At 44.0% G+C, this 72089-nt stretch overlaps 4 protein-coding genes across 4 annotated transcripts; all 4 read right to left on the bottom strand.

Moving 5' to 3' along the window:
- Positions 1-3195: 3195 nt before the first annotated feature.
- LOC109760086 (uncharacterized) lies at positions 3196-6593 on the bottom strand. Its single transcript, XM_020318924.4, has one exon. The coding sequence runs from the start codon at positions 6456-6458 to the stop codon at positions 3468-3470; it is 2991 nt and encodes a 996-aa protein (XP_020174513.1). The 5' UTR covers positions 6459-6593; the 3' UTR covers positions 3196-3467.
- A 30250-nt stretch (positions 6594-36843) lies between these two features.
- Positions 36844-40145, bottom strand: LOC109760085 (uncharacterized). The gene has a single exon (XM_040391567.3). It carries the CDS (start codon positions 39715-39717, stop codon positions 37096-37098), a length of 2622 nt encoding a protein of 873 aa, XP_040247501.1. The 5' UTR covers positions 39718-40145; the 3' UTR covers positions 36844-37095.
- Positions 40146-46219: 6074 nt separating this feature from the next.
- On the bottom strand, positions 46220-46636 carry LOC141025659 (putative B3 domain-containing protein Os03g0621600). Its single transcript, XM_073501573.1, has one exon. It carries the CDS (start codon positions 46634-46636, stop codon positions 46220-46222), a length of 417 nt encoding a protein of 138 aa, XP_073357674.1.
- Positions 46637-52804: 6168 nt separating this feature from the next.
- LOC109760087 (uncharacterized) lies at positions 52805-56141 on the bottom strand. The gene has a single exon (XM_020318925.4). It carries the CDS (start codon positions 55929-55931, stop codon positions 53037-53039), a length of 2895 nt encoding a protein of 964 aa, XP_020174514.1. The 5' UTR covers positions 55932-56141; the 3' UTR covers positions 52805-53036.
- Positions 56142-72089: the final 15948 nt, after the last annotated feature.

The following is a 72089-nucleotide window of genomic DNA, read 5'->3' as shown; positions in this document are numbered from 1 at the left end:
ATGATGAATTACTAAAAATTGCCATGATCAATGAATTAAATTGCCATGTTTAATTACTAAAAATTGCCATGGTCTATTAATAAAATTTGCCATGAAAAGTAGTTGAAATACAATGGTAACTTTAAATCTAGAAGGTTTTAGAAGAGAAGACTCCCTTTTATATGTTGAGTGGTTCCACTGCTTGCTACATGTAGGAATTGGAAAATTATGTTCTTTTTTCAGCAATCGCCATTGCAAGAATCAATTTCAGTTAGTGATGTGCAAGTCCATTTTAATACAACAGAAAAAAGAATCATTTATTTTCAGCCACTCTGTCTACTCGACATTGATGACTATGGTTAGATAATGAAGAATGTGCTTGTGCTGGTTCAGTAAGTAGTTGATAAGCTTTGGGAAATGTATGAACATGCATCACTGAAAGCATAATATATATTAGTGCCGAAGAAGCGCGGCGCATGCCACACCCGTGATTGCTTCCGTCTGTTTTTTGCTGAAATAAGCAAGAAAACAAAATGAAAAGGAGAGCACGAATTTTATCTTTACCCCATGATCTGTGTAGGCACGTAACAAACATTAAATGATTTAACAAATTAAGTAAAACAGTTGGCCTATTATTATTTTTTCATAAGAACATTTTCCCCATTTTATAAGTAAAAAATGTATTTGGATTCATTCTCATATGTAAACCCTATAGTAGGTAAATATTCTTGTCTAGTTTGTGCATCTTTTTCACCTACATTTCTTATCTAGTTCGTACTTGACACTCTTTTATTCTCCCTCAAGCATGGATTTATTTAATAAAAATCAAATTTAAAATTTTGTAAGTAGTTTAAACCCCAAAACTGTCATGGTGTAAAATTGAATATTTAATTGCCGGAGAGCTTATTTTAACGCAGTGTATGTGAATGGCTAATATGATAATAGGGCATTCAACACAATGTGCTTTTCAAACTACGATATAGGATAAGTGGTATATCCTTACTTCGGGAAATTTTGGCGACTGATGAATACCTGTTTCTACAATAGTTTGTTGAGCAAACATTTCTCTCCACGGATCATCCACTGTCTTGTATTTTTCTCTTTCTTTTTGAATCGGTCAAAGAAATAGAATAGGGACTGAAGTGAAGAGTTTCGTCAAGTGACAATTTTTATTTTCATATTGCCTCTTCTCGTTGGCTGCTTATAGACTGGCATGATGGAGCGCGTCGTAGAAATGATTTCAGTGACCGCATTGTAGTTGAAGCCTCGATCTGGTTGGCCACAAGGAGGAAAAAGCGAGGTAGACGACTGCAACAACATTGGCTATTCTCCTTGCGTAGGTGAACGCATCGAGGGAGAAGGAGTCTCAGTAATTTTTTAGAACTTTTTTGAATTTTGTCAGGATTATTGTTCACGTGCATGCATAGTGCTAATTTACTATTTTTGTTATTTTGGTTTACTCGGTGTATTGTTTTAGGTTACAATTCAGGTACTATTTCGGTTTATGGTTCGGATAGGTTAATGTTTCTGATTTATTCAGGTATTGTTCTGTGTCGCTGGTTTTACTGTTCTGGGTCGATGGAGGAGTGTCAATTGTTTTTTTGTATTTCTTCCGGATTACTGTTCATGTTAATGCATAGTTCTGTTTTTCTTTTTTTGTTGTTCCGGTTTATTTGGGTGTATTGCTCTAGTTTACAATTCGGTAACTGTTTTGGCTTATGGGCCGGGTGGGTTACTGTTTTCGGTTTGTTCTGGTGTTGTTCCGTTTCACTCGTTATACTATTTTATTGTTTTCATTTATTTGGGCTATTGTTTCGGTTAGCAGTTTTGGGTTTATTCGGATATTGTTTTTTGTTGTTGTGGTAATTGTTGGTGTACTGTTCACTAATGTCATGGTGTAAAAAAGGAGAGTAATCGCAAGAACTTATTTTTCCCACGAGGTTACTGTTCACGCAAACATACTCTGTCGGTCTACAGTTTTGTGCCTCGGCAGAACCATCACCGGAAATGATCGAAAGATGATCGAGGTAGCTCTGCATTGGCATGACGATGAAGAGAAATGTTGTGTAGAAAAGTCCCAATTTTTTTACAGTATGTGTATGTTTTCTAAGAAAACACAGTTCACACGGGGGTATTGTTCATGCACGGTCACTTCTCACATGCAGGACACTATTCACTGTGGCCACGTAAAATTGAACAGTAAAAATAAAAATAAAAGTAGAGAGAGGAGAAAAACCAAAGCCTTCCCGCTTTAGTATATGTACTGACTATACTAGTCTACTAGAAGGACGTTCTTTTAACTCAGTGCCTCAGTGGTAAATTTATATACCAAACCTCTGGTTTCACGGCTTTAGCTACAAATTTCAGCTGTCATCTTGTCTAACTGAATCTTCAAAAAGAACGAAATACAAAAACCGAATGCCCACACTTCATATCAAACTCTGGTTGCACGTGTGCCCTCGTATTGTATCCTGCTAGTGTTGTCCTCCTCAAGAAGTGCTTGATGTTCAATCTTGCAGCCATATGAAACTTGGCTCAGTCCTAATGTGATGATTCTTACATCTATAGAGATGGATAATCCGTCGCATTGTTAGTTCATTTTGTTGTGCTTGATGGCTTTTAGTTCCTTATGGACAACCCTCACTGAAAGCTTAACAATATAGCATGGCTCACAAAACATTCGTTTACAGATTAAGAACCATCAACACAGAGGGAGTGAGTGCTGGAAAAACTAAACCATCCAAGTTCATCATGACTCACAAGTACAATCCAGTATAACAGTTACATGCATTAGAACAAAGCTCTTATTACAAGCCTACTGGAGAGAAAAGAACACATTCTAGCGCAAGCTCCTAAATGCTTTGGCACCTTTATTTATTTCAGACGATAGTAGTAGTGTGAAAAAACATCACCAGATTTGAATTAGTTATTTGGTGACGCACTTAAGTTGTTGTCGCCTTGCAGTTTATCCTGCCCCAAGTAACAACCACAAAACATTGTTTTTCATACGACTTGTCAAAGAGGCAGAAATAGGCAACTCTCCACACTTTCTTGAACAGTAGGGTGCAAAACACGACCTAGAGGCCAGCCACAACACCTGGTTCCCCTTGGTGAGCTTCTCTGTTGCGACGTGAGCAAACAGAGATGAGGGGAAGGAACTTGAAGAGCTCATCATGGATGATTGCGAGGCCAGCTCTAATACTATGTAAAACTGTATGCGTGGAAGTGTATGCCTCTTGGCAGGGACACGTGCATGTTAAATAGATCTAAGAGTTACAGAGGTAGGTGGTTAGTAGGATTGATCCTCACATCAAGCTATACAACAGACTCTACAGAGGATAAGGATCAATCCTAACTAACCTGGTACATGACATGTGAACAATTGAACAAGCCTATTGTTTAACATGTGCACCTTTATTTATTCATAAACATGAGGAGTAGGGTGAAAAAACATCACCAGATTTGCATTATTTTATTGAGCACCGCGCTCAAGTTTTTGTCTCCTTGTGTTTTATCCTGCCCCAGGTAACAACCAGAAATACATATGCCTTGTCATACAACTTGTCGAAGAGGCGGAAATAGGCAAGTCTCCACACTTTTTTGAACAGTAGGGTACAAAACACGACCCAGAGGCCAGCAACAAACCCAGACCCAAGTCCAAAGTAAAAGAACAACACAGGCTCAGAAACCTTCTTGATTTTCTGTTGATTGTCATGCTCTGGTGCATTGTTTCGTGAGCAATTCCTTTCAAGAGGAGGGCCACACAGACCAACATTGCCCGTGTATATGGACTGGTTCTCCAAGTAGAGGGTGTCAAGTTGGCGTCCCGGTGGAATTCTTCCTGTGAGATTGTTATATGACAGGTCCAAGGAGCTTAAATAAGTCAAATCTGTCAAGCTTGTTGGGATTTCACCAGAAAGGTTGTTCCTTGAGAGGTCGAGCGATTCAAGTGATTCCATAGCTCCAATCCTATCTGGAATTTTTCCACTCAATTGGTTCCATGATAAGTTTAGATTCAATAGTCCATTGAGAGAGGTTATCCCATCTGGAATTTCACCTGTTAGATTGTTGAGCGACAGGTCCATACTGATCACATCAAAAATTCTAGCACCATACTTAAGTTCCTGACGCTTCATCACTATAGACCAAACTTCTCTAAATTTACCCACACGGCTGGTGTACCATACAAACATGTCGACCCCAGGTTTCTTCGGATGTTTCTGGGTCATTGCTGTTAAATTTGACAAAGAAAAAGGAATAACACCAGATATACTGTTTCCTGCTAAACTCAGTTGACGAAGACGTTTAAGATTTGTGATAGTCACTGGAATATCTCCACACAAGAAATTGTGACTTAGCTGCAGAAAGCGCAAATATACTAAATCTCCAATCCATGATGGTAATGTTCCATAGAAACTATTCATTGAAAGATCCATGAATGCCAAACTCGAGTAGTTCTTCAGTGATGATGGGAACTTGCCAGAAAACTTATTGTGATTTAAAATCAGGAAAACCAGGTTAGGCTTTCGAGAACATCGAGGAAGTCCACCCATGAAAAGGTTGTCTGATAAATCCAAGACAACTAGGTTCCAAAACATACAAATATATTCAGGAATATGCCCACTGAAGTAATTGGAGGATAATGTCAATTCTAATAATCCGGTAGCTCCAAACTCTGATGGCAGATGCCCTGAGAAAGAATTGTGTGATAGATCCAGGTGTTCTAAGTTCTTTAGAGCAACCAGGTGTTCCTCCCTTATCACACCATCTAGATTATTGTTGCTAAGATCGAGTCTAGTCAAATTGCCGAGCAGACCAATCTCAGATGGGACATGTCCATTGAGAAGGTTTTTAGAAAGAGAAAGGGACTGCAAATTAGTGCAATTCCCCAGCCATGGTGGTATATCTCCAGTAAGATTGTTGTAAGAAAGGTCAAGGTCATTTAATGTAGTGCAACTCACTGTCCCTGGTGATATAGTTCCAGTAAGATGGTTGTTCGAAAGAGAAAAATATTGCAAACTAGTGCAATTTCCCAGTCCTGGTGGCATAACTCCAGTAAGATGGTTGTTAGAAAGATCAAGTGTTTCTAAACTGGTGCAGTTTCCCAACATTGGTGGTATAGCTCCAGTAATGCTATTGTAAGAAAGCAAAAGGTCCTGTAATGTATTGCAGCTTTGTATCCCTGGTTGTATAGGTCCATTGAGACTGTTACTGGTGAGAGAAACATATTGCAAACTAGTGCAATTTCCCAACCCTAGCGGTATAGCTCCAGCAAGAAGGTTGTTAGAAAGATCAAGTGTTTCTAAACAAGAAAGATTGCTTATGCCTAGCGGTATAGCTCCAGTAATGTTATTGTAAGAAAGGTCCAACAAAGCTAAGTTGGTTAAGTTCCCCAATCTGTTTGGTAGAATTCCAACCATATTGTTGCGGCTCAACCTCAAGCGCTGCAATCTGTTGGACGAACATCTTGGCAGTTTATCTATAAACTCTGTTATGTTCCCAGAGGAGAGGCTTCCATCAAGCAATAGGTCTTCCAAATCACATAGATTTTTCAAGTCTACTGTCATTGTGGCCGTGTTAGCAGTTGTGGTGGGTGAGTCACCATCGGAAGAATAGGGGCCAAAATAAAGTTCTTGGAGAGACGTCATATTTCCTAGTTCATTAGGAAACGGACCATAGAGAGAGGTACCAGAAAGGTCGAGGTACTTGATGCTTGTTATGTTCCAAAACCAACTGGATGCAATTGGATGACCAAAGTAGTTATCTGAGAGATCAAGGTATTGAAGATTTGTGAGGTTTAGGTGTGCTAGGGATTGGTTTGCACTTGAAAGCGAGCACTCAACAAGACGGAGCAACTTCAAAGATGGAATCTTGTTCACAACAAGAGGCCAATCGGCTATTGAGCTGAGGTTGATAAGACTCATATCAAGTTGCACCAACAGAGGTAGACGAGTTAACCATGAGATGTCTGTTGAGTACATATCCATGTAGGAGAGGTAAAGATATTCCAGCTTTGACAGGTTGCCAAGCTGAGGAGGCGCCATACCGGAGAAAGGCATGCCGGACAGATCAAGATGCCTCAAGTTCTTTAAGGAACCCAAGAACTCTGGAACACCACCATCAGGCCCACACAGGCCCGTCCAGTTGAGATTGAGGTACTCGAGATGCTCTAGAGAAAGCAAGGAAGGACTTATCTGGCCGACCAAATCATATCTTCCGCCAAGGTCAAGCTTGACGACATGGCCAGTTACGTTGTCGCAGGTGATGCCTTCCCATTGGCAGCAATCTTGGCGCTCTTGTTGCCACGACCCGAGGTTGTCGTAGTGGTCGTGACGGATGCCTTGCTTGAAGGCCAGCAAGGCGTCCCTCTCGCGCCCTATGCAGCTCGGCTGGAGCTTGCCTGCGTCGGCGACGAGGAAGCAGCTCCAGGTTGCCGCTGCCATGAGGAGCAAGACGAACTTGGCAGGCGAGCGATCCATGGTGGTGGCTATGGTGTGGTGGTGGTGGTGATGATCGGTTGCTTCGTGCAACGTCTGGTGGTGCTCTTAAGAAGGTGGGGGTTCGTACGTAGAGTGGAGCTGCGGACGTGTGGATGGATTAGGTGCTCGTTTTTCCATGGCAGGTGTGTGGGCAGACGTGAGTCATATTTGCCGGTCAAGATCGAAGTCGTCCTTCCTTGGACTGATTCGTGGGCTGCTTCGTGGATGCCATGGCCTGCACGACGGCGGGTGGTCACTGGACGTTCATAATGTAGCATGTGGTGTGTGTTGATAGGAGACTAGATATACTAGTACGTATATATCAGTGAGTGACGGAGAGCAGCTAGCGATAATACCAGTGGTTATAACTCGGGAACTGACAGGCCGTGCAACGACCGGCGGTTTAGAATCTGAAAGTCGCCGGTCAGGCCGGCGGTCAGTCACCGAGACTTGCTGAGAGATGTATGTGTGGAGGCCATGGCTGCCCCGCCGTGGCTGCTACGTACAGCATACGTCGGAGAGAACACGATTCACTAGTAGAAAACAGGGCATAGGTCACAGGACAGTTTTCACATTAGCCCCGGTTCAGTCACGAACCGGGACCCATGGGGGCATTCGTCCCGGTTCGTGAGCCCAGGGGGCCGGCCGGGGCCTCGTGGGCATTGGTCCCGGTTCGTATGGAACCATTTGTCCCGGTTTGAGCCACGAACCGGGACTAATGGTCCTCGCTCCTGGCTCACAACCATTTGTCCCGGTTCTTGGCATGAACCGGGACAGAAGGCCCGGATTTAGTACCGGTTCATGCCACGAACTGGGACCAATGAGGTGCCTATATATACCCCTCGCCCGCGAGCAGAGCACTCCAGTGCTCTGTTTTTCTCTGGCCGGCGAGGGGCGGGCTTTGTGGTGCTCTAGCTCACCTCCTATGCACATGAGGTGTTCGATGAAATGCCCGAGCCACACTAATTAAGCTTTGTCCTCTCGAAGCTCGACCTCAAAGCTCCATTTTCCTCGAGATTTGACTAGGTTTAGCGGCCCGTCACGTCCCATTCCCGTCTTCACCGCCGTCGACCGCCCGCGCCGATCTCGTCGCCGGCAACACCGTGGTGAGCCTCTTGTTCTTATCTTCTTTTTGAAAGAAAAAAATTCTTACTTTAGATAGATACTTGTCTAATTTTCTTACTATTTTATTCCTTCTTATTACATAGTGCGATGGTTTTGGTATCCGCCCCCGTCGGCCCTCGTCCTGTCTATGATTCGGATGTGGTATATATTATCTTTTTATAACTATTTGATTCATTTATTGTTTATGACAAATATACCGACCAGCGTGACATAGATTTTATTTATCTAGGAGGTGGTTGAACCGGAAATTCTAACTGACCCTATTGTCGAGAGGTTAAATTTAGTTGAAAAAGAAAACAATTACAATTACTTGAAGGAAAAAATAAAAAAAATTGAGGAGGAGAAGATGATATTGGAGTTGCATGTTGCGGATGTCGTCGATGATCACAAGATCAAGATGGATGCAGTGCGCTTGAAGATTAGAAAGATTAGAAAATATGCCATTCATACCGATACTTGGTATCATTATGCCGTTGGATCAATTGTTACCTTGGTTGTGATTATGATCGCATTTGTTTTCGCATTGAAATGTTTTACATAGTTTCAATGTATGGTTTAATTAATTAGATGCTCTGGAGAGTTATATATATGTTGTTAGATGAGAACTATGTATGTACTTTGGTTCTAATGTGATGATGAACTTCTATTAATTTGGTCACTTAATTATCTATTCATGATGTTCTGTAATGGTTTTTGACACACTTAATTATATATAATGCACGCAGATGAACCGGCAATGGATGTACGGTGACAGACACACCTCCGAGTACATTAAGGACGTGCATGATTTTCTTGAAGTGGCTGAGGCAAACAAGCAGAATAGTTTTATGTGTTGTCCATGCCCTACATGTGGGAATACGAAGTCTTACTCTGACCAGAAAATCCTTCATGCCCACCTGCTTTACAAGGGTTTCATGCCACACTATAATGTTTGGACGAGGCACGGAGAAATGGCGGTTATGATGGAAGACGGCGAAGAAGAAGAGGACGATGACAACTATGTGCCCCCTGAATACGGTGATGCTGCAACGAGGGAAGCTGCTGAAGATCAAGAGGAACCAGACGATGTGCCCAATGATGCTGCAAGGGGGGAAGCTGCTGAAGATGAAGAGGAACCAGTGCCCGATGATGATGATCTCCGCCGGGTCATTGTCGATGCAAGGACGCAATGCGAAAGTCAAAAGGAGAAGCTGAAGTTCGATCGCATGTTAGAGGATCACAAAAAAGGGTTGTACCCCAATTGCGAAGATGGCAACACAAAGCTCGGTACCGTACTGGAATTGCTGCAGTGGAAGGCAGAGAATGCTGTGCCTGACAAAGGATTTGAGAAGCTATTGAAAATATTGAAGAAGAAGCTTCCAAAGGATAACGAATTGCCCGACAGTACATACGCAGCAAAGAAGGTCGTATGCCCTCTAGGATTGGAGGTGCAGAAGATACATGCATGCCCTAATGACTGCATCCTCTACCGCGGTGCGTACAAGGATCTGAACGCATGCCCGGTATGCGGTGCATTGCGGTATAAGATCAGACGAGATGACCCTGGTGATGTTGACGGCGAGCCCCCCAGGAAGAGGGTTCCTGCGAAGGTGATGTGGTATGCTCCTATAATACCACGGTTGAAACGTCTGTTCAGAAACGAAGAGCATGCCAAGTTGATGCGATGGCACAGTGAGGACCGTAAGAAAGACGGGAAGTTGAGAGCACCCGCTGACGGGTCGCAGTGGAGAAAAATCGAGAGAAAGTACTGGGCTGAGTTTGCAGCTGACCCAAGGAACGTATGGTTTGGTTTAAGCGCGGATGGCATTAATCCTTTCGGGGAGCAGAGCAGCGATCACAGCATCTGGCCCGTGACTCTATGTATGTATAACCTTCCTCCTTGGATGTGCATGAAGCGGAAGTTCATTATGATGCCAGTTCTCATCCAAGGCCCTAAGCAACCCGGCAACGACATTGATGTGTACCTAAGGCCATTAGTTGAAGAACTTTTACAGCTGTGGAATGGAAATGGTGTACGTACGTGGGATGAGCACAAACTGGAGGAATTTAACCTGCACGCGTTGCTGTTTGTAACCATCAACGATTGGCCCGCTCTCAGTAACCTTTCAGGACAGACAAACAAGGGATACCACGCATGCACGCACTGTTTAGATGACACTGAAAGTATATACCTGGACAAAAGCAGGAAGAATGTGTACCTGGGCCATCGTCGATTTCTTCCGACTAACCATCAATGTCGAAAGAAAGGCAAGCATTTCAAAGGCGAGGCAGATCACCGGAAGAAGCCCACCATGCGTACCGGTGATCACGTACTTGCTATGGTCAATGATTTACACTTAATCTTTGGAAAGGGTCCGGCGGACTAGCTATTCCGAATGACGTTGAGGGACACGCACCCATGTGGAAGAAGAAATCTATATTTTGGGACCTACCCTACTGGAAAGAGCTAGAGGTCCGCTCTTCAATCGACGTGATGCACATGACGAAAAACCTTTGCGTGAACCTGCTAGGCTTCTTGGGCGTGTATGGGAAGACAAAAGATACACCTGAGGCACGGGAGGACCTGCAACGTTTGCACGAAAAAGACGGCATGCCTCCGAAGCAGTATGAAGGTCCTGCCAGCTACGCTCTTACGAAAGAAGAGAAAGAAATCTTCTTTGAATGCCTGCTCAGTATGAAGGTCCCGGCTGGCTTCTCGTCGAATATAAAGGGAATAATAAATATGCCAGAGAAAAAGTTTCAGAACCTAAAGTCTCATGACTGCCACGTGATTATGACGCAACTGCTTCCGGTTGCATTGAGGGGGCTTCTACCAGAAAACGTCCGATTAGCCATTGTGAAGCTATGTGCATTCCTCAATGCAATCTCTCAGAAGGTGATCGATCCAGAAATCATTCCAAGGCTAAGGAGTGATGTGGCGCAATGTCTTGTCAGTTTCTAGCTGGTGTTCCCACCATCCTTCTTCAATATCATGACGCACGTCCTAGTTCATCTAGTCGACGAGATTGTCATTCTGGGGCCCGTATTTCTACACAATATGTTCCCCTTTGAGAGGTTCATGGGAGTCCTAAAGAAATATGTCCGTAACCGCGCTAGGCCAGAAGGAAGCATCTCCATGGGCCATCAACTAGAGGATGTCATTGGGTTTTGTGTTGACTTCATTCCTGGCCTTAAGAAGATAGGTCTCCCTAAATCGCGGTATGAGGGGAGACTGACTGGAAAAGGCACGCTTGGAGGGGGGAACTCAATAATATGCAGGGATGGATATTCTTGGTCTGAAGCACACTATACAGTTCTACAGAACTCTACCTTGGTGACCCCGTATGTCGATGAACACAAGAACAGTCTGCGCTCCAAACACCCGGAGCAGTGTGACGACTGGATTACATGTGAACACATCAGGACTTTCAGCAGTTGGTTGGAAACACGTCTCAGAGGTGACAACACTGTTTGTGATGAGTTGTACTCGTTGTCTAGGGGACCATCTTCGACTGTATTGACTTACAAAGGATACGAGATAAATGGGAATACATTTTACACGATCGCCCAAGATCAAAAGAGCACCAACCAAAACAGCGGTGTCCGCTTTGATGCAGAAATCGAGAGGGGAAAGGACACATATTATAGTTACATAATGGACATATAGGAACTTGACTACGGACATGATTTTAAGGTCCCTTTGTTTAAGTGCAAATGGGTCAATCTGTCAGGAGGCGGGGTACAGGTAGACCCACAGTATGGAATGACAACAGTGGATCTGAACAATCTTGGGTACACTGATGAACCGTTCGTCCTAGCCAATGATGTGGCACAGGTTATCTATGTGAAGGACATGTCTACCAGACCGAGGAAAAGAAAAGATAAGGAAGCGAATACATCATACGATGAGCCAAAGCGGCACATAGTTCTTTCAGGAAAAAGGGACATTGTGGGAGTGGAGGGCAAGACAGACATGTCTGAAGATTATGAAAAGTTTCATGAAATTCCTCCCTTCAAAGTCAAGGCTGACCCAAGCATCCTGATAAACGATGAAGATTATCCATGGTTACGGCGCAATAAGCAAATGACACAAGCGAAGAAAAAGTGAAGACTTTCTCCCGCAACTATTATGATGATAGCATGCCAACTTTGTAATAGACGAGTATGATACCATTGTCCGTTTTGTACAAGAAGTGCATCTAGTTTTTGCCGTAACCCTCTCAACTTTTTGCACATGCTATGTGGATGAAATGATGATACCATGCCAACTTTCAACCTTTTCAGAGTTTATTTGAAATGCTTTATAAGCCCTGAGTGCAGAGAGGTTAGGCCCGTAAGCCTGCTTTAGAGAGGAGCTCGATAGCTCAGGTGCACCGCACCTTATAAACAGGTGCGGCTCTCTCTTAGCTAGCGAGGTGGGACTAAACTCACCACCACGCCGCTGTGCAAGGCCATTGGTCCCGGTTGGTGGCACGAACCGGGACCAATTCCACCCTTTGGTCCCTGTTGGTGCCACGAACCGGTACTCATGAGGCTGTGGCCCCACGAGCACCTTTAGTACCTGTTCGTGGCACGAACCGGTACTAGAGTTTCTTACTAGCTAAGCAGTTTTTTAGTCCCACCTCGCTAGCTGAGAGGCACTAGGAGCGGTTTATAAGCCCTGAGTGCAGAGACGATGAAGAAGAGGCGCAATGCTCACGTTGCTTAGCTTCAAGCCTTGAGGAATAAGGTAGACTGCATCGAGCTATGTGCAGTGCAGTCTACACTATTCCGAAAGGCTTGAAACAAATCAACGCGCATTGCGCCTCTTTTTTATTTTTAATCATTAAAAGCAAAAAGAATTTTCATAAAGAACTTTTTTTGATAGAAACTTTAATAGCAGAAAGAATTATCATAAAGTAAAATAAATAAGTAATTAGAAACAAGATAAAATAAAATAAATAAGTTTTTTGTTGTAAGTAGAAATAAAACAAAATAAATATAGCAAAAAAGAAAATAAAAAAACTAAATACAGCAAAAAGAATTTTCATAAAGAACTAATGGCACTAATAGAAAGTTTATATGTTTTCTAAAACTAATGGCACTAACAGACAGTTTATAATTTTGCTGACCTAAAAGCAAAAAGAATTAAAAAATAAAGCAAAAAACAAAAGAAAATAAATAATGCAAAAAATTTAAAAAACTGCCACCTATTGGGCCACCACGGCCTGAATACGACTAGAAACCCAACCTGGGCCAGGATTCAGGCCCGCAGAAGGCCCAATAGGCCAACAGATAGCACAGTGTGACATTAGGCCCGTAAGCCTGCATTTGAGAGGAGCTCGAGAGGGCAGCCGCAGTGGAGCTTATAAACCACTCCGAGCCCCTCTCAACTAGCGAGGTGGGACTAAACTTTTGGCCGCGGGCAGCGCAAGGCCTTTGGTCCCGGTTGGTGGCACCAACCGGGACCAATGCCCCCCCTTTAGTCCCGGTTGGTGCCACCAACCGGGACCAAAGGCCGCCGCTTCCCGCCCTTTGGGCTGCTGAAAAGAGGCCTTTGGTCCCGGTTGGTGGCACCAACCAGGACTAATGCCCACCTTTAGTCCCGGTTGTTGCCACGAACCGGGACTAAAGGCTTTGCTATATAAGTCCACACTTAGGAAATTTTCGACATACCTCGCCAGTTGCCCCCGACGCCGCCAGGCTGCCCGTGCTCGCCATCGCCGCCCGCTCCTCATCGCCGTAGGCCCGCGCCCTTGCCTCGACGGGTCGCCGCCCGGTGCTCGTCGCCGTCGCCCTGCCCCCACGCGCCGCCCCGCCTCGTGCTCCCCTGCTCGCGCGCGCCGCCTCGGCGCCCCGAGCCCCCTTGCCCGGCCCGCGCGTGCTCGCCGGCGCCCTCGCCGCCCCCGCCCCGTCCCGGCCCCGTGCGCCGGCGCCCTCGCCGCCCCGGCCCCCGCCGTCGCCATCGTCCTAGCCGCCCCCGCTGTGAGAGCCGCCGCCCCGGCTCTGTTTTTTTATTTTTATTAGTTTAATTTTTTTGTTCATATGTGATGTATATGTGTATGTGGCTATAATGTATATGTGAACAAATTTTTTTTTGTATGTATGTAGATGTTCAAAATGTATGAACATATATGTCAAAAATGTTTTTTTGTTCATAGAAAGTTTTTTGTTCATATATAGAAAGTTTTTATATATGACAATGGATATATATTCGATATATATGAGAAATGATGATCCACATGGAAAAGTTTTATATATGCAAAAGTTACAATTTTAGAAAAGTTTTATATATCTAGCTAGGAAGGGAAGAAGAAGAAAAAGAAGGACAGGAAAGAAGAAAATAAGAAGAGGAAAGAAAGAAGAAGAGGAGAGGAAGAAGAGGAGATATAAATAAGAAGAGGAAAAAAGAAGAAAAAGAAGAGGAGAAGAAGAAAGGAATAGAGGAGAAGAAGAAAAAATAGAAAATATTCTATTTTTTCTTCTTCTCCTCTATTCCTTTCTTCTTCTCCTCTTTTTTTTTCTTCTTTTTTTTCTTCAATCCTCTCCTCTATTCCTTTCTTCTTCTCTCCTCTTTTTATTTCTTCTTCGTTTTCTTATGTTTTATCGGGTCTGTCGTCGTCGATATATACCCCTCCCGATAACTTCAACACGAGGGGGGGGGGTCGATATACCCCCTCCCCGATAACATTATTTTCCCGTGTATATATGTCGTCGTTGTCGATATAACCCCCTCCTGATAACTTCAACACGTGGGGGGGGGGGGGTCGATATACCCCCTCCCCGATAACATTATTTTCCCGTGTATGTATGTTGTCGTTGTCGATATTACCCCCTCCCGATAACTTCAACACGAGGGGGGATAACTTCAACACGAGGGGGGGTCGATATACCCCCTCCTCGATAACATTATTTTCCCGTGTATGTATGTCGTCGTTGTCAATATAAAACCCCCTCCCGATAACTTCAACACGTGGGGGGGGGGTCGATATATACCCCCTCCCCGATAACATTATTTTCCTGTGTATGTATGTCCTCATTGTCGATATATATAACTCCCTCCCAGATAACTCCGACATGATGGACGGTCGATATGTATACGCCCTCTCGACCGTGATAACTTATACCACGGGAGCACCCCCCGGCCCTCTCGCTCGACCAAAACTCTCGAGGACACCCAAACCCTAGAAAAAAACGATGTCGGTCTCCTACCCCCTCCCGCCGCGCCCCTACCCTTGAAGCGTTGCCTAGGCCACCCCAAACCCGGAATAAGCTAGGTCTACGGTTGCACTAATATATCCACCTGCTGTCATGTTTGTGTAATAATTGCCATGTTGTAATATTTGCAGAAACAATGGAGCACAGACGAGATGAGCAAGCAGAAGATGTGTTGGGGGACATAATCTTAGCCGGAGGTGATATCTTGTCGTATCTTAACGACAATGATGGTCTGAAAGAACAGGGTGAAGAAGCAGGCTGCGGTGATCGAAGGGTGGAGGAGGAAAGACATGATTATGATGGCTCCGGTGACCCAATGCTGGTGCAAGAAGGAGCCCGTGGTGACGGCTCCGGTGACCGAATAGAGTCCGGCTAGGTAAATATATTAGTTAAGCCTATGCTGACTAGCTAATTGATGCATTCATTGTTTTGGTATGTACACATATTAATTAACACTCGTCTTTCTTCTTTTTTCTAGCCCTCCGGATCGAGCACAACTGCGGTAAAGAGACGAGGCCCGAAGAGAAAGTTGCGCTCGGATGAAAGGTTTGAGATCACAGCAATCGCGCGCGACGGCCAACCGATTGAACCCCTCCGGACAAAGGATGCTTTTGCTGCTCAGTGTGGGGTTCTAGTTAGGGACAAGATCCCGATCAGCATCCACCAATGGTATAAGCCTAAGAAGGAAGACCCTGAGGTGTCTTATGTCAATGATATGCAGAAAGATGATCTTTGGACTGAGCTGAAGGCAAATTTCACCCTACCGCCAGAGGAGGATCCGGAGAAGGCAGTTATAGAGCAATTAATCAAGTCTCATGCTCTTAAGAAGATGGCAGACCTATTCAGGAGGTGGAAGAATGAGCTGAAAACTTTTGTCGACAAAGAAGAGACACCAGAATTCGTCGGCCGGTATGAGAAGATCAGAGATCACTGGCCCGCATTTGTGGCCCAAAGGACATCGGAAAAGAGTAAGAAGATGTCAGCGACAAACAAGCAGAATGCTGCGAAGAAGAAGCTTCACCATCGCACGGGGTCAGGTGGCTACCTCAAAGCCCGGCCTAAGTGGGCCAAGTCTGAGAGGGATCTGCTTGATAAAGGGATCGAACCAGAGACAATGAACTGGCCAGACCGTTGCCGGACTTGGTTCTTCGGGGCTGGCGGAACCTTGGACCCTGTATCAGGGAGGTGTCGTTGGACGGACGAGCAACTTGCAATACCCGTCAAGAAGCTTAAGCACTATATCGATCCAGCGCAGCAAGGGACGTTCGTTCCAGACAGAGAGAACGACGAGCTCACAATGGCCCTCGGGAATCCTGAGCACCCTGGACGGACACGAGGCACGCCAGGCTCCGTTCCGTGGAAGGCTGGTTTTCCGGACGCGGGCGGTTACAAAACCCAGGAGAGGAGGAAAAAAGTGGAGCAAATCCAAATTCAGCATCTGCACGAAAGGGTTCAAGTGCTAGAGGAACGAGACGGCAATAGAGATGCCGAAACTGCCCGCGAAGCTACACCGCCATCTCAGCGTAGAAGCAGCGTGGCTTCCACCAAGCTGCCTCAGCTGGAGCATGCGGCTACTCCTAGCTACCCCGTGGATGCTATCACGGAGTCTCAACATTGCCACCTTATGGCGGAATGGCAGAACTTGAAAGTCAAGGCGGCTGTTGGCTCTGTTTTACCTACTGAACCCGGCGCAACCTACCACTGCCGGCCGATTCCAGAAGGATATGCTAGGGTGATGGTGGATGAAATAACGGAGGGATTTGAGGACCTCCAGCTTGACCACCCTACCGGTGAAGGGGAGACTCGGCTGGGTTTAGCTCTGAAGACTCCATGCCTATGGTGGAAGGAGCTCATCAAGCTTCCGAACTGGACGGCTCCGGCGAGTAAGGGCACTCCGCCTCCTCCTCCGGCGAGTGATCAGGGCACTCAGCCTCCTTCTCCGGCGCGTGGCGGCACTCCGCCTCCTTCTCCGCCAGCGCCGGCGCGCCAGGGCAGCCAGCCTCCTCCTTCTCCGCCTCGTCAGCAAGGGCGGAAGAGACCCGCCGCCGCTGCGGCTGCTCCGGCGCGTCGTAGTCCTTCTCCTCCGCCTCGTAAGCAAGGAAAGAAGACAGCCGCAGCCGCTCCGTCTGCTCTGCCGGCGTCTAGCAGTACAGCTGCCAGAGGCGGGAGGCAATACAGATTCGGTCCTTCTCTAAAGACTCCAGAGAAGTTACCATATGAGAGGACCGAGGAGGAGAACGCGAAGATCGTGCGAGCCGAAGTGAAGAACTTCTTTGAAGGGGTCAAAGCAAAGAAACATCCACCTCCGGAGGAGAAGGTAGATCCGGTGAAAGCAAAGCGCACTCTGGCTGCCCTGACAAAACCACCAAAGTCTCCGCCAAGAGGCAACTATGAGCGCGTTCTTGGAAAGGCATATGCCGAAGCGGAGCGGTCGGGAAGTACTGTCAGTGATAAAAGGATGAAAGAACGACGAGCTGGGAAAAAAATTGCCCAGCTCGGCGAACAAGCGAACCAATCGTGCCCCCGCTCAAGATGTCAAAAGACATCGTCGCTAATGATCCGGGTATGGTGCCCGGTTATAGCAATCTTGGAGATTACCTGCCCGACGATGTACATTATGAAATCATGGAGGTGGACAACCACAAATACCATTACGGGAAGCCTCTCGTCAAAGATGACAGATCTCTAAGCACGATGATGCGAAGACTACATGATTGGTACATGAAAACCTGCAGAGAGTCTGATGGGATGAGTACTTTGACGCTGAGAGTTAAACCGGAGCATGACCTCGTTGCAATTGAACTGCTGAATGTTCCATTTGAGGATTTCTTCCAGTTTTACAATCTAAAGTCCCTCGATAAAACAACGATCACTTGCTACTGTCTGTAAGTAGTACTACTTCTGTCATTAAGTCTCTCTATATAGGTCAGCTCTTTCATTGCATGTATTTATACTTATCCTCACTATATTATGCAGATTGAAGATCGCCGAATTGAAGAAAAGACAAATCGGTGATATTGGGTTCATCAACACAAATCTCATAGATGCATATACGGTTGAAAAAAATCCCAAAGAAGCCGAGGCCAACTTGCTACAATCGTTGGTATTAAATCAAAACAAAGATATAATACTCTTTTCTTACAACTTCAAGTGAGTGTTATTGTCTTCGGCATATTCGGTTTCCCTTATTAGTCCAGGTTATGGTAATGTAATTGATGACTTATGCATGCATGCGCAGCTTCCACTATATTCTCCTAGAGATTAAGCTTGAGCCGGGAGTAGTAACCGTCTTAGACTCGAGACGAAAAGATCCCCAGGACTATGCGAACATGACTCAAATGCTCCAGAAGTAAGTTAAATCGATCATTATCCACCATATCAGCAACTTTGTTCATTTCCTGATATCAAGTAATTGTTTTCTTTGTCTGGCAGGGTTTGGAGAAAATTCACCTCAAAAGCCCCGGGACTGTCGAACCAGCTGCAATTTAGACACCCGAAAGTAAGTACTATAGTAGCATGTTCCGCGCATCTCCTAGTGATTCAAGCGCTAGTTTGATCAATACCATTTAGCATGCTTGCTTATCATTTTGATTGACCTCTATTTCTTGTAAAGTGGTTGTGGCAGCAACCCGGGAATAATTACTGTGGATACTATGTTTGCGAGTCCATCCGCTACCATACCTGTGAGCGGGGCTACACTGAAGAACAATATGAAGTGCGTAAGCAATAATATTCACAATTTTATTTTATTACCATCATTTGTGTTGAGTTTCATTTATTCATATATATATGTATTGACCCCTTCTTCAAATTAGATTTTTTAGAAGCGGGATCAACTCCTAGGAGAAGATCGTATGCGAGGAATTCAAGAGGAATTGGCGGCATTCTTCCTTGACCACGTGATCGCTGAAAACGGAGAATACTATGTGGACCCTGTGTTCCTACAATATAATTAGGAGATTGTATTGTAAGAGATAATTATTGTATATATGTAGCCGGTAGTGTCGGATAGATATACGAGAACTTGTTGTTCGACCAATATCTCGGAGAAGGAGAGGTGGTCGATATCACTTCTCTCTGTCTGCATATGTTCATGACGATCTTCTGTTTCCTTCATTTGATTACTAGCTAGCGTGTCTACTCCTCTCCATACGTATATAGTACGTAGCGTCGACCAAGCACGGAGATAAGAGAGGACACTTCTCTCTATTAATTAGCTAGCCAACACAATATATGAAACACCTAAATTAACCCCCCAAAACCCCTAAACCACCCCCTTTCAAAAAAAACAAAAACCTCAGCTCTTGCTAGGGGCTGACGCGTGGATGCCTATTGGTCCCGGTTGGTGGCACCAACCGGGACCAAAGGTCCTCCTGCCTGGGCTCCCGCACCGGCCACGTGGACGGCCTTTAGTCCCGGTTCGTGTAAGAACCGGGACTAAATGGCTAGGGCATTAGTAACGACCCTTTAGTCCCGGTTCCAGAACCGGGACTAAAGACCCTTATGAACCGGGGTAAAAGCCCCTTTTCCTACTAGTGATTGCAGCAAGGCTCACTGTCACATACGCTAGCTTTGATTTGAAAAAGAAAAGGCAAAAACAGACTATCCAATTCTTGCTCTAGGTAACATATATATTGGACAAAAAGCTAGTATATATGATGCAACTATAAGGCACCAGCCACAAAGATGGTTGTCAATCCAAGTCTGCAAGCATTCAAAATTCTTGCTCTTCACTTCGTGACCAAGGAGAATGAGGTCTTGCTTGAGAAGAAAATCTCCTTGTATTAGTGTCGGTCTATATGATTCTACTGTCGCCCATTTGTCGTTTTTTTTCTTTCTTTTTATCAGACTTTAGGTGATTAGCTGTGTGCATCTTAGTTATGCAGAGGCCGGGTGTTACTCATAATGCTTTGTATCCTCTTGATACTACTTTTTGAGATAATAAAAGCGCCCTTTATCGAAAAATTAACTCCTGAAACTTCTTGTATGGCCTGTTGGTTTCATTCAAGTAATGGAGCCGGGAGTGTCTCCCTGTTTTTCTAAAAACAGAAGTTTCCTTTCTCACTTCTATGATTCCAGATATGAGATATCCCAACAACCCAGAATGATGATGTTCATAACAATATGTTTGTGAGAATACGGGAGGATGAAAGGATCTCATTATGTACATATTCTGGTTTTGTCGATAACAATGCACATCCACTTGAGGATGAGCCTCGTCCAAAATTATTGCCAAGACAATACAATCGTTTGTGATATCTTCAACAAAATTAGACCGCTTAGGTTTGGGATGATCTCAAAATAGGTCTATTACGATTATTTCAGCAAAATCTTGGTTCAACGTTAGTATACTAAAGGTGAAGCTAGAGGTAACGACCTTAGACGTATTCGACGTAACCTATTGTTTTATCAGCAATATTTGTTGTTAATGGGTATCTTGATTTCTCTGATTCAGTTACTTAACAAATAAAGTTGGATTATTTACTAGAAATAAATGTCAATTGTTTCTAACGGTGTGGTATTTCCATACATAGCTAGCAGTGACCAGTCACCAGTGACCACATATATTTGGGGACCCCGAGATTTGTCTAGTCGATGCGGCTGGCTGGCGAATTAGCCTTTTTGTGTGCACAAAGTTCCTTTGTAGCTCAGGCTACATGGAACCTCTTATCCTCAACCCTTCAGCCTTGCTTTGAGATCCGTACCCTCCAACTAACTTACAACAAGAAGATTTCTCTTTTTTGTTTCTCTAAAATGAAACAACATATGAACTTCAAACTTTGCAGATCGAACAAACATTAGAACATCAATGTGTGAAAAAAGTTTCGGATTTTTTAGTCTGATATAAATATAGAAAATGAGATTTTGTTTGACTAAAGATATTATTTTAAGTATTTAAAATGCATGAAAAAATCTGAAAGTTTTTTCCCAGATTGTAGTTAGAATGTATTGTTGTTCTGCAAAATTTGAAGTTTATATGTTGTGTCGTTTGAGAGAAACAAAAAAGATAAATGCTTCTGCACGGATCGCGATGCAGAAATGGATGGTAAAGATAAGGGGTACCGTGTAGCCTGAGCTACAGAAAACCACACTCGTGCCTTTTGTGTGTGTGTGTGTGTTGAAATTTCCTCTATTTTGCTCACAGCCCTGTACTTTGAACATGGTGTCCACTCGTCCTTGACCTCCTCGTGTTATTTCATTGTCTGCCCATCGCCAGCACCAAGGTTGTCATCGCCACCAATGCCCGAGCTCGCAACTCGCAAGTACACGCACCTTCTATCGATTGAGCAATTTGTTGTCACTGTACATTGCACCGCCCATTCCAACCACAGTGGCACTCCCATAGGCCTCTCGCCCATTGCATCGGGAGCGTGCTGCAACTACATCGCCGCCTCGGTGTGTAGTGTTACTACAAAGAGTTTACATTGCCGAGTCCAAGCACCACCATCTTATTCGGCTGGTGCAACACTATCTCCTTGGGTGTCATGCCACTGCCCATCGTCACATGTCGGTCATCACCATGTTGTTCAGGTTTTCCTGAAGGATCCTTCTCCCAAGAGGGAAAATCGACTCTTGGTCGCAGGCTGTAAATTCTTTGCATCAAGCTAGAGCACCGGGAGATGAAAAAAATTGAAGCAAAAAAGAGAAAGTCAAATAATGAGGTCAATGGTAGGCCGAAGGAGAAGAAGCCCACCGGGCCGATGAAGCACCAACACTTATGGAGCAGAACTGTGCATGGAGTTAATAAGAGGGCGCATCTATACATCACCTGACGCGACTTGAAGCAACCGTTCGTGTCAGGGCATCGTGAATGGGCTGGCCCAGGTAGGTACGAAGTATGTTCGTATTTTTCTCATGGTTTTTCCTTTGTTCACTTTTTGTTTTTGTTTTATACTCATTTTCTAAAATGATTTTAATACATAATTTTTTTAAAATAAAAAAAAAGAATTAAAATCAGGAATTTTAAAAATGCCAGCATAATGTAACACACTTGTTAGCTTAGTTAAAAAGTCGATAGCGTATTAAAACAACTGTGACATTTTAAAAATGTTCATCTGCTTCAAAATAATGTATGTGAAACTATTAAAAAATAATAATATATTTTAAATCAGCTAAAGTGATATAAATTAAATTCTTGAAATGTATATAAAACTGTTGATAGCGTATGCAAAAAATGTTGAGCCATTTAAAAAGTGTTCAAGTGTTTCAAAAAAAAATATGTGACATTATGAAAGAGTTAATAATATATTTTAGAAATGTTTAAGTGTATATAAAATAATTCTTTCAAATGTATATGAAAAATAGTAAAATCTTAAAAAAATGTCTGTGACATTTTTAAAATGTTCATGCATTTCGAAAATATGTATGTGTGATTATAAAAAAAATTGTTAATCATGGTTTTGTGAAATTTTAGACGTATATAAGATAAATGTTTCAGATGTATATGAAAATGTACAATGTGTATGAAAAAAGTTGACATCAAACAGTTATTTGAAAGAAATGTCAATCATTATATTTTAAAATCCTAATCACGTATTAAAAAAAGTAAGGACACGTCTAACGGGCAAACAGCTGCCCGTTAGCGCTGCGTGGCGGCCGGCTATTTTAAGATTTTTTTTGTCCCCTTCCTAATTAACCATCCTAATTAAGAAAGCTTTTCATCTGGTCTTTAAATGTCTGCATAGCCATCCCTTCGGTGCATGCGTTTTATTCCTGGGTGTGTTTAATTCGTGGCTTCAAAAACTAAAAAAACATAACTTTTAATCCGCGTGTCGGAATTAAGATCCGTTTTCACCGCTGGAATACACGTGACGTGCTCTTCGAAACTAGATCCCGCATGGGGATGTTTCGACGAACTAGTCTTCCTGCCAACTAAACATCAATGTGTGTGCAACTAGACTAGATTGCCGCGCCAACTGAGCATATGTGTGTGTGCCAAAAAAGTCCTGCCAACCAAACATCAATGTGTGTGCAACTAGACTACATTGCCGCGCCAACTGAACATATGTGTGTGCAACTAGTGTCCTGCCAACTAAACATCAATGTGTGTGCAACTAGACTAAATTACAAGCCAACTGAGCATATGTGTGTTCAACTAGTCTTCCTGCCAACTAAACATCAATGTGTGTGCAACTAGACTACAGTACAAGCCAACTAAATATCAATGTGTGTGCAACTAGACTACATTACAAGAGGAGGTTGCACATCGACTTTCGTCGAGGCAATAGACTAGTTGCACATCAAAGTTGTCGTGGTTGCTAGGTTGCAACCTCATACGAAGGTGCAGCTCCAAACATTAGTTTTGGAAAAAAGTTGCACGATGTAGTAATAAAGTTGCACAATATAGCATCAAAGTTGGCATAATTTTTTTTCGTCAAAACATACCCATGCGGGATCTAGATTAAAAGATCTCATCGCGAGGATTCCAATAGTGAAAACGGATCTAAATTCCGAAGCACGGTTTAAACGATATGGCTTTTTAAAAATTTGAAAACCCGAATAAATGGACATGCGCATCCATAGAATAATGCGGTGTCTTGCCCATGTGACCATCCTAGTAGTACATGCCACGTCACGAATAAAGACAAAATTTAGACCACAAAACTACATGCATGCGTGTGTAAGACCGGCCGCTCGTTTCCTCTAATTAGTGCGTATGCACTTTTTAGAATTTAGGAAAAAGTAAACATGTGTAAAAAATGTTCTTGACGTATACGGAAAATATAGACATAAAAATACTTGCTTTAAACAATGTTATTTGTGTATTTTAATAATGTTTAATATGTATAAAATAAATATTTCACATGTACGTGAAAAACTTCATAGAAAACCGAGGAAAAATGAAATAATCAAGCCATAGAAACAAAAATAGCCAATCAAAAAGGCTCTAAAACCTGAAGGAAAACCGATGAAAACCATAAAGAAAAACACATCAAAACGAAAAAAATCCAAAGGAAACCGGTAAAAGAAGAAAGAGAAATAATGAAAACTGAAGAAAACAAACAAAATGGAAGAAAGAAAGAAAAATCCCGAAGAAAAACAAAGAAAAGAAAAAATAATGAAAATTAAGAAAAAAAGGAAAAAAATAAAAACCGAAAACCAAAGAAAACAGAAGTTATACATCAATCCATTACACGGCTGCCATATGCACCACGTTTTAGCATTGCCGACCGTGATGCCCTTAGCATGTCATCCTAACTATCCACTCATGCCTACCCTGCCTTGTGTTCTTTTTCACCGCAACAACAAGCCTCCTCCTTTGTCATGGTATCCATGATACGTGTCAACTCCTTGTTCCTGAACCCGAAATATCTTCCATAACTAATTCCTCGGATCTAACCGTGATGACATTGCTGCACTTGTCATAACTTAATTGTACATGCATGATCTGCACAGTAACTAGAAAACATTTTTTAAACTGAAGTGAAATGTGAGGACATTTGCTTGCTAAACAAACTTCCCATACTAGTTTTTTTAGGTTACGTGTTGTACTAGTACTATACCCAAATGTACTAACCGGTCGCTTGATGGAGATACATCAGGAGGCTTTTGAATGGTATCTACGTTGTTAGTGATGAAACCGTCATCAAAGAAGAGCAGTACTCCCTCCGTCCCGGTTTATTGGGCCTTTTAGCCAAATTGACAAGACCAAGGAACCTCGTATAAAGAGATCATATTTCAATAATTAGCGGGCCTTAATTATTAACCAGTGTTTTGGAAAGCACAAAAGTTAATGCCCCTCCATCGGCTGTGCAGGGACGCATGCACACTCATTAATTCCATCCACATGGACCCATGCATGCCCAATCATAAAAGGAAGGGAAATGCATGCATTGGCTAGTCATGCCAGGCCATTCGGTTTTAATTACACCAATTACTACAAATCGAGGAAAGACTCTCGGTTTCGTTCACCGCCTTGGAAATAGGAACGCGCTAATGTTGCCAAACGGCCTAAGACTAGCCATAGTGGAGAGTAACATATACATATTCCTAGACTATATTACTACCTTCATAGTGGATAGTAACATAGATGTGGTATTATGCAAAGCTTCATTTATTAGGTTATAGACTCATATTGCATTGGAATATGTGATGTTATAGTAACTAGCTAAGTTACTCAAACTACCTCTCTTAATTAACTCATTGCCATATAGACAAATTTGCTGAGTTGGACTCGAAGTTATTGCTGAAGTTACTCCCACTGTGGCTAGTCTAAGGCTGATCGTAATGGTAATATCATGCATGCTAACTAGATAATTTTGATGAGGTGTCATGAAATTAAATGAAGAAAGAGAGCGTTAATTATCATACTCCATCACAGTTTATTGGGCGCCTCTTCAAAACCAGATTTTTTCACAATCCCACGGAAATAGGGCGCAGCTCCTTAACTATCCTATTAATTGGGGCGCATTAGGCTGCTTCCGTTTCTCTTCCTAAACCGCATGCAAGTGGGAACATGAATGGTTTGTGCAGCGCATGCAAGTGTGAACATGAGTGCAAGTGGGAATCGGTTTCTTATTTGCTCCGCAAGGCCTCCCGCATGCAAGTGTGAACATGAGTGCATGCGATCGGTTCCTTCTTTTACTGGACGGGGAGGTTACAAATCATTGGTTTAGCGATTCATTAGGCGCATCTCCTTCAATAACGCAGCTCCAGCGCCTCCTTATTTTCTGCCAATCACACAACACCTTGGGCCCAGAGCGACGCGAGATACGCCCAACAAACTGTGATGGAGGGAGTATCGTAATATCGTATCATAATAAATGCTATACTAATATATGTAATGCATGGCAATAAATAAAGTACTACATGATACTAATATATGATACTCCCTCCATTCCCTTATACAAGGCCACAAACTCATATTACAGGTACCAAGGTAAAATTTAATATTATGCAAGCCAATTTTTCTTCTCGTTAACCGGGATTTTTTAATACGCCCGCATGCATGCAAGGAAGGAATGAGAAGGAAATAACACAGTGTTATTGTGACTACATGCATGCAAGTATTAAATAAGTTGCAAGTACGAGAAAACACCATTAATTTTTGCCTCGATTATTGTTAGTGGCCTTGTATAGATGCAAAACGTATTTTTCATAGTGGCCTTGTATAAGGGCATGAAGGGAGTACTATGTATTAGGGAGGTAGTATCATACACTATAGTATCGTATACATGATACTAGTATATGATACTCCCCATTACAACCAGCCTAATAAACCCGGATGGAGGTACTCCCGCTGTACTGGTGCATAAGTCATCTTACATTGTGCACCGCGACTAAGACGGAGGAAAAAAACAAGGGAGCTTAATGTTTATTTGGTAGTTAATACCATTGCATGCTAGGTAGTCTTAAGTTACTAAAAACATACATGTCCCACGTCTCTTATTTGTTGATTCCATTATTCATGTCAAGAAACAAGAAACGAGGTGGGTTAATGTACCGCGCCTAACTGTTTCAAAATTATTTGATTTTCGTAAAATAACTTATACATCGGCATGGAGGGAGTAGTAATGAGATTTATTTCATGTGTAGTAGTAGCTGCTAGTAGTTATGTAACGGGAGCATACATTCCCATATATCCCATGTGTAGTTATGATGATATAAATATGGTTCCCGTGTGTTCTCTATTCAAAACATCACATAAATATCACCTCCTCTGTTTTAGGAGGAAAACTATATCGTGCATACTTTGATTTGCTGAAGTGACTATTATTGCAAATATTTTCTTTCATCAAGGTCTTTTAAATAACAAGGTACAATCACTTATGCACTATTCTCTCCACAAGGATAACATAACTAGATCATATAACAATCCCTCAACGTGCAACAAAGATTCACTCCAAAGTTACTAATAGCAGAGAACAAACGAAGAGATTATGGTACGGTACGAAACCACCTCAAAGTTATTCTTTTCGATCAATCCATTGGGCTATTCCTATAAGTGTCACAAACAGCCCTAGAGTTCGTAGTAAAATAACACCTTAAGACACAAATCAACCAAAACCCTAATGTCACCTAGATACCCCAATGTCACCTCAAGTATCCGCGGGTTTGAATATACTATATGCATCACACAATCTCAGATTCATCTATTCAACCAACACAAAGAACTTCAAAGAGTGCCCCAAAGTTTCTACCGGAGTGTCAAGACGAAAACGTGTGCCAACCCCTATGCATAGATTCCCAAGGTCACTAACCCGCAAGTTGTTCACCAAAACATACATCAAGTAGATCATGTGAATATACCATTGTCACCATAGCTAAGCACATGCAAGACATACGTCAAGTATTCTCAAATCCTTAAAGACTCAATCCCATAAGATAACTTCAAAGGGAAAACTCAATTCATCACAAGGAGATAGAGGGGGAGAAACATCATAAGATTCAACTATAGTAGCAAAGCTCGCGGTACATCAAGATCGTGCCATATATCAAGAACATGAGAGAGAGATCAAACACATAGCTACTGGTACATACCCTCAGCCCCGAGGGTGAACTACTCCCTCCTTGTCATGGAGAGCGCCGGGATGATGAAGTTTGCCACCTGTGATGGATCCCCCTCCAGCAGTATGCCGAAACAGGGCCCCGATTGGTTTTTGATGGCTACAAAGGCTTGCGGCGGCGGAACTCCCGATCTAGGTTTCTTTTCGGGGGTTTCTGTATTTATAGGAATTTTTGGCGTTGGTCTCACGTCAGCAGGGGGTCTTTGAGTCATCCACGAGGCAGGGGGGCACGCCCAGGGGGGTAGGGCGCGCCATCCACCCTCGTGGATGGCCCGGGTCTCTTCTGGCCCAACTCTTTTACTTCGGTGGCTTCTTTTGGTCCATAAAAAATCATCAAAAATTGGCATGTCAATTGGACTCCGTTTGGTATTCCTTTTCTGTAAAACTCAAAAAAAGGAAAAAACAGAAACTGGCACTGGGCTCTAGGTTAATAGGTTAGTCCCAAAATCATATAAAATAGCATATAAATGCATATAAAACATCCAAGATGGATAATATAATAGCATGGAACAATCAAAAAATATAGATACGTTGGAGACGTATCACCTGACATCGAGGAAGACAATTTGGACATTTGGGTCCTTGTTGATACGCATCCAATTCTACGGCTATGTGAGTTTGTCAAACATAGTTATTAAGTAATTTATATTGTTTATTTCAAAATATTTGACAGCTTATTTTCATTCTTCAAAGAATGTGCGGAAGATGGTAGACAGAACCTACTACACCGATGGCTCGGAATTAACTTATCAAGAAAAAAAATCATCTGATCGCATTTATTACTGATCTTGAGAATTACAATATGTATTATCAAACTCCTCCACATTATGGTCAATATGTGCCACTAGTGCACGTGTTGAACTATGCTAACATCCATGGAGATGTCATGGTAAGATTTTTAGTATTACGACATTTGTGCATCTTTTGCATAAATTCTTCTAAAACTGAACTACATTGCTAACTACGAAGTTATTACTATGTTTTTCAACAGATAATCCCGCAGGAGTGTGTGCCTCATCTGATGTTTCAGAAAGGTCGCCTTGATGTTTTGAATATACGGCCAGGTCATCCTACAAATCACTCCTGTTCATATCGGATTTCTAAAACCAATGAGGACATGACAATCAAAGATTGGAAAAAATGTATGGTCACTCGTAGACAGCTACTTGGAAGCAACATTAGGCGAAGGGCAAGAATTGGAGACAGGATAATCTCCATTCTCCATAATGGAGAGTCAGGGCCTATCTTATCTTGTTTTATGCTATTTTACGTAAGAGAACCTAGTAGGTCCTATCAGAGAGAAATAGGTCCTAGGTACAATGTGTTATTATGTGGTACAATGTGTTAGAGTTGATGATAACGAGGAGTTGTGATTATCACTACTGACCAACTTGCTATATGATGTCTCATTGATAAAAATGATGATCATGAGGAGGTGTTATATGACAATGATATATTATGATGATAAGCTGTTAATGATATGATGATGATGAGTTATTATGTCATTGGGTGAAAGAACCGCGGTTTAGTTTCAAGTGGATGGATCCAAAGTGACCATTGGTCTCTTTGAATCCATGCACTTGAAACTAATCCATGGTTCTTTCACCCAATGATGTAATAACTCATTTTAATGTAAAAACAATCTCTAAATTGCTACTGTATGAAAACTTGTATAATGGCATATGAATACGACATAAAACAAAAAAGAAATACCCAACAATAGTAGTAGCGCGGGTAGGGAGGCACGCTGCTAGTAACTACCAGTAGCGCTCTGTACCAAAAACGCTACTGCTAAGCAGGTATAGCAGTAGCGTCTGGGTTAACGAAGATGTTCAGAAACTCCACAAAAACAACACTCCAACCCCTGAATCTGCGGGAATGACGTGGACGAACCGTATAGGCTCATCTTGTAATCTCCTACCCAATATACAATTTTTAGCGTCAGGCTTACGTCATAAGCACATCTGTGTAACGCAGGCTCGAACCACGTACCTTGCGATTCGTCAAGACGCCTGTTGGTCAATGCAACGTCATCCCCTGCCATATCAAGCTTTCGCTGCAGTTCGGCTACCTCCGTAGTCCGGATAGTCGCCAGGGGGCAATGGCCTGTATTCCAATTACATCAGATTATTACCAGAGGATATCTTTTTTTATCCTCCGATCGCCTCCTTTGGGAAGGCAATCCGAGTCTCAGGGGCTATTATCTATGCATAGGTGCATTCTGCGAATAAAGTACAGTCGGAAAAATTACATCACAAACCTCGAAGCCTCTTAGCAGGCTCGTGAAGGCTTCATTCAATCCGCTCTTCGCAGACAGAACCCTCTCGACCACTGTACCTATCAAGGTACGGTGTTCCTCTGAGACGGACACTTGTCGCAGCATGTCCATCAACATGTCCGGCGCTTCTGGATCTTCAGAAGCCGCCGCAGGAATACGACCTTCCTTTGAAGGAATCCGCTCACTTGTCTCCAGAATCATCTCCGGCTGTAAACCGGATAATCCAGGGCCATCATTCTTGACCCCCGAACCCTGAGCGACAGAGGCACCACCTTCGGGCAATGCCTTCTTCGTCCCCCGCACTGCTTGTCGCTCGGGAGAAACCCTCCGGGATGACACCTCAAAGTCGTCCGCCCTGTTGGGCGGGGAGGCCGGAGAGGGCGTATCACTCTCCATCATCTCCGGAAGAAGATCTCCCGAGGAAGAGGATTGTTGAGTAACACTGGGTGCCAAACTGCAAAGACATATATATATTAGATGGAAAGGAGTGGGATGTACTCAAAGCACCTTGCTTCACTTACGATTTGCCCGGAGGTTTGTCCTCATGATGGAGCTGCACGGCGACGTCGTTCGCCAAGCCCGAGCCGCCCGACGAGGGCATTCTGCCTCGCTTGGGAGACTTCCCCTCCCGATCTTCGGAGGCGGCCCTCTTCTTGCCGTGGGAAGAAGGGATGTCCAATTCTCCCGCATCTTTGCCTTTGGGCGAAGGGATTTTGGTTTCCCCGGACTCGGTGTCTAGCCTATCTCCGGGATAGAGGTCGCCTCTAGTCTCCCTGTTCCCGCCCTCCTTCGTAGGCACCTGGTACGGTGTCGGGGCCAGCATCCTCGCCAGCATGGCGTCCACTGAGCCTTCGGGAAGGGGAGCCGGACACCTGATTCGTTCCACTTTCTTTATCCAGCCCTGGAAAGGGATGGTTTGCTCAATATCTTATTACGGGATGCTTGACTAAACGGTGTTCGGAAATTGAACTTACTGAGGTGTCCGGATGGTTACAGTCAAGGCCGATATCTTCGATGGTGTCCGGCCATTGCTTTCGTTTCCCAAAAACAACCTCCACATTCCTTCGTGCGTAGTGCCGAAGAAGTACTGAAGAGTCCGCGGCCCTTCAGGATTGAACTCCCACATGCGGAGAGGCCATCGCTGGCACGGCAGGGTCCGACGGACCAGCATTACTTGAACAACGTTGACAAGATCGATGCCCCTCTCGGCGAGGCTTCGGATGCGACTCTGTAGAGTCCGCACTTCATCAGCTGATCCCCAGTCCAACCCCTTATTGATCCATGAAGCAAGCTGAATTGGGGGGCTGGATCGAAACGCAGGCGCAGCTGCCCACTTGGAGCCACGAGGCTCGGTGATATAGAACCACCCCTGCTGCCATAAGTTGGAAGATTCGGCGAAGGATCCTTTTAGCCAAACAGTGCCAGCAAGCTTGCTCACTGTGGCGCCACCGCAATCTCCCTGCTCCCCCTCTATCACTTGCGGCTTCACGTTGAAGGTCTTGAGCCACAAGCCAAAGTGCGGAGGAATTCGGAGGAAGGCTTCACGCGTGACGATAAACGCCGAGATGATAAGAATAGAGTCCGGGGCCAGATCGTGAAAATCTAGCCCGTAATAGAACATGAGCCCTCGGACGAAGGGGTTAAGCGCGAACCCTAACCCGCGGAGGAAGTGGGACACGAACACGACCCTCTCGCCATATCTGGGGGTAGGGATAACCTGCCCCTCAACAGGAAGTCGATAAAGGATTTCTGCGGTCAGATACCTCGCCGCCCGGAGCTTTGCAATATCCTCTTCTATGACAGAAGAAGCCACCCACCGGCCTTGACGGTTGGATCCGGACATGATCGGAGCTTGTGGCGATTGAAATCCGGGTGTTGGAACTCGTGGTAGCAAGGGTTGAGGAAGAAGCAAGCATGAAAGAAAAAGACGGGTCTGTATTCCTATATAAAGACCGCAAATATCGAACGTCTCCTCCTGGGCCTCAACACTTGCCTATTCCCAAGAAGCTGTACCCCAGTGACGGTTGGGTTACCCACGTCTGGGTTGATAAGAATCCCTTAAAAAAGGGGGACACGATCTCCACTTGGATAAGACGTGCCAATAAAACCACATCTCAAAACGTGGGACGACGAGCCAGCCAACGGTTCGAAAATGATGACCGGGCAGGCGTGATGTCACGTTACCAAAAAGTTGTCAGCGGATTGAACTCGTGGAATATTATATTCTTTGCAGCTGTGTATACAGGTCCGGATACAGTCATTACTTCTAAAGACTATCTTGGAGTTCGGAAAGGGGAACCCGCCTTGCAATGCCGAAGACAATCTGCGCGCCAGACTCCTCGTCATTGAAGCCAGGTTCAGGGGCTACTGAGGGAGTCCTGGACTAAGGGGTCCTCGGGCGTCCGGCCTGTTATCCATGGGCCGGACTGATGGGCTGTGAAGACACGAAGGCCGAAGACTGTACCCGTGTCCGGATAGGACTCTCCTTGGCGTGGGAGGCAAGCTTGGCGATCAACTATGAAGATTCCTTCCTATGTAACTGACTCCATGTAACCCTAGATCCCCCCGGTGTCTATATAAACCGGAGGGGCTTAGTCCGGAAGGGAGATACTCATTACCATAGTCATACAGGCTAGACTTCTAGGGTGTAGCCATTACGATCTCGAGGTAGATCAACTCTTGTAATACTTATATTCATCAAGATCAATCAAGCATGAAGTAGGGTATTACCTCCATAGAGAGGGCCCGAACCTGGGTAAGCATCGTGTCCCCTGTCTCCTGTTACCATCGACCTTAGACGCACAGTTCGGGACCCCCTACCCGAGATCCGCCGGTTTTGACACCGACAGGCTCCATACATGACAATCAAAAAATGAGTGAGGGAGAAAGTTTGCACCATATATGAGAGAGGAAGAAACCCGACTCTTGTCGTGGGGGTCGTTTCTCCTTCTTCTCCTTGTGCTAGACCTTTGTTAGGCACTAGGGGAAGGAGGAGTAACGACCATCACCGACGGTTGAAAAATCAGTGAGGGAGTGTGTCCACCATATATGAGAGAAGAAAAATGCCGACTGTTGTCGTGGGGGTCGCTTCTCCTTCGTTCCCGTGTGCTAGACATTTTGGTTTAATGCACTCGTGGAAGAAGGGAGGAGCGACCATCACCAACTATCGAATATATACACCACGTGAGCTGAGAGTTTTTTGAAAAAAGGACTCGACAGACCGATAGTCAACCCGTGCTGAATAATAATGATCTAATTTAGTTTTTGCAGTACATATATTGAATTTTAGAAGTTTAATCTTTGAATTATGAACATAGGAAATGTCCTCAGACGAAACTAGTGATAAAACAAGAAACTAAAAGATTCAATTGCAAGATCGAAAGATATACCTTCAAGCACTAACCTCCCCGGCAATGGCGCCAGAAAAGAGTTTGATGTCTACTACACAACCTTCTTCTTGTAGACGTTGTTGGGCCTCCAAGTGCATAGGTTTGTAGGACAGTAGCAAATTTCCCTCAAGTGGATGACCTAAGGTTTATCAATCCGTGGGAGGCGTAGGATGAAGATGTTCTCTCTCAAACAACCCTGCAGCCAAATAACAAAGAGTCTCTTTTGTCCCCAACACACCCAATACAATCGTAAATTGTATAGGTGCACTAGTTCAGCGAAGAGATGGTGATACAAGTGCAATATGGATGGTAGATATAGGTTTTTGTAATCTGAAATTATAAAAACAGAAAGGTAGCAAGTGGTAAAATTGAGAGAAAATGGTATTGTAATGCTTCGAAACAAGGCCTAGGGTTCATACTTTCACAAGTGCAAGTTCTCTCCACAAGGATAACATAACTAGATCATATAACAATCCCTCAACGTGCAATAAAGAGTCACTCCAAAGTCACTAATAGCAGAGAGCAAACGAAGAGATTATGGTAGGGTACGAAACCATCTCAAAGTTATTCTTTTCGATCAATCCATTGGGCTATTCCTATAAGTGTCACAAACAGCCTTAGAGTTCATAGTAAAATAACACCTTAAGACACAAATCAACCAAAACCCTAATGTCACCTAGATACCCCAATGTCACCTCAAGTGTCCGCGGGTTTAAATATACGATATGCATCACACAATCTCAGATTCATCTATTCAACCAACACAAAGAACTTCAAAGAGTGCCCCAAAGTTTCTACCGGAGAGTCAAGACGAATACGTGTGCCAACCCCTATGCATAGATTCCCAAGGTCACGGAACCCGCAAGTTGTTCACCAAAACATACATCAAGTAGATCATGTGAATACACCATTGTCACCATGGGGAAGCACATGCTAGACATACGTCAAGTGTTCTCAAATCCTTAAAGACTCAATCCCATAAGATAACTTCAAAGGAAAAACTCAATTCATCACAAGGAGATAGAGGGGGAGAAACATCATAAGATCCAACTATAGTAGCAAAGCTCGCGGTACATCAAGATCGTGCCATATATCAAGAATATGAGATAGAGATCAAACACATAGCTACTGGTACATACCCTCAGCCCCGAGGGTGAACTACTCCATCCTTGTCATGGAGAGCGCCGGGATGATGAAGTTTTCCACCGGTGATGGATCCCCCCTCCGGCAGTATGCCGAAACAGGGTCCCGATTGGTTTTTGATGGCTACAGAGGCTTGCGGCGGTGGAACTCCCGATCTAGGTTTCTTTTCAGAGGTTTCTGTATTTATAGGAATTTTTGGCGTTGGTCTCACGTCAGCCCGGGGGGGGGGGGGGTCTCCGATTCATCCACGAGGAAGGGGGGCGCGCCCAGAGGGGTAGGGCGCGCCCTCCACCCTCGTGGATGGCTCGGGTCTCTTCTGGCCCAACTCTTTTTCTTCGGTGGCTTCTTTTGGTCCATAAAAAATCATCAAAAATTGGCATGTCAATTGGACTCCGTTTAGTATTCCTTTTTTGTAAAACTCAAAAAAAGGAAAAAACAGAAACTGGCCCTGGGCTCTAGGTTAATAGGTTAGTCCCAAAATCATATAAAATAGCATATAAATGCATATAAAACATCCAAGATGGATAATATAATAGCATGGAATAATAAAAAAATATAGATACGTTGGAGACGTATCACCTGACATCGAGGAAGACAATTTGGACATTTCGGTCCTTGTTGATACGCATCCAATTCTACGGCTATGTGAGTTTCTCAAACATAGTTATTAAGTAATTTATATTGTTTATTTCAAAATAGTTGACAGCTTATTTTCATTCTTCAAAGAATGTGCGGAAGATGGTAGACAGAACCTACTACACCGATGGCTCAGAATTAACTTATCAGGAGAAAAATCATCTGATCGCATTTATTACTGATCTTGAGAATTACAATATGTATTATCAAACTCCTCCACATTATGGTCAATATGTGCCACTAGTGCACGTGTTGAACTATGCTAACATCCATGGAGATGTCATGGTAAGATTTTTAGTATTACGACATTTGTGCATCTTTTGCATAAATTCTTCTAAAACTGAACTACATTGCTAACTACGAAGTTATTACTATGTTTTTCAACAGATAATCAAGCAGGAGTGTGTGCCTCATCTGATGTTTCAGAAAGGTCGCCTTGATGTTTTGAATATACGGCCAGGTCATCCTACGAATCACTCCTGTTCATATCGGATTTCTAAAACCAATGAAGACATGACAATCAAAGATTGGAAAAAAATGTATGGTCACTCATAGGGAGCTACTTGGAAGCAACATTAGGCGAAGGGCAAGAATTGGAGACAGGATAATCTCCATTCTCCATAATGAAGAGTCAGGGCCTATCTTATCTTGTTTTATGCTATTTTACCTAAAAGAACCTAGTAGGTCCTATGAGAGAGAAATAGGTCCTAGGTACAATGTGTTATTATGTGGTACAATGTGTTAGAGTTGATGATGACGAGGATTGTGATTATGACTACTGACCAACTTGCTATATGATGTCTCATTGATAAAAATGATGATCATGAGGAGGTGTTATATGACAATGATATATTATGATGATAAGTTGTTAATGATATGATGATGATGATGATGATGATGATGATGAGTTATTATGTCATTGGGTGAAAGAACTGCGGTTTAGTTTCAAGTGGATGGATCCAAAGTGACCATTGGTCACTTTGGATCCATGCACTTGAAACTAATCCATGGTTCTTTCACCCAATGATGTAATAACTCATTTTGATGTAAAAACAATCTCTAAATTGCTACTGTATGAGAACTTGTATAATGGTGTATGAATACGACATAAAACAAGAAAGAAATACCCAACAATAGTAGTAGCGCGGGTAGGGAGGCGCGCTGCTAGTAACTACCAGTAGCGCTCTATACCAAAAACGCTACTGCTAAGCAGGTATAGCAGTAGCGCGGGCAAGCACACGCTACTGATACACTTTAGCTGTAGTGTCGTATCAGTAGCGCGCCACCCCGCGCTACTGATATACCGAAAACCGGCGCTGCTGCTAGCCTTTTCCCTAGTAGTGTGTGGTTCCACTGCTTGCCACATTTAGGATTTGGAAAATTATGTTCTTTTTTCAGCAACCACCATTGCAAGAATCGGTTTCAGTTAGAGATGTGCTGGTCTAATTTAATACAACAGAAAAAAGGAATCACTTATTTTCTCTATCCACTCGACATTGGCGATTATGGTTAGATAATGTAGAATGTGCTTGTGTTGGTTCAGTTAGTAGTTGATAAGCTCTGGGAAATATATGAACAAGCATCACTGAATGCATAATGCTCCCTCTGTTTCTAAATATAAGACTTTTTAGAGATTCCAATACGGACTACATACAGATGTAGTCCGTATTGAAATCTCTAAAAGATCTTATATTTAGGAATGGTGGGAGTATATACTAGTGTAATGGAAGGACGTTCTCATAACTCAATGGTAAATTTATACACCAAACCTCCGGTTTCACTTCTTTAGCTATAAATTTCAGATGTCATCTTGTCTAACTGAATCTTTTAAAAAACAAAATAAAAAACCGAATAGCCACCCTTCATTTCAAAATGGGGAGCCACGGCAAAAACTGGTTACATGTGTGCCCTTGTATTGTATCCTACTCGTGTTGACCCCCTCAACAAGTATTGGACGCTCAGTTTTGCAGCCATATGAAACTTGGCTCAGCCGTAATGTGACGATTCCTAACTCTATAGAGATGGATGATCCCTCGCATTGTTAGTTCGTTTTGTTGTGCTTGATGGCTTTTAGTTCCCTCCTGCCAGCCCTCACTGAAAGCTTAAAAGTATAGTAGACTCACAAAATGTTCGTTTACGGATTACGAACTATCAACCGTAAAGGAACCAGATCGTAAATTAAATAATGCGAGTTCATCATGACTCATAAGTACAATCCAATATAATAGTTACATGCATTAGACCAAAGTTCGTATTACAAGTCTACCGGTTAGAAAAGAACATATACTAGCACAAGCTGCTAATTGCTTCAGGACCTTTATTTATTTCAGACTTCAGTAGTAGGGCGAAGAAACATCACCAGATTTGCATCATCGTATTGGCTGTCACACTTCAGTTGTTGTCGCCTTACGGTTTATCCTGCCCCAAGTAACAACCACAAACGCATATGCCTTGTCATACAACTGGTCAACGAGGTGGAAATAGGCAACTCTCCACATTTTCTTGAACAGTAGGGTGCAAAACACGACCCAGAGGCCAGCCACAAACCCAGACCCAAGTCCAAAGTAAAAGAACAACACAGGCTTAGAATCCTTCTCAATTTTCTGTTGATTGTCATGCTCTGGCGCATTGTTTCCTGAGCAGTTCCTTTCAAGAGGAGGGCCACATAGACCAATGTTTCCTGTGTATATAGATGGGTTCTCCAAGAAGAGGGTGTCAAGTTGCCGTCCTGGTGGAATTCTTCCGATAAGATTGTTATATGACAAGTCCAAGGAGCTTAAATAAGTCAAATCTGACAAGCTTGTTGGGATTTCACCAGAAAGGTTGTTCCTTGAGAGGTCCAGCGATTCAAGTGATTTCATAGCTCCAATCCTCCCTGGAATTTTTCCTCTCAATTGGTTAAATGAGAAGTTCAGATTCAACAGCCCACTGAGAGAGGTTATCCCATCTGGAATTTCACCTGTTAGGTTGTTGAGTGACAGGTCCATACTGACCACATCAAAAATTCCAGCACCATACTTAAGTTCCTGGCGCTTCATCACAATAGGCCAAACTTCTCTAAATTTACCCACACGGCTGGTGTACCATACAAACATGTCAACCCCAGGTTTCTTTGGATGTTTCTGGGTCATTGCTGTCAAATTTGACAAAGACCAAGGTATAACACCAGATATACTATTTCCTGCTAAACTCAATTGCCGAAGACGTTTAAGATTTGTGATGGTCACGGGAATATCTCCACACAATAAATTGTGACTTAGCTGCAGAAAGCGCAAATATACCAAGTCTCCAGTCCATGATGGCAATGTTCCATAGAAATTATTCACCGAAAGATCCATGAATGCCAAACTCGAGTAGTTCTTCAGCGATGATGGGAACTTGCCAGAAAACTTATTGTGACTTAAGAGGACGAAAGCCAAGTTAGGCTTTCGAGAACATCGAGGAAGTCCACCCATGAGAAGGTTGTTTGATAAATCCATGACAAGTAGGTCCCACAACATACAAATAGATTCAGGAATATGCCCACTAAAGTAATTGTAGGATAATGTCAATTCTACTAAGCCGGTAGCTCCAAACTCTGATGGCAGATGCCCTGAGAAAGAATTGTGTGATAGATCCAGGTGCTCTAAGTTCTTTAGAGAAACCAAGTGTTCCTCCGTGATCACACCATCTAAATTATTATTGCTAAGGTCGAGTTGAGTCAAATTGCCGAGCAAACCGATCTTAGATGGGACATGCCCGGTGAGATGGTTCTTAGAAAGAGAAAGGTGCCTCAAACTAGTGCAATTCCCCAACCATGGCGGTATAACTCCAGTAATATTGTTGTCAGAAAGGTTGAGGACTTCTAATGTAGTACAACTCACTGTCTCTAGCTGTATAGGTCCAGTAAGATGGTTGCTCGAAAGAGAAAGATACTGCAAACTAGTGTAATTACCCAACCCTGGTGGTATATCTCCGGTAAGAAGGTTGTTAGAAAGAGTAAGGTGATATAATTTGGTGCAGTTCTCTAATATTGGTGGTATAGGTCCAGTAATGCTATTGTAAGAAAGGTCAAGGTACAGTAATCTAGTGCAAGTCTCTATCCCTAGTTGTATAGGCCCACTAAGTTTGTTATTGGAAAGATCAACCTCAATGCAATTTCTCACCCCTAGCGGTATAGCTCCAGTAAGAAGGTTGTTAGAAATATGAAGGCTTTCTAAACAAGGGAGATTCCCGACGCCTAGCGGTATAGCTCCAGTAAGAAGGTTGCTGGAAAGAAGAAGGCTTTCTAAAGAAGACAGATTCCTGATGCCCAGCGGTATAGCTCCAGTAATGTTATTGTAAGAAAGGTCGAACAATGATAAGTTGGTTAAGTGCCCCATTCTGTTTGGCAGAATTCCAACCATATTGTTGCTTCTCAAGCTCAAGTACTGCAATCTATTGGACGAACATCTTGGCAATTTATCTAGAAACTCTGTTATGTTTCCAGATGAGAGGCTTCCGTCAAGCGATAGGTCTTCCAAATCACAGAGATTTTTCAAGTCTACTGTCATTGTGGCTTCGTTACCCATGTAGCTCAATGCTAACTGTTGGAGGGATGTCATATTTGCGAGTGAGTCAGGAAATGGCCCATACATAGAGGTACCAGTAAGGTCAAGGTATTTGATACTTGTTACGTTCCAAAACCAACCGGAGGCGATTGGATGACCAAAGAAGTTGTAGGAGAGATCAAGGAAGTGAAGAGTTGTTAGGTCTAAGTGTGTGAGGGATTGGTTTGCACTTGAAAGCGAGCATGCAGAAAGATCAAGCAACTCCAAAGATGGAATCTTATTCATAACAAGAGGCCAATCCGCAATTGAGCTGAGATTGACCCAACTCATATCAAGATGCACCAACAGAGGTAGACGGGTTAACCATGAGATGTCTGTTAAGACAATCCGTTTATTGAAATGTATGTTGGATAGGTCAAGGTATTCCAGCTTTGACAGGTTGCCAAGCTTAGGAGGCAAGAGAGCAGAGAAAGACATGCCTCAAGTTCTTTAAGGAACCCAAGAACTCTGGAACACGACCGTCAGGCCCACACAGTCGCGTCCAGTTGAGATTGAGGTACTCGAGATGCTCTAGAGAAAGCAAGGATGGACTTATCTGGCCGACCAAATATGTCCCACCAAGGTCGAGCTTGACGACATGACCAGTTGCGTTGTCGCAGGTGACGCCTGCCCATTGGCAACAATCTTGGCGCTCTTGTCGCCACGACTCGAGATAGTCGTAGGGGTCATCGCTGATGCCTTGATTGAAGGCCAGCAACGCGTCCCTCTCGCGCCCTATGCAGCTCGGCTGGAGCCTGCCTGCGTGGGCGGCGAGGAAGAAGCTCCAGGTTGCCGCTGCCATAAGGAGCAAGACGAAGTTGGCAGGCGAGCGAGCCATGGTGGACTGGTGGTGGCAGTGATCGGTTGCTTGGTGCTAGGAAGAGATAGCGAGTATATTTTCCCGGGGCAACGTCGGGTGGTGCACTTATAAGGAGGGGGAGGGGCACGTAGGTAGAGTGGAGCTGCGGACGCGCGTGTGGATGGATGAGGTACGCGTTTTTCCATGGTGGTGGCGATAGTGGGGTGGTGGCGGCTATAGTGTGGTGCACATGAAAATGCATGGGCACGTACGTAGAGCAGAGCTGCGTATGTGTGGATGGATGAGGGTACTCGTTTATTCATGGCCGATGTGTGGGCGCAGACGCGAGTCACCAGCCATTTGCCGGTCAAGATCGAAGTCGTCCTTCCTTTGACTGGTTCGTGGGCTGCTCCGTGGACATCCATGATGTAGCATGTGGTGTGTGTTGCTAGGAGATTAGTGCTATCGTACAGGTAGTGCAACGACCGGCGGATTAGAATCTGAAGTCACCGGTCGGCCACCGAGACTATGCGTGTGTGGAGGTCGTTGGTCGTCTGCCCCGCCGTGGCTGCTACGTACAGGATTGCATCAAGGATCACTGTCACACATAATTTTTTTCGATAAAGGGTGCTTTTATTATCTTAAAATGTAACATCAAGCGATACAAAACATTTAGAGTACCCACCCGGCCTCTGCATAATTAGGATGCACACAACCAAACATCAAAAATCTAATAAGAGAGGAAAAAACCAAAAGAAAAGGCAAAGACGGACAATCCAAATCCTGCTTTAGGCAACAATATAAATACTCCCTCCATTCCGCAATGTAGTGCGTCCGCGCTTCCCAAGATCTAAGTTCGACCGTAAATTTAACGAACGAGACCGATTGCGACGGGAGCTAAAATTATACCTCTGAATTCCGCAATCGGTCTCGTTGGTTAAATTTACGGTCGAATTTAGATCTCGGAAAGCGCGGACGCACTACATTGTGGAATAGAGGGAGTATATAATAGGACAAAAAGCTACCGGGCAACTCCAAGGCGCTAGCATCAAAGATGGTTGTCAAACCAAGTCTGCTCCGCAAGCATTCAGAATTCTTGCTCTTTACTCTAACCAAGGAGAATGAGTTCTTGCATGTTTTGAGAAGAAATATCCAAATATTAACTCCTTGAACTTCATTTCTAAGTTTTTTTTCTTCCATTTCTTTGATTCCAGATATTTCAGAAACCCAAAATGATGATGTCCATACTCAGTCCATAGTAATTTGTTTGGGAGAATTTGCGAGGCTGGAAGGATCTCATCATGTACATACGACAGTTTTGTTCATAATAATAATGCACATCCACTTAGAGAAAGATGTCGGACAAATGACAGCTCACCACAAACTATTATTTAGCCAGGTCCATTCATAATGAACCTCGTTCAAAACGACAGCCGAGAGACAATACAATAGTTTGGCATATCTTGAACAAAATTTTACTGTTTAGGTTTGGGATGATCCCAAAATAGGTCTATTATGATTTCTTGAGCGAGTCTTGGTTGAACTTAAAGATACTAAAGGTGAAGCTAGAGTTAACTACTTTTTGAGGTATTTGATGTAACCTATTGTTTGAGAAAAAGGGTTTACCCCCGCTTTGTATTACAAAGCAACCACCGAACATCCAACGATAGGTGCTGGGGCCGCAGCACAAACAAGCCCAAAGAAAAAAGGAGAAGAAAGGAAGAGAAACAAATGCCAACAACGGCAGATCGACGAAACGAAGATGACCGGCGACCGCTGCACCCTCCGGAGAAGTACCACCACGTTCCCAGCACCCGAAGCGCCGCGTACCAAGCAACACCTTCAAGAAGGAGGCGACGACGACGCCGCTGCTGCCCGGACTAGTCTGAGGGTTTCCCCCGGTACGCGGGGGGCAGTGAGGGTAGGGGTGTACCCGGAGGATGGGAGAAGGGAGAGTGGCCTTGGGGGCATCCGCAACATCGCCGACGTGAGGGGACAACCACCACCGCCACCGCGGAGCCGACCGTACACGCGGACAAGGGGCCTGCCAGGCACCGAGGCCCGGCCGGACCCAAAAGGGTCCGGACAGCCCCTGCCGTCACGCTGCAGCTCGCCGGCCGACGAAGCCGCCACCGCCCGCAGACCACCACCACTTCACTACCAACCAGGGAGCAGCGCCGCCACGCACCAAGTCGCTGGCCCGCCCAAGCCCAGATGGAGCCCGAAAGGGCCCAGATATGGGCCGCGCGGGCGTCGCCGGCCACCAGCACCGCCACGCCGCCCCGCGGCCAACGGCTGCGCCGCCGCACCGAGAACCACGGAGCTCGCCAGAATATCGCCGCCGAACCCCACCACAGCTGCCGAACTGCACCGCCGCCATCGGGAGGCCCCCGCGCCCCCCAAGAGCGAGCGGGGAAGGGATGGCCCGCCGCCGCCAGCGCCGCGCGGGCAGGGCCCGGCGGCTCCGGCGGCGGGGGGGGGGGGGGGGGGAGGGAGATGGACCGGGAGGAGGCCGACGGAGAGGAGGCAGGGGACCGCCCGTCGCCCGCGGGGCGGGCGAGCGGGCGGACGGGAGTGCGGGGGAGGGGGAGGGGGAGGGGTTGGGGGAGAGGGAGGCGGGGAGCGCGCTACGGCGGCGGCGGCAGGGGGGGATATCTTGGTCGCGTCCTTGTCCTTATTCCGGTGATGCTTCTTCGTATCGTCAGAAAGTGTGTAGAAGATGGTGTGTCCTTCTAACCTATTGTTTTATCAAGGGTATTTGTTTATAATAGGTATCTCGGTCCCTTTGATTCAGTTAGTTAATCAACAAAGTCGGATTATTTGCTAAAACGAAATATCAATTGTTGTTGCGGCTGGCTGGCGAGTGCCTTGTAATTTCCCCTATCTTTCTTCATACAAGCTCAAACTCGATTATAGCTTGTAGGTCACATTTTACTCTATATACACATGAGGGTCAATACAAATAGCCATCATACACAGTGGGACGTGTGTGTGTGTATCAGTGCATAACCGAGTTTTTTTATCCCACCTATTAGATGGTTTTCTCTCCCATCGATCACTTGTCCGACATCTTTATTTTGGTTGTCCGATCCATGATCGGATCACGTTGCCCACCATCGTCAGGGTCGACGCGTGCCTCCACTATGAAGATGGTTTCCACTAGTCTTCGACCTCCTCGCCATCGACCGTGAGAGGGAGGCCATGTGCGCCCCCCCTCCCCCCGCCGCCATGATGCCTTTATGTGTTATTTCACTGTCCGTACATGGCCAATAGTGAGGTTGTCATTGACACTGACGCCCAACCTCAGAACTCGCAGGCACGCGATCTCGCTCATTGCATCGGTGAGCTTGTTGCAACTACCCCCCCCCCCCCCCCCCCCTCCCCCCAATGGTGTAGTGCCGCAGCCAAGAGTCTACATTGCCGACTCCGAGCACCACCGTCTCATTCGGCTAGTGTTGTGCCATCTTCTTGGGTGCCATGCCACTGCCCATCGTCACATGTCAGTCTTCATCATGTTGTTTGGGTTTTCCTCAAAGAGCCTTATTGTAAGAGAGAAAATATACCCTTGATGGTAGGCTCTAAATTCTTCACATCAAGCCAAAGCACTTTTTTTTGACAGATAGCCAAAGCACCTGAAGATGAAAAAACTGCAAAGTAGAAAGAAGGAAGTTAAAAATGAGGTCAATGGTGGCCCAAACGAGAAGAGGACCACCGAGCCCATGAAGCACCAATACGAGAAAAGGCGGGAACTGTGCATGCACCAAATACCAAAACCTCTATTTCTAACTCGGTTTCTCTCACCGTGTTTCACCACTTGTTTCGGTTGAAAGGAACGGCCTATCCGCAATTGACACACGTATTACCACTAGTGCAGGCAAGTCTTGTACAAACGATTTTTACACCCTTTCCGTGATGTAGTTTTAAACCGTCACCTTGTATGTGTGTGCGATTGGGGGGGGGGGGGGGGGCTATCCCACACGACACAGATAAATCGTTGGCGATATCTTCTCCGGTCACCCATGCAACGCAAAAAGAGCTCGTGTGCTATTGGGACAGCCATCGCAAACAGATATATTGTAGAAGTTCCTAGCATCCCACACAGTGAATTCCAATGTTACGTTTCGGTTCATATGGTACATCACACAGAATTTTTTGCATAACATCGTCTATGATAGGGGTGGCCTTCGCACACGATAGTTATAATTCTATCGTTTGCGTTATTCAATACATCACATACGGTGTCTAGATGAAATAATTTGGCAAAGGGCTGTTCATTACACATGCTTTTTATGTGGAAATGTCTGTGCAAGGTGGCCTAACCGACACATTTGTCGGCCGGATGTCGTGTGTGACTGTTCACCGATCCAACACGCCAACTTTCTAGAAATTGTGTTAGTTTATGAGGTCATCACCCACGGTGGTGTCTGCAATATAAAAACCCAATAAGCAACCTAATTGCCCTATTATTTTTAATTCATTTAGTAATCAAATTTACATTTCATATCAAGCACACAATATATTTCATATTCGTATTACGACAACTAGGATTTCATAATTAAAATAAATCGGAGTACAACATCATATAGCGTCAACATTCAGTTACACAATATAGCTCCTTAATATACAACTCGCGCTTGACAACCTTCTAGGAAAGGGGCTCCATGGCATCCATCGTCACATATTCGGCAAGCATCTCACAGTCCGCGTCCGCCATCTCTTTGGAAAAGGGTGTTCTTGGAGATATGCCCTAGAGGCAATCATGTATGATGATATTTCCTATGTGTTTATGAATAAATATAGTCCTTGGACATTATCAATGGTATATATCATCGAGTATATCACTTGTTTGTGGGACTATGCACTACATGAGAACTTTCCTAAAAGGTCCCTAGTCGAAAGGGTTGTGTGGATACGCAGCCGACTAGACTAGCATATGCCACGGTGGATGGCTCGGTCTCACTAGCCATGGAGCATTGGATGCTAACAGGTTAATATGGATTCAGAAGGGTCTGGTGGGATCCGATATAGTCGGATCCAAGTCAAGATAAGGTCCAAGTCAGACAGACCAGACTATGAGACGCAACGATATGTCATCTATGATTCTCTAGTACAACATACGTTATATGTCCTAAGACCTGAGCTGACGCATGTACTCGGGATGGTAACAGACCTGCTTTCGACCGACCAAACACTACTTTGTGACTGGATAGTTACAAAGGTAGGTTTTCGACTTGTCCAGACCCATGCTACGGGACATGGACGAGCAAGATGAAATTTGCCCCTCCGATCAGGAGAGATATACTCTAGGCCCATCGTGTGATCCAACCAAGATAAGCATGCCCATGCGACGAGGATTATGAGATAGTCTGGTTTGTGGTTGGCATCACTGGAACGAGAAAGATGTCGGGCTAGCACAAGTATGATAGACTCGCCTTGAGCTCGACAACATATATTGTGTGGCAAAAGAAATAGAAGTACGACATGTTGTACAGGTTCACAACCGGCTTCATTTTCTACTTGGTGGTTGGCACGTGATTGGAGCGAACCTCAAGGTGTGGGTCGATCCGTTGTTGGCCTGATGTTTCACGACACAAAACTCCACTGTAGAAAGAACTAGTCGCGGGTTAACGAAGATGTTCCGAAACTCCGCAAAAACAACACTCCAACCCCTGAATCTGCGGGAATGACGTGGACGAACCGTATAGGCTCAGCTTGTAATCTCCTGCGCGTCGTGTCGCAGAAATTCAGACACCAACAAATATTTTTGGCAAAGTTTCTCTAAACTCGATAATGGCCGACGGCCGAAAATAGGCAAAAAGTTGACATCTGTACATTGGTACATTTCCTGCATTTAGGCCTCTCGCATTAGGGTAGCAATTTTCGCATAGCGTTAGTTGCCTGCATTGGCTTGGTTCACGCAACTACATGGTGTTTGGTTTCATGCAACAGTCGTTGTCTGGTAACCTGTTCGGCGACGTGGTAAGGTTACCGGCACACAGCGGTGCGAAGAAAAGACCATATACCCACAACATAAGATAGTTCTAAACCATAGCTAACAAAGTGCCACACATAAACATATTAGTTCAAACACAAAGTAGTACGATAAGAAATTAAACCAGCTGGAGCATAGGAAGGGCAATCCTAGGCATTGAGGGAGAAGGCATCATCAGGCTTGCCGCACTTGGTCACCCCTTCAATGCCTTCATCGTCGAAGACGATGACCTTGAGCGTGTTCGGAGTGAGCAGCTTGAACATCACCATGTAGCCTATCCTAATTTGATGGACGGCGGCAAAGGGGGCCCAACCCTGATCGAGGGTCACCCTGCCATCCATCAGCCGGATAGTCACCCTCCATGAGTAGCCGGTGTTGGTCCTCAGCTTGAACTCTTGCGGCACCGCCGAGAAGTGATTGGTCAAGTCCAGAGGCATCGGGATGCACTCAAGTTGAGGGGCAAGGATCACCTTGCAGAAGTGGGTTGGACCTCCATGCTCTTGGTAGTGGCCGTAGTTACGGCGCTTGCCGCTAGGCGCTGGGTTCCTCCGGCAAAACATCCACATCTGTGGCCACCTCGTCAGGCGTGGTCGGCGCAACCTCCATGGGCGGCGCGACCTCCTTGCCCTTCTCCATGGCAGCACCAACTCCTTGCCCTTGTTTTCCATGTCGATCCGCATTACAAAGAGAGTGCATTATGAAGATCACAACAAAGTTCCGAGGTTGATCGCAATTAAAAGCTATCATCCATAACCCCTTTATTTACCCATCCTCGCGGTCACTACTTACCCACCATCTCACTCGGTCATCTCTCTCCCTCACACACACACACACACACACACACACACACACACACACACACACACACACACACACACTCTTCCTCCTATCTACAGCCATGAACTCCAGCGGCAACTTCAACCCCATCCCCAACCCCTTCCCTTGGGGCATTGGATGGAGGGCTTTCTTTCTTGGGTGCTCGCTTGGTGACCGCACCAAGTTCGAGAACACCATGGAAGTTTGCTCCAACTTCACCAGCGTGGCAGCATGCAGAAAGACTCGGACGCAGTGGTGAAGAAGGCGACGCCGGAGGAGTTGAAGATGCTGATTTCTGACCCAGCAAAGGGCGCTATGTCAGTCGACATCCTTCGCTGGGCCATGAATCAGGACAACTCTGGCGATGCTCGACAGAGGTCAAAGTGGGCCAAGTACAGAGAGTATGAGCATCCTCATGACCATCGTGGTGCAGTGTACTTCACGACAAGGACTGTGGTGGCGGTAGAGGAGGAACAAGAAGCGGTAGCCATGGCAGCAGAAGAAGAAGTTGCGGTGGTAATGGTTGTAAGGGCACCGGAGCCAGGACATAGAAGCATGCCAATCGATCTGGACCTCGACGAGGAAGAAGAGACGGTGATGCAACTCGAGGAGAAGAACAATGGCAAGGGCAACCGCTGCTCCAAACGCCTCGAGGGTCGACGAGGCTAAGATCTATGACTGATGTGTAAGATTTACCCCCAAAACTGCTTCACCCTTGTACTCACTCCCGACTGGTAACCTCAAATCTACCAGTACTACGAACTCATGACGATGTTATGATCACTCTTAGGGCAAATTAAACCGATTCCCCATCCCCCTAACGTGGATCGAACCTAAACGAGGATCAAATGTGAATTAGTACATGCAGAGGTGAAAAAAGTGCTTACCGATATTGCCATGCCAGAGGTGATGATGCGGATGCCCTTGTAGGGGCCGGATGTCGCCTTGCTGTTCTCCGGTCTGCTTCACGCCGCCGCCGCCGCCGGTGAGAGTGGGTAGAGGGGAGAGGGAGCGGTGAGGATAATAATTGCCGGCGCTTCGGGAAACAACGCGGCTTCACGAGCATGGCTCAGCGCGTGCAGTCCTTGTCGCCCACGTGCATCGTGCGGGCCTGCATCTAGAGAAACTGCCGATCTGAGTGTTTCCAGCGAGTCAGCCCAGAGGTGCTTTAAATTTCGTGCAATGCATGCCCAATAGTGTATGCAGGCAATCAAACGGACTACAAACTTTCCACACGGGTCTGGTTGAGAGAAATGCAGGCAACCAAACACGCTCTTGCTGGCCAGCAACACGATGCACGAAGGACAGCTTGCTTTCGTTGCATGAACTGAATGGCATACCCATCTTGGATCCGATACTTCAGGGCGCACCATACGTAGGACAAGGGGTATATGGACCCAAGCCGACCCGATCGACAGACATACGTACGTCTTGTGCAGCAAAGCAAAAGTAGGAGAGACAACGGCACATCACCGCACACGAAAAAAGACAGCACAAACGAACAAAATCACGACGACGTACGCCGGCCCACCCATGCAGCACACACACGCTAGGCTACGTTACACACGCGGACACACATGCACAGTGCCCGGCACCATTTTGCCACTGTGCGCCGAGCAACTAATTAATTAGCTGGTCCATGCAATGCAATGCACGGCATGGCGCCATGCCATGCTAGTGTCAGGAGCATGCACAGGACATGCCCCGTGCACCCCGTGATCGATTATAACGTTACAAAATATTTGGTGACCGCATTGCCGTGCTTTAATGCACCGTGTCTCCCCCGAGCATGGGTCCCTCCGTCGGCCACCGTGTCTTAGAGATGTTGCGCCAAATGTATTGGCATTTAACGATGTCGCGCCATTGCCAATGGCCCCTGAGACATACGGTATTTGTATAGTTAACAACTGTAGACAACCGGCGCTCCGTATAGGATATAGAGTATACTACTCTACGTGCAGTGTTTTGGTGCCCCGGCTCATTTACATCCATGATGAATAGTAAATTTTATGAAATAAAAATGACTGAAACAATTTGTGTTTGAGCCGAAGATGCTCGAGTGCGTTAGGAGCGTGCAAAAATTCACGAAAATGACACCCAAGGATCTATATACAAAGAAAAAAAGCACTCAAAGAAACTTCGAAAAAATGCATTTTGGAGAACTTGAAAAAAAGGAGTATACTTTTATTGTAGAAATAATAAACAAAAAAAATATTGTAAAAACCCAAAAACATTTATCAAAATAATAAGTTACATATCAGGTTTAGAGGTTTTTTCTTTCATTTTCATTTAGTTTTATATGCTACTCGTGAAAGAGGCTCTCACAGAGTTGACATAACTTTTTGTGCCATACGCTCAGACTATTTGTGGATATTAGTATCTGTTAAATATATTCATGTATTTTGAAATAGATGTCCATGAATACTGAGATTAATTCTCGTATCTCAAAAGTGATGTTTACCTATTGTGCAATTAATTGTTCCTTCATCGAAACATATGTTCATGACTTCAAAGAGAAAATTGACATGTATAGAAGAAAAATTGTTCATATATGTTAAAAAAACAGAGATTATGTGCCACTGCTGATAACATTTGACATCGCTTGGCGCTCACACAATGGGCCTTAATAGTTAGACCGGGATCTTTGATGCCGAGATTCCCGAATGGTAACTAAGATCCAGTCTCTCTCTATCTCTTCGATACTCCTCCAAATTTCAGTTCGTCCAGTTTGTAATTTAGCTGTCTGTCGTGTGTTGGATTCCTGCATTTGCAGTATGAATCAATCAGTCTATTGTGTTGACGTCCATTTACATTTTATTTATTTGTGGTTGCCGATTCTCCATGGACGAGCTCAAGAAGAAAGCGTGTGCGCATGGCGATGCACATGCATTCCCCACCGGCAGCGGCAGCTGCTGTATCCAAGGTGCTCAACGACAGCCTCCTCATCGAAATACTCCTTTGTGTCGGCTCCCCCACAGCCCTTGTTTGCGCCGGCTCCATCTGCGGGCGTTGGCTGCACCACGCCTCCACTCATGCCTTCCTCCGCTGTTTCCGAGAGCTACATCCTCCTCGGCTTCTATCGTAATGCCTGAATCATCCCGATGCCGCTGCCCGCGGAGCTTGTTGCCGTCATCCTAACGGTGGCCAACTACAACTTCGACGGTGTCGGCAACCACAATTCAGTTACCTCCGAAACTGTTGTAACGACATCATCTTCACCGAATTACGCCACCGAAGGCGCAATGGAGGTGGAGCAGGGGTCCGCTTTGCCCTAGTAGAGGCATGGTCGATGTCCCACCATTCGCACACCTCCAATACCGGGACTTCGTAGTTTCTCTCAGGGTGTGGTCTTCCACAAAGAAGGCGATGGCTTGTCCTACTTATATGTGTCGATGGAGTTTGCCATGGTGACAAATACTTCCATTGTGCCGTGCGTCCGTGTGTGTGTATGTGTTGCAAGATGGTGCCTAGCATATGTATACGTCGCCCACGACACATATATACCTCTTCTCTTCTTTTGGATAGAAAACTCGTACATGTTTGCGAGCAATAAAATCTATATCCCGTCTGTCCTGAGCAGCATTTTTGTCTTGGATGTGACAGCATCAAGTTTGTCGACAATTCAGTTACCACAAGGTGTGCAGCTAAACAATTTAAACACCATGTTCTCACGAGCCGATGATGCTTTTGCTATATATCTCATTGATTTGAAGTTGAAGGAGCTCCACCTTCATGGCTGGCTCCACAAGGGGGCAATTGGTTACTACTGGACACCATTTGTTTGCACGACATGGTTACTAGTTTGAGGATGTCAGGTTGCATGGTTGAGGCTAAGCATATCTTTGATATGATAGTCCACGTGGGGGACAATGCTGAGTTTGTGTTCTTTTGGATGAATCCATTCGTGCTGTATCTGGATATCAAGTGCAGGACATTGTGTCAAGTGTACGAGTTGCCAGAAGAGGATGGATGTTTGGGTACTTTTCATCCTTTTATGATGAGCTGGTCTCCCACGTTCCCTACAATGAAGTTTGATCCTAGCAGGTTTGCCCTCTTGTTGAGGTCATGTTATTTTGCCGTGTGCATCTTCCATCATACTGTTTGGTATAGCTGCAGAGTGGTGTTAGTTATATGATTGATTCCTTAGTTCATTTTCACTTGATTGCCAAGCGGCATTTTAGAATGCTTCTGCTAAGATTATTAAAAAACACCTGGGTCCTGTGATCATAAACTCATAACATAAGGTGTCAAAAGGGGACACACTCCCGTAATACAGGTGTTGCATTAGAGGATAAGGGTGTCCCTTGCACGTCGTTGGGGGTGCGTGATTGGTTAGTTGAGAAAGATGTTGTGGATAGATAAGAGAAATTAAAGAGGTATGTTAGAAAAGGATAGAGGTTTGTTTCTTGGATTCCAAAAGATTACAGAAGACCCCCTCAATTGGACTAATGTGATGGGCACCTAAGGCAAATAATCTTTCTACGAACCCAATTACCATTTACTTCCCTACTGCTACTTGGTACTCGGATGACTCCAACTTTAACTCTGTATCGCCTAATATACTATGTTAGCGATGCTAGTAATACTTTTGTGGACTCGAGACTTGATACAAAATTGAAAATCTTATTGTTGGTGGCATTCGTTATCGTCTGCTAGACATGCCCCGAAGTATCAGATCATGGAATATTTCTCCATGGCTTACTTTTGCTAAAGCTTGTGCTGGCACCAGAAGACATGCTCTGAAATTGTTCTTTCCCACATATAGTCTGATAATAGCAACCTATAGTGGTGCTAAGGAGATGACTTGTTTTGTGTTTTAGAATGGACATCTCATTCGGCTTTATCATTGTTTTTCAAATTATCAGGTGTTCTTAATTGCAAAACTAAAAATTATATGCTCAAAATTATAAACATGGTCATTATCCTAGAAGGTAGATGCATGTATAGTGGAACGAATGTTCCATATCTGTTTTCAAGCAAATATATTACATTTTTTTGCTTAGTGGATCATATATCTCTTATGTGTGATTATCGATGCAGACATATCACTGTGAAATTTTCCATGTATGTGACAAGTGAATAATTCAATTTGTGTCTGCATGGAGTCTGTCCCACTATGATCTGGGATTTGTTTAACTGGGTTGCAAACTGTAAAATGGAAACAAATCCAGTTCTTCGATTTTAGAGGGCAATTTTTTTTTGCGTGCCATTGCACTTGTCTTTGCTATTCCTTTGAAATCTTGACCCTTAATTTCCCCATCCTGACCTATGTTCATTTGTCCATGAAAAATAGAATGAAGAAGAAAGATACTGGGAATCTTTTGGATGGTGTCCACATCCTCGGTGACTGACGTGGGTGGCCTCACGGCAGAGCGGTAGTTAGGTGCATTTCCTTGAGTGACTGATATGAGTTTTGACCGCCCTTATTTTAATTTGTACTGAATTAATTAACTAGGAATTATGATGGTATGTAGCTGGTGCCGATGCTCCTATGTATCCTGTATCCTACAGTGCAATTGCTATTTGCGACCGCTCTTGGGGTTTAGAAAACAAGACTCCCTTATATGTTGAGTGGTTCCACAGCTTGCGTCAAATTCTTGTGGTTACACTGCTTGCTACATCTAGAATTTGAAGAAAAAAATATGTTCTTTTTTTCAGTAATCACCATTGCAAGAATCGGTTTCAGTTATTGATGTGCAGTTCTAATTTAATACAAAAGAAAAAAAGGAAACATTTATTTTCAGCCACTCTGTCTACTCGACATTGACGAGTATGGTTAGATAATGTAGAATGTGCTTGTGCTAGTTCAATAAGTAGTTGATAAGCTCTGGGAAATGTATGAACAAGCATCACTGAAAAGCTTAACATTCTAGCAGACTCACAAAACATTCATTTACACACTACAAACCATTAACACGAAAGGAACAAGAGCTGGGAAATTAAATCCATGCAGGTTCATCATGACCCATAAGTACAAACCAATATAACAGTTACATGCATTAGACCAAAGTTCATATTACAAGTCTACTAGAGAGAAAAGAACACATACTAGCATAAGCTGCCAAATGCTTCGGTACCTCTATTTATTCCAGATTCAGTATAGGGTGAAAATACATCACCTGATTTGCATTACCTTATTGGTTGTCACACTTAAGTTTCTATCGGCTCTCGGTTTATCCTGCCCCAAGTAACAACCACAAACACATATGCCTTGTCATACGACTTGTCAAAGAGGCGGAAATATGCAACCCTCCAAACTTTCTTGAACAGTAGGGTGCAAAACACAACCCAAAGGCCAGCCACCAACCCAGATCCAAGTCCAAAGTAAAAGAACAACACAGGTTCAGAAACCTTCTCAATTTTCTGTTGATTGTCATGCTCCGGTGCATTGTTTCCCGAGCAATTCCTTTCAAGAGGAGGGCCACACAGACCAATGTTGCCCATGTATATGGACTGGTTCTCCAAGTAGAGGGTGTCAAGTTGGCGCCCCACTGGAATTCTTCCTGTAAGATTGTTATATGACAAGTCCAAGGAGCTTAAATAAGTCAAGTCTGCCAAGCTTGTTGGGATTTCACCAGAAAGGCTGTTCCTTGACAGGTCCAATGATTCAAGTGATTTCATGGCTCCAATCTTCCCAGGAATTTTTTCACTTAATTGGTTCCATGAGAAGTTTAGATTCAACAATCCATTAAGAGAGGTTATCCCATCAGGAATTTCACCTGTTAGGTAGTTGAGTGATAGATCCATACCAACCACATTAAAAATTCCTTTACCATACTTAAGTTCTTGGCGCTTCATCACAATGGGCCAAACTTCTCCAAATTTACCCACATAGCCGGTGTACCATACAAACATGTCGACCCCAGGTCTCTTTGTATGTTTTTGGGTCATTGCTGTTAAATTTGACAAAGACCATGGTATAACACCAGATATATTGTTTCCTGCTAAACTGAGCTGACGAAGGCGTTTAAGATTTGTGATAGTCACCGGAATATCCCCACAAAAGAAATTTTGACTTAGTTGCAAAAAGCGCAAATATACTAAGTCTCCAATCCACGATGGCAATTTTCCATGGAAATTATTTGCTGAAAGATCCATGAATGCTAGACTCTTGTAGTTCTTCAGTGATGATGGTAACTTGCCAGAAAGATGGTTGTGACTTAAGAGGAGGAAAACCAGGTTAGGCTCTCGAGAACACCGGGGAAGTTCACCCACTAAAAGGTTGTCTGATAAATCCAAGACAAGTAGGTTCCTCAACATACAAACAGATATCGGAATATGTCCACTGAAGTAATTGGAGGATAATGTCAATTCTACTAATTTGTAAGCTCCAAACTCTAATGGCATAGGACCAGAGAAAGAATTGTGTGATAGATCAAGGTGTTCTAAGTTCTTTAGAGCAACTAGGTGTTCCTCCGTGATCACACCATCTAGATTATTGTTGCCAAGGGCGAGTTCAGTCAAATTGCCAAGCAAGGTGATCTTAGATGGGACATGTCCAACGAGAAGGTTATTAGAAAGAGAAAGGTGCCTCAAACTAGTGCAATTCCCCAACCATGGGGGTATAACTCCAGTAATATTGTTATCAGAAAGGTCAAGTTCTTCTAATGTAGTGCAGTGCTCTATCCCTAGTTGTATAGGTCCACTAAAATTGTTATTTGAGAGATAGACATAAGTGCAATTTCCCAACTCTAGCGGTATAGCTCCAGTAAGAAGGTTGTTAGAAAGATAAAGAACTTCTAAAGAAGAGAGATTCCCGATGCCTAGCGGTATAGCACCAGTAAGAAAATTGTTAGAAAGATAAACAGCTTCTAAAGAAGAGAGATTCCCGATGCCTAGCGGTATAGCACCAGTAAGAAAATTGTTAGAAAGAACAAGGCTTTGTAAACAAGAGAGATTCCCAATGCCTAGCGGTATAGCTCCAGTAATGTTATTGTAAGAAATGTCGAACCAAAATAGGTTGGTTAAGTGCCCCATTCTGTTGGAAAGAATTCCAGCCATATTGTTGCTGCTCAAGTACAAGTACTGCAATTTGTTGGATGGACATTGTGGCAATTTATCTAGAAACTCTGTTATGTTTCCAGAGGAGAGGCTTCCATCAAGCCATAGCTCTTCCAAATCACATAGGTTTTTCAAGTCCACTGTCATTGTGGCTTTGTTACCCATGTCTTGCAAATCTAACCATTGGAGGGATGTCATATTTGCGAGTGCATCAGGAAATGGACCATACAGATAGTTACCAGCAAGGCTGAGGTCCTTGATGCTTGTTAAGTTCCAAAACCATCCGGACGCGATTGGATGACCAAAGTGGTTAAAGGAGAGATCAAGGTTATGAAGATTTGTGAGGTTTAGGTGTGTGAGGGATTGATTTGCACTTGAAAGCGAGCACTCAACAAGACGGAGCAACTTCAAAGATGGAATCTTGTTCACAACAAGAGGCCAATCGGCTATTGAGCTGAGGTTGATAAGACTCATATCAAGTTGCACCAACAGAGGTAGACGGGTTAACCATGAGATGTCTGTTAAGACCATCTGCGTATTGTTGAAATGTATGCGGGATAGGTCGAGGTATTCTAGCTTTGACAGGTTGCCAAACTGAGGAGGCACCATACCAGAGAAAGACATGCCGGACAGATCAAGATACTTCAAGTTCTTTAAGGAACCCAAGAACTCTGGAACACGACCACCAGGCCCACACAGTCCCGTGCCCCAGAGATTGAGGTACTCGAGATGCTCTAGAGAGAGCAAGGAAGGACTTATCTGGCCGGCCAAATAATTTCCTTGGCCAAGGTCAAGCTCGACGACATGGCCAGTTACGTTGTCGCAGGTGATGCCTGCCCATTGGCAGCAATCTTGGCGCTCTTGTCGCCACGACCCAAGGTAGTCCTTGGGGTCGTCGCTGACGCCTTGCTTGAAGGCCAGCAACGCGTCCCTCTCGCGCCCTATGCAGCTCGGCTGGAGCTGCCCTGCGCCGGCGACGAGGAAGAAGCTCCAGATTGCCGCTGCTATAAGGAGCAAGACGAACTCGGCAGGTGAGCGAGGCATGGTGGTGGTGGTGATCGGTTGCGACGTGCTATGAAAGAGTGTGTATATTTTCCCGGTGCTACGTCGGGAGATGCTCTTAAAAACGCATGTGCTGGAAATGTAGGGCAGAGCTGGGTTGACGTGTGGATGGATGAGGCACCATGGCAGATGTGTGGGCACAGACGCGAGTCACCATTCACCAGTCATATTTGCCGGTCAAGATCGAAGTCGTCCTTCGTTGGACGGATTCTGGGCTGCTTCGTGGATGCCATGGCCTGCACTGCACGACGGCCGGAGGTCACAGGACGTCCAAACAATGTAGCCTGTGGTGTCTGTTCATAGCAGATTAGATGTAGTACATGTATGTACTAGTGAGTGACGGAGAGCAGCTAGCGATAATATATACCAGTGGTTATAACTCAGGAACTGACAGGCCGTGCAACGACCGGCGGTTTAGAATCTGAAGTCGCCGGTCAGGCCGGCGGTCAGTCACCGAGACTTGCTGAGAGATGTATGTGTGGAGGCCATGGCTGCCCGGCCGTGGCTGCTACGTACAGCGTACGTCGGAGAGAGCACGATTGCAACAAGGCTCACTGTCACATACGCTAGCTTTGATTTGAAAAAGAAATAGTAAAAAATGACTATCCAATTACTGCTCTAGCCTCTAGGTAACATATATATCTATTATATATAAAAAGTCCTTGATAAACTCACCAGAAAAAAGAGAATATACTAAAAAATCCCACAATAATTAGAAACATCTAACCATTAATTTGGTGTGCCTTTTCCCAATCAACGAAGTATAACCGTCAGATTTTCATAAACCAAGGTGGACCCATAACTTATAAAGAAACCTATACACGATGTAGACAAAACCATAGCATGCTTCACCCCCTATAAATATGCAATCTCTCACGCCGCGGCCTTCATGCATCCTTCTTGGTAACTTCCTTGCGATTCGTCCTGTCCTCGCTTGCATGGCCGGAGACTGTGCGCTCTACTCTCACGTACTCCTCGCTGAACCAACACCCACGCGAAAAGCAGAACTAAGCAGTAGGGCGCCGGCGGCCTGCTTCAGTCGTTGCTCATAGGACTGCCAGATCAGTCGGCATGCTACAATGGTGGACGAGGAACCGAGGACGATATTTATTCAAGACATCCATGCGAGGATCTACTGCATGAGGGAAAAATCAAGCAAGAGTCAGCAGCGTGTGCCCTCTTCTGTGAATTGAGATCATCTCCTAACCAACAAGTACATCCATCATTGATTTTATTTTAGTTTTTAATACCAAAATATAGGCCTGCAAGATTATGCTCAGTATAGGGAGTTCAAAAACAGCAAGCTGATGTTGTTCGGTTAGCTCCGTCGCTTACCCACAGGTAGCAAGGTTCTCATGTGCATTGGCAGTGCATGTCCCTATCCATCAACATATTTCCTCGCTACAAGACGACAAGCTCACCCCGCCTAATTAGTTGCAACTCTCTGCAAAGGTGCATGCGGTACTAAGGGGACACACTGCCATCGTCAGCCATCAGTATAGCTCAAGTTGCGTTGAACTCATGTGTTAGTTGATGGATACCTCTGCGAGACAACGGCCGGACATGCACGGATTGCGGTACCGGTCGACGATGAGCTTCTATCTGCTTCAACATGCATCTAAAGGAGAGAACTAGTATGTGCAAGCAATTAATTTTCTTCAGCATCCACCGAAAGTAGATAACTAGGCCAGTACAAAAGAAAATAACTGCTCCCACATCAGTACGCAGCTAGCTGCATTGTTATTTTGGTGGGCTGATGTGGTCATTTTTTTCCTAATATTCATTATTGCTTCAATAGAAAAAAATGGTCGTGATGTATAATGGGCAACCATGATTTATGATTGCCTGCGTAAGTAAAAACTTTTATTCCTAACAGTTCATGGTTATGGTATTTTCCGTTTCGTCATATTTTACATACTCATCTAATTTTCTGATACTTGGGTACTTGAAATAATGGGTCAAAATCTTTTAGTCCTGGCGTATTTTTCTAATCAACGAAATATAACCGTCAGATTTTTATAAATCAAGGTGGACCCATAACAAAGGAAAAAAATACCATGCTATAGCCAAACAGTGTCGGCCTTATAATACATTATTAGACCATGCAGTTCTTTTATAAAAATTACATTATTAGCGTGCTATTAGCGAGACTTTGTACATTGATTTATATTGCGAGACAATTCTTTGAATGCTACAACGTGGTATTAGCAGTGCTATAGCGCCCGTTTTTTCAGTGCCCATAACCTAAACGAAACCAAATATAAGCCTTTTGCAAACATAGTTTAGTAAACTATGTGCTATTAGCGAGGCTTATATTAGATTTTATATATCGGTGAGAAACTAAAAAATAACTAAGATAAAACTATGTTTGCAAAAGCCTTATATTTGTGAATGTGACATTTGATTCAGAAATTCTTTAGACAAATCAAATAATGTGTTCCAATGACAAAACATCACACTGTTCTAGCCCGCACATTGGGCGGGCCACTTCGCTAGTTGGACAAAAAGCTAGTGATGCAACTCTAAGGCACCAGCATCAAAGATAGTATCAATCCAAGTCTGCAAGCATTCAAAATTCTTGCTCTCCACTTCGTGACCAAGGAGAATGAGGTCTTGCTGGAGAGGAAATCTCCTTGTATTAACTCCTGGAACTCCTTGTATGACCTGTTGGTTTCATTCAAGTAATGGAGCCGGGAATGTCTCCCTGTTTTTCTAAAAACAGAAGTTTCCTTTCTCACTTCTTTGATTCCAGATGTCCCAACAACCCAGAATGATGATGTCCATAGCAATATGTTTGTGAGAATATGGGAGGATGAAAGGATCGCATCACGTACACATTCTGGTTTTGTTGATAACAATGCACATCCACTTGAGGGAAACATGTATAAATGACGGCCAGCCTCATATGGTTATTTAGCCAGGTTGATTCAGGATGAGCCTCGTCCAAAATTATTGCCAAGACAATACAATCGTTTGTGATATCTTCAACAAAATGTTAGGGCTGGACAGCAACAATGCGCTGCACAAATTCACCGACACGGCAAATATGCACACTACACAGCCCCCTTCACTTGTGATAAACTTTGAGGACAACTTCAACCAACAAGTAAGCAGCGGAATAACACAAACAACATGCACATGTGACACAGGATTTAACGTAGAAAAACCTCCTCAACTTGAGGAGTAAAAAACCACGGCTATGGACCGACCGGTACACGCAACTTCACTATGAGAATGATGAGTACAAAGTTTTCTCTAGAACCTCTAGAGAGATTTACAACACACTCTCCACGTTGCCAACCGGCAACAGCAACAACAGCCACAAGAGGCAAGATTTTAGCAAAGCATAATTTACACAGCTTCTGTACCCTTCAGTGTTTTGCAAACTGCTCTTAACCCGCTGAACCAAACAGCACCAAATTTGGCAGACAAGTAGACACACGAGTTCTTGAGATCCCCTCCAAATTTCAGCTCAATTGGACATCGTTTGCCTACCCAAACTGTTCATCTCCCAAAACTACTAGGTTCTGAAACTGCAGCAGTCAGAGCTGACAAAACCACTCTCAAATTTGATGCTCCACTGACCCAATCCTCATACCAGCTAACCAGATCGAAGTACTCAAAGTAAGGAACGAGCTCACCAAGTTTGGGGTCGATCCAAGCAGGTTTGAGCCTCCAACCACCAGCTTGAACACTGTCTAGTCAGATGCAGCAAATCTGGACAGAACCTCTGCTTCTTCTTCTTCCTCTCTCTCTCAGGTTGTGTTTTCTCTTGTGTGCTCTCTCTCTCACTCTCACTAATGGCAGCCACCACCAGCAAGGGGTGGAGTGGCTAGGATTTTCTTCTTGCTTCACTTCCCTTGAAAGCGCTCTCAACCGTTGGATGCAGCGTAGATCAATGACTGACATGTGTTGGACTTATGGGCTGATGTTGGGCTGCCAAACACACCTCCATGTGGAGGGACTTATCCCAACAAACTCCCCCTCCCGACATCATGGAGGGTCTCACTGCCTTCTGGCAGCCATGCCAGCGAGCCGGCGGCATACTTCAAGCTTCTTCCTTGTCACCACTTTAGTCAACATATCAACCCCATTGTCATCGGTGTGAACCTTCTCAAGTTGCATTTTCTTGGAATATAACACATCTCGAATCCAATGATAACGGACTTCTATATGCTTAGACCTTGAATGAAAGCTTGCATTCTTACTCAAGTGGATAGCACTTTGGTTGTCACAAAACAACACATATTTGTCTTGCTTAAAACCAAGCTCACAAGCCAACCGTTTCATCCACAATAGCTCTTTGCTCGCCTCTGTTACTGCAATGAATTCAGCTTCAGTTGTATTCAGTGCCACACTCTTTTGCAGCCTGCTTTGCCATGACACCGCTACCCCTGCATAGGTAACCAAGTAACCTGAAGTAGACTTCCTTCTGTCAACATCTCCAGCCATGTCAGAATGTGAAAAAGCAATCAGCTTTGCGTCACCATCACCAAAGCAAAATTTCATATTTGTGCTGCCCTGGAGATATCTCAAAATCCACTTCACGGCTTCCCAATGAGGTCTTCCTGGATTAGACATAAATCTGCTCACAGTACTAACTGCATGAGCAATGTCAGACCTTGTACACACCATAGCATAGATCAAACTCCCAACCGCTGAAGCATAAGGAACATGATGCATTTCCTTTTTCTGCTCATCAGTGGTAGGACATTGCTTTCTGCTCAACTTGAAATGGGCTGCTAGTGGACAACTCACAACTTTAGCATTTTCCATCCTGAACTTCTGAAGTACCTTCTCAATATACTTCTCTTGAGACAAGTACAGCTTGTTGCAATTTCTGTCTCGCTCAATTCTCATTCCGAGAATGTTCTTTGCTGGACCTAAGTCTTTCATATCAAAACATTTTCTCAACTCCTTCTTCAACTTAGCAATCCTAGGGACATTCTTGCCAACAATAAGGATATCATCAACATAGAGCAATAATATGATGAAATCATCACCTGAGAACCTCTGAATAAACACACAGTGGTCTGAGCTACACTTCTTGTAGCCTTGCTCCCCCATGACAATTTCAAACTTCATGTACTATTGTCTTGGTGCTTGTTTCAGGCCATCGAGACTTTTCTTCAGCTTGCACACATAGTCTTCTTTGCCTTTCACAAGAAACCCCTCAGGTTGCTCCATGTATATTTCTTCCTCCAACTCACCATGAAGGAATGCAGTCTTCACATCCATTTGCTCAACCTCCAAGTTGAGACCTGCTGCCATGGCAAGCATTACTCTTATGGATGTCATCTTCACAACCGGAGAAAAGATTTCATCATAGTCAATGCCTTTTCTCTGGCCGAATCCTTTTACAACTATCCTGGCTTTGTACCTTGGATGTGATGTGTGCTCTTCTTGCTTGATTCTGTAGACCCACTTGTTCTTCAAAATTTTCTTGCCCTTGGGCAACTTCACCAACTCATAAGTATGATTCTTATGCAAGGAATCCATCTCCTCTTGCATAGCATTTTTCCACTCCTTCTTGTGCTCATCTTCCATTGCATCTGCAAAGCATTCAGGTTCTGAACCGTCAGATAATATGTAGCGACCCGACCTCAGATGGTCAAGTCTCTGTGCTTAAGTGTCATCCCTGGATCGGTATGCTGACACACACAGTAGTCGAGGATTTATAACAGAGGTAAATCACATGTATAAGGTAACGTAAATACTATTACCTCAATCCAAATAGCGGAAGTAACAACAAGGCTGTGGATCCCATCAACACCAACAGCAGAGTTGAGTGTAGAAATCGTAACCCTAACGTATCACTTACTCGTCGTAAGATTCCTGCAACATGAGACATTGCAGCCACAAAGGGTCAGTACATTGAATGTACTGGCAAATTCACACCATAGGATAATGATGAATAATAACTATCACTACATGCATATATGGCTGGTGGAAAAGCTCTATGGTTATAATGTTTTTGCGAAAAGCCAATTTTTCCCTAGCTACTTCAAAGGAATATATTTTATTTAACTACAAAGTTATTTGATAAATATTGAGAAAGTTCCTCCAACTCAATCCCAAAATAATAATCATTAACCCAATCAAATTAATTAAATAAAGTGTTGAGATCAACATGATAATCCAAGAACCAGATACTCAAGATGTCCATAACTGGGGACACGGCTAATCATGATTAGTTTGTACACTCTGCAGAGGTTTGCACACTTTTCCCCACAAGACTCGATCTCCTCCGTTGGATTTCTCGCACTACATGGTTCGAGACACAATCTTTCAGAAGCATTTACTCTCTACTCTGGGCAGACCGTTACACCTACAATCCCCTACATATGCTAGTCCACCTCTTCAAGAGCTCACGCAACTTACTCAACTATGCCAGAGCCCATAATAGCTTGTGGCTACACACGGAAGTTTCCAGCATGAATAATCTTATGATCCCTTTGAGCCTGGGTGGCATTCCATAGGGTGATCACACGGGTCCTCCGGGATCCCCTTGGGCAAGGACTGGGTTCTCCAGGTGCCCGGGCAGACCACTGGGTGCTCCAGGGTGCCCCAACCAATCCACCCAGATCTGTATTAAAATAGCCACCTTAAGTTAACCATTAAATAATAATCTCACATCTGTCATGGATACACTCAAACCCAATCCACGTCTACGAGCATAGCATAGCAGTATAAGCATAACGTAATAGTAACTCCCAAGGTTTGAATGCAGGGCAATAGGTTCCTACCTCATCAAGTACTTCCCAATACCCACGTGTTATCAATCCTACTCATGAAATGTTTGAGGGTGAATCTAATGCATAAAAACTGGGTATGAAAGGGATATGATCAAAGTGTGAACTTGCCTGTACTGTTGATGAAGATGATTCGCACTCAAAACTCTTGATAGTTCTACTCGTCACACTCCGGTCAATCTATCGTAAGCAAGCAATAGTAACCACACATAAGCAATCACTCAAAAGATCGGAAAGAACGAAGAAGACAATTCGGAAAACATCATAACCAAGCAAATAAATCTTGCAACATAAAACAATTTCTAACAGTATCAAAATTATGTAAATTTGGCCTTATCAGAAAGTCTAGGTCAAGAGCTTCGATTTGCAAAAAGAATCAACTCAAACGGAGCTACGAAACTCAAGTTACGATCAAAAGAAGATTCAAATTCAAATCTGTTTGAATTCAAATTTTAAACTTCCAAAAAATATGTTTAAGTTGTTTTACTGGATAGAGAAGATCATAACTAATAAGTGGGCGTTGGTTTCATCTAAATCCGACTAACGAGCAAAAAGTTATGTGCGTTGCAAGATCAGCGACTAATCTGTAAAAATAATAATTATGAATAGGTCCCTGACGTAAATAAACAGAAAACGAAAAAACTAAATAACGAACGTTCGTTTATAAGATCTAAACAGTGGACGTTCGCTATTTAATAAAACCTAAAAAACAGATCTAGTCTAGGGTTTTTTTAAAAACGAACTTAAAGAAAAAAAGGATCAGACCGGGGTCGGGTTTATACTGGTCGGCAGCGGTTTTCGTCGAAGAACCGGCGACGGCGGTCACTCGGGCGAGGACGGGCGGCGGCGCGTACAGGCGGATGCGAGGGCGGCGTGGGCTGCGCGGCGACGGCGCGAAGCAGCGGCGTCGAGGCGGCGCGGGGAGGCGAGGAGACGGCGGCTGCGGCGGATCTCATCGGGGCGGCGGCGGTGACGTGATGCGGCTCGAGGCGGCGGCAAAAATGGAATCCAGGGGGTCTCGGGGCGCGCTTTATAGGAGGGCGGGGCGGCTCCGAGGCATGGAGGAGGGGCAAGGCGCGAGGTGGCAGGTCGGGCACGGCGGCGGCGGTGCGTGCTCGCTCGGGACTCCGTCCCGAGCTGGAAGATGAGCGAGGCGCGGCCTCGGTCCGGCTGGGCCGTGGCCTGGCGATTTGCTGGGCCGGCCCAGTTCTGTCCAAAAGGAGTTTTCTTTTCTCTTTTTTTTAAACATTTTTTAAAGCAGACAACAACCATAAAATAAAACATCAAATATTTAAAAATGATATATAGCATATTATATATCAAAATTTTCAGAAAAGGATTTTCTACGACTTGAACATTTTTCTAGCATAAAATCAAATGCATTAAAATTCAAAAGCAAATAGTGCTGCTGCTCTAGTAAAATCCAGTAAAAATCATTTTTAAAATACCAAAATTTATTCAAATTTATTTCTCTCCAATTTTTTTGATGTAGGGAATCATGTTACCCTATTTTCCATATATTCTTATTTTGGAGAAACATAATTTGAATAAAATCCAAATAACTCCAAATTGAAAAAAAATTCAAAAGGGCTTTGAATTTAATTCTTTTAAAACTTCCAACTCATATTTCATATATTTTGAAGAAGTCGTATTATCTTCTCCCGTGAAAATCATTGAGTTGCTTAAAGTTTCTGAATTTGAAATATTTTCAAATGAAATTCAAATGTTTTCAAAAACCCTTGTCATTTAAATAAATGGAAGAAATCATGTCATCTTCTCTCCAGGGTTTTGTGATGAAAAGAATTTGAATTCATGGAGATCAAAATGCAAAATGAAAGTTTGGGAAGTCCTTTTATTCCCTCTCATTTAACTTTCAAAAAAGTTTCGAATTTCACTCAATCAATCACACAACAATCAAACAAACAATCTACCTATTTATTTATTATAACATTCCAAAATTTAGAATTTTGGGATGTTACAAACCTACCACCCTTAAAATGAATCTCGTCCTCGAGATTCGGAGAGGCTAGAAAGAAATAGGTTATGGTCGGGGGTCTTCTCAAAATCCATCGATCATCACAGGGGTCTGGGTGCTACCACCCTTAGAAACATGGTTACGCTTCCATTAAAACTCATATACTCCATCCTTTATTCTTGACAGTGCCGGTCTCCTCAGATCTTCAGTATAATTCCTTCTCTGGCTCTTCCGATAGCGGCATAACCTTTTCCTCAATTCTTCTGTCCTTTCATCTTGGGAAGGTTATTCCGAGACTGGGTCTTCTTAGCTGACGGGTCTGGCACCAATACTAAACAACTATCGATATCTCATGGTGGTCAACAATTTATGGTTTCTCCTGCAGGAATGGGTCTGGGTTGAACCTCACCGTATATCCTACGATTGGCAGCAGCTGCCTCGTACCAGGGAAAAAACTTATACCATTCTAAGGTTCAAACAAGGTTTTGATCGTCGTCGCTCTACTATAGGTAAGTCACTGAGATTTACCATCCCATATAGCAAGGCGAACAATAAGAGTAAGTCGGTATGATGATCAATCCATCCCGCACCCAAATCATTACCTTGTATACGGTTTAGCGAGTCTCGCATTCTAACACTCGGTCATCCTCACAATCATTGCAGAATTTCTCTTGTCAATGAACCAAGTTCGAATAAATCCCTTTATTCTGCAAGCCAAACAAACATCTATCGTTCCTTCCCCACTCTCAGGTTTGCGTTACTCCTATAAAATCGTCGGTGGATAAGGTCGTAACTTCTTCCAGGGTTTTTCCTTCTGCAAGAGTGTGCTTGCTTCTTGGCAGGTCCTGGGGCCTGTGGGTTATGGCCCATCTCATCACTTGCAAACCTTGAACTCATCATCGGGGCAACTGATCATTATTCCAACATCCAACTTCCGGCTTCCTAGCATTCTTAATTCCATCCAATTGTACTGTCTCCCTTCCTTCTATTTGTGCCAAACTAAGACGTGATTACTCAGACTCATCATGGAGTTGCATTTGCTCCATATTACCAACATTCTACCTCCTTTACATCCAATAATACTCCATACCTTCATACTCTTGGGGTATCCCACATATCGAGGTAAAACTTATACTTATGAAGTCCACTCCATGGAATATTATAATCCTTTCCAGAGGTCAAGGGTCCTCACAGGGTACTACCACCCTTAAAATGCTCCAATCTTCCATAGACCATATTTCTCATATCCTCGAAAATGGTCAAAATCTTTATTCATAGAGTAATACTCATAAAATCCAAATCAGTACCAACGGTGCTAATTTTATTGATTCTCCAATGATTACAATCTCCTGCTTTTCCATTACATGCCTCAAATCAACACCTCACTAATAAAAGAAATGGCCTCACTACTACTACTATATTTCTCATAGACACAACTAATTATCACAAGTCTCCTTTTCTTTGGGACAATCTCTGGCAAGGTGCCCTACTTCATTACAGCAGAAACATGTTACTTCTGACAAGTCTCGAGGTTTCCTTGTGATTATATAGCCTCCTTGGGTCCTCGGCTTCCTTTTTGGGCAACTGCTGAGGTAGTGCCCTGACTCCTTGCATCTATAACAGGTGATATGACTCAGATCCTTCCTGAAATCCAATCTACTTCTCTTTCTGGACTTTTCCGTTCCAATCAGGGCTTCTATTTCCTGTAGGTCATACTCTACTTCCTCTGTCGGGAATTCTACTAGATCCCCATTCAAACAATTCTCGGAGATGTGTCCTTCTTCTCCACATGAATAGCAAGACTTGGTGCAAGATCTAATTGGTTCTTCTTTAGGTGTGTCCTCCACCTCTTCCTTCATCGTAGGTTCTTCTAAAATTTCCACAAGGGATCCTTTCATTGCTTCTTGCTTCTGCTGGATGGTTCTTTGTACCATGGGGTAAATGTGACACTGAGCAGGGTAGTGGGTAATCCCTTCACACAAGAAACAAGTGATCTGCCTAGTTGGGCATTCTTCAGCTGGGTGACTTCCTTCACAATTAGGGCATTCATGCTTGTGTTCTTTATGGTTGTGTCCTATTTCTCCACAGAGCTTGCATGCACAAGGTTTCTTCCCTATAGGTTCACATGGCTCTCGGGTAAGACGGGACCTTAGTAGAATCATCTTGAATTCATCCCAAGCATTGGTTCCGTTCCATCCTTGTATGGCTTGACGTATCTCTCGCCATTTTGCAGCTCCTTGTGTGATCTTTCGTAGGGTGTATGGAACCATATACTCTCCTTCAATACCGTGCTCCTTCATGCGATCTTCCATGTTCCGTATCCAGTGTGCTACCTCCGGTTGTGTCATGAATCTCGGAAATACTCGTCCATCTCCATTCGTCATCTATTGGGTCCAAAGGTTTTGTGGTGGGATAAGAGAGCTAGAGAGGGATACACACAATACAAACAATAGTTTTGAAAAGACAGATTTTTATTTTGTGGCTGTCGGAAAAACATCAAACAAATGACAACTCACAAACGTTGCATCTAACGTAGGTATATAACAGGGGTTTGGTCTTCTAAAGGTCAATAAATATTCAACATCGCCAAACTCTTCATGTCTCCGATGGCTTCTTCCGATCGTACTTGTCCTTCTCAAGTTCTTTTGCCAGATCCTCTCTGTTGACGCGAAGTCTCTCGTGGCGTCCTTTAATAATTGCGTTCCAAACTTCTGGATTTCAACATCCTTGGCATGAACCATGGTCCTACTTGATACGTCTCCAACGTATCTATAATTTATGAAGTATTCATGCTATTATATTATCCATCTTGGATGTTTAATGGGCTTTACTATGCACTTTTATATTACTTTTGGGACTAACCTATTGACCCAGAGCCCAGTGCCAGTTCCTGTTTTTTCCCTTGTTTCAGTGATTCGAAGAAAAGGAATATCAAACGGAGTCGAAACGGAATGAAACCTTCTGGAGAAGTTATTTTTGGAAAGAAAGAAATCCGGGAGACTTGGAGTGCACGTCAGGAAAGCAACGAGGGAGGCACGAGGCAGGGGGCGCGCCCACCCCCCTGGGCGCGCCCTCCACCCTCGTGGGCCCCTCGTGGCTCCCCTGACGTATTTCTTCCGCCTATATATATCCATATACCCTAAAATGATCAGAGGACAAAATAGATCGAGAGTTTCGCCGCCGCAAGCCTCTGTAGCCACCAAAAACCAATCGGGACCCTGTTCCGGCACCCTACCGGAGGGGGGATCCCTCACCGGTGGCCATCTTCATCATCCCGGCGATCTCCATGACGAGGAGGGAGTAGTTCACCCTCAGGGCTGAGGGTATGTACCAGTAGCTATGTGTTTGATCTCTCTCTCTCTCTCGTGTTCTTGAGGTGATTCGATCTTGATTTATCGCGATCTTTGCTATTATAGTTGGATCTTATGTTGCTTCTCCCCCTCTACTCTCTTGTAATGGATTGAGTTTTCCCTTTGAAGTAATCTTATCGGATTGAGTCTTTAATGATTTGAGAACACTTCATGTATGTCTTGCCGTGCGTATCTGTGGTGACAATGGGATATCACGTGATTCACTTGATGTATGTTTTGCTGATCAACTTGCGGGTTCCGCCCATGAACCTATGCATAGGGGTTGGCACACGTTTTCGTCTTGATTCTCCGGTAGAAACTTTGGGGCACTCTTTGAGGTTCTATGTGTTGGTTGAATAGATGAATCTGAGATTGTGTGATGCATATCGTATAATCATACCCACGGATACTTGAGGTGACATTGGAGTATCTAGGTGACATTAGGGTTTTGGTTGATGTGTGTCTTAAGGTGTTATTTTACTACGAACTCTAGGGCTGTTTGTGACACTTATAGGAATAGCCCAATGGATTGATCGGAAAGAATAACTTTGAGGTGGTTTCGTACCCTACCACAATCTCTTCGTTTGTTCTCCGCTATTAGTGACTTTGGAGTGACTCTTTGTTGCATGTTGAGGGATAGTTATATCATCCAATTATGTTATTATTGTTGAGAGAACTTGCACTAGTGAAAGTATGAACCCTAGGCCTTGTTTCCTAGCATTGCAATACCGTTTACGCTCACTTTTATCATTAGTTACCTTGCTGTTTTTATATTTTCAGATTACAAAAACCTATATCTACCATCCATATTGCACCTGTATCACCATCTCTTCGCCGAACTAGTGCACCTATACAATTTACCATTGTATTGGGTGTGTTGGGGACACAAGAGACTCTTTGTTATTTGGTTGCAGGGTTGCTTGAGAGAGACCATCTTCATCCTACGCCTCCCATGGATTGATAAACCTTAGGTCATCCACTTGAGGGAAATTTGCTACTGTCCTACAAACCTCTGCACTTGGAGGCCCAACAACGTCTACAAGAAGAAGGTTGCATAGTAGACATCAAGCTCTTTTCTGGCGCCGTTGCCGGGGAGGTGAGTGCTTGAAGGTATATCTTTAGATCTTGCAATCGGATCTTTTAGTTTCTTGTTTTATCACTAGTCTAGTTTATAAAAGAAAACTACAAAAAAATGGAATTGAGTTTGTCTCATACGCTTCATCTTTTTAATATGTTTCGTGAGTATGATGGGAAGGAAAATTGTTCCAAAGTGTTAGAAGAAGAATGCATTAAAATGCTTGGCACTAAATCTTTGAATGATGAGCATGATTGCAATGTTGTTAGTATGAATTCCTTGAATATCCATAGTACTAATGATGATTGCACTAGTCATGATGAAAATATCTCTTATAAGCATGTCGATTTTTGTGGAGTGTATTGGGTTTGCAAGTACACACCAAATAGGGAAGATAGATATTGCAAGAGGCATAAGTATTTAGAAACTAAATGGTTGCAAGAAAGGCTAAATGTTAGTGCTGAAAATTTAAAATATCTTAGCCGTACTTGTGAACTTTGCAATGAACATGGTCATTTAAATATCAAATGCAAATTGTTTCATGATCGAATCGTGTCCAAAAATTGTGATGACTTGATTTCCCTTGCACATCATAATGAACTTAGCCTGCTTTTGGGTTTTGAAGAATTGAAACGTCAAACTAAGTTTATTCTAGAATATAACCTTGAGAAATTCCTCGATATTGATCTAGAAGAAATTTATATGTATTGTGCGGTGAATTGCATTGAAAATCCTTATATTGCCAATTACATAAGGAAAAGAAAACAAATAGAAGATGAAGAGAATACTAATGAAAGGGAAGAGACTTCCCGATATCCTCCTATTATTTCTTATGATGAATCAGGTAACGAGGAGGAGCCTTCTATTCAACCAATCTCATTAATAAGGAGCTCCAAAAAGAGGATTGAACCCACACATGATGTGGTGAAGAAGAAGAAAAGAAAAGGGAAGAGAGGTAAAAAGATATCTCTCCCAAATAATGTTGCTCCTATTATTGTTGTGCCTCATGAAAATGAATCAAAAATAATTGTGGAAGATGATGCACTTGATGATGATCTTGTTATGCCTATTGCTTGTATAGACGAGGAGTAAAAGATCCTAGTACCACCCAATGGCGACGTGGGCCCGTAAGACACATAGCCATGTTAGTAAAAGTTTTGTAATGTCTAGACTCGACTTCGACCAAGGAGTGTGGAAGGGGATTCCTACAGGCAGTCGGCTCTGATACCAACTTGTGACACCCCCGACTCAATCATACACTAATCATGCACGCAAACGTGTACGATCAAGATCAGGGACTCACGGGAAGATATCACAACACAACTCTAAAAACATAAATAAGTCATACAAGCATCATAATACAAGGCAGGGGCCTCGAGGGCTCGAATACATGTGCTCGATCACAGACAAGTCAGCGGAAGCAACAATATCTGAGTACAGACATTAGTAAAGAAGTTGCCATAAGATGGCTAGCACAAACTGGGATACAGATCGAAAGAGGCACATGCCTCCTGCCTGGGATCCTCCTAAACTACTCTTGGTCGTCGTCAGCAGCCTCCACGTAGTAGTAGGCACCTCCGGTGTAGTAAGAGTCGTCGTCGACGGTGACGTCTGGCTCCTGGGCTCCAGCATCTGGTTGCGACAAGCAAGAAGAAAGGAAAGGGGAAAAAAAGGAGCAAAGAAACCGTGAGTACTCATCCAAAGTACTCGCAAGCAAGGATCTACACTACATATGCATGGGTATCTGTGTAAAGGGGCAATATCAGTGGACTGAACTGCAGAATGCCAGAGTAAGAGGGGGATAGCTAGTCCTATCGAAGACTACGCTTCTGGCAGCCTCCATCTTATAGCATGTAGAAGAGAGTAGATGGTAAGTTCGCCAAGTAGCATCGCATAGCATAATCCTACCCGGCGATCCTCCCCTTGTCGCCCTGTGTGAGAGCGATCACCGGGTTATATCTGGCACTTGGAAGGGTGTGTTTTATTAAGTATCCGGTTCTAGTTGTCATAAGGTCAAGGTACAACTCCAAGTCGTCCTGTTACCGAGGATCACGGCTATTCGAATAGATAAACTTCCCTGCAGGGGTGCATGTGGCACCCTGGCTCAGAGAAACCGGAACGCACCGTATTCCAGCCCAGAGATCGAGGTGAAGTCTTTTGGAATACGGCACTGCTTAGCATAGAACAAACCAGCTTTCTATTATTACACGAATATGAATACAAGGTCTTCGATATTATAATGAATAAAATCGGCACGGTGACACTACGCCATCCTCAGTTGCTCTATGCAAGCAGCAGAACAAGTTGAGGCAGCGGAACAACTACTGGCAGCGGGAACAATGACGACGGTGGTGAACTTCAATCCGGAGGGACTCTGGCTGGAACGTTTATCCTAGCTCGCGAACACAGGAACCACGACAAGCAATCAAGCAATCTAGGCATGACCTGCAAACTGGCATGACACGCCAGGTCAGTACATTGAATGTACTTGCAAGCTCACAATAAACCAAAAGCAATCAAGACAAACAACAGCATGGCAATTACAGGTTAAGCAGGAATTATCATGAGATCATCAGGATAACATGGCATGAACAACAGGAACATAATACTGCTAGAACAATATGAGCATGGCATATACATATAAACATGATGACATTATCATGCAACATGATGACACTATAAGCACCACTTATTCTGCTCGGGTTACCTCGTAACCATCACATGCATCACTTACCACCCTCGGACATCACACGATCATCTCAGGATCAAATCAAGCTTGGTATAAACAACACCGTAGTAATCATTAAATGACCACAAGGAGCTTGATCTTTACCCACGATTCTCGCACAACATCATGAATACTTATCAACTTGGTATCCTCGATACCAGGGTGATCATTCACGGATCATGAACGGAACCACTCTTGGCTCAACAGGTTACCTCATAACCAAACGGTGATCATTCCGGCGATCACAACCATGACCAACA

The sequence above is a fragment of the Aegilops tauschii genome, chromosome 6 (genome assembly GCF_002575655.3).
Source record: "Aegilops tauschii subsp. strangulata cultivar AL8/78 chromosome 6, Aet v6.0, whole genome shotgun sequence".
Taxonomy (NCBI): Eukaryota; Viridiplantae; Streptophyta; class Magnoliopsida; order Poales; family Poaceae; genus Aegilops; species Aegilops tauschii.
The sequence above is the reverse complement of the archived record's forward strand: the minus strand, read 5'-3'. Positions and strand labels throughout refer to the sequence as shown.

Excerpts from the sequence above, each read along its gene's own strand:
- LOC141025659 (XM_073501573.1), bottom strand. The coding sequence starts at position 46,636 with ATGTGGATGTTTTGCCGGAGGAACCCAGCGCCTAGCGGCAAGCGCCGT.
- LOC109760085 (XM_040391567.3), bottom strand. The coding sequence starts at position 39,717 with ATGTCTTTCTCTGCTCTCTTGCCTCCTAAGCTTGGCAACCTGTCAAAG.
- LOC109760087 (XM_020318925.4), bottom strand. The coding sequence starts at position 55,931 with ATGCCTCGCTCACCTGCCGAGTTCGTCTTGCTCCTTATAGCAGCGGCA.
- LOC109760086 (XM_020318924.4), bottom strand. The coding sequence starts at position 6,458 with ATGGATCGCTCGCCTGCCAAGTTCGTCTTGCTCCTCATGGCAGCGGCA.